Here is a 71,566-nt window from a genome sequence, read left to right on the forward strand (position 1 = left end):
CTGCTGCATCAACTACATGGAAAAATTAATATAATTATTTTCTCAAGAAATGTGTTTAATTCCCAATTTGGTCATCAATCACTCTTTTATGATACCAACAGCATGACAAAGTCAGATTTGCGAAATTTAGAGGACAAGACAGATATGTATGAGCAATTGAAAAAACATGTACTTTAAGCATACGGGGAACGTAAAATACATGTCAAACAAGACCAAAAAAATAGAACCGAACCACAAAGCAATTTTAAACGAGTAAAGGCCATCAAAGCAATACTTGAAAGCAATTTTCAATTTTATGGAAATGATTAACAATCAACTGAGAAGGCCGGAAAATCACATGCAAACCAAATCGCAGGTATTCGTTGGACTACATCCTTATCATATAACACGAAAAATTAAGATTTACGCTTCAAGAATTAAAGCACATCATCACGAGGACAAGAACCACAAAAACCCTAGATATTAATAAGGTAATATAATCACTACAGAACAGCAATCAACTATAAGCCAACAGTACAAAGAGATCACAATTCACCAAGCTAGCAGAACAAATGTTCGAAGCCCTATTATACCGGATGAGATGGAAACATAGCGGAGTCGAGGAGATCAAGACTCGGATTGGCCAGTTGAGATCTCCTCGTCAGTGACGGTGACAGCAGGGGAGTCGGAGGGATTTTGGCCGTCCTTTTCGGAACCGGAGGCAGATCTGGACTTGACGGCTTCGAGCATGCGCTTGCTGATGTCCTTGGAGTAGACCTGGAGGATCTCGATGCCGTCATCGTCGGCCGAAGCGGAGGCATCGGCGGCGGTGAAGGCCTCGGCCTCTATGCGGCGAGCAACGTCATCAGACTCGTTGGAGGGGATTATGCCGTAGCGCTTGGAGAGAACTGACTGCGACGAGAGCGTCTCGACGAGGCGCTTGATCACCGCGTCGCGAGTGCGCTGCGACGGCGGCCAAATGCTAAAGGACAGGTTGTTCGTCTTCTCAGCCACAGTCCGCTGCGGTTGCGTCTCCTCGGTGTCGGCCATTGTTGAAGTCTTCGGCTCTTGTTCTTGTTCCACAACTACCGCTGCGTTATTTTCCCCTGTGTTCTCAGACATTATTGCGAGTTGAGAGAGCGAAACAGTAAATGAGAGAGAGAGAGAGAGAGAGAGAGAGAGAGAGAGAGAGATTATTTTATTAGGTTCGGCTTCGGCGATTGAAGGATCGTCGTCGATTTGTCTTTCATTATGTAGAGGGTTCGTACAGACAAAGTAAGTTCCCCACGTTTGGTAATCTAAAATAACGGTTCACCTTAGATAAGTAAGATGCAATCGCGTAAGGATTCATGAGTGAAGTTCTCGTAAGCTAATCTAAGTAAGCGCGCCGCATGCTCTAAATCTCTTGAAATGATGTTAGGCATCTTCAATGAATTTTTTTTATATATGAAATAATAATGTAACATATGACAAATTCATTATGGGGGTTACGTCTTATGTTAATATGAAGTTGATATATTCATAAAATTAATAATATTTTTAAAAAAATAACAATAATTTTATTTAAATTATTAAATCTGTAAACATCAAAATACAAATCTTCTATACCAAGGAGTTTTGCGTTGATTGGTCCACCTCGCCATTGAAGGTTCTAGGCACGCCACCTCACGCTCATGGGCTGGGGCTGGGGCTGGGGCTGGACTTCCAGCATTACTCAATTCTCACGGCTACATCAATGGCTTATATTACTCTCAGTTTGTGTTTGATAAAAGTGAAAAATAAGATTAAAATTTTAATTTTATAGAATTTTAATTCTCATCTCAATTCTCAGAAATTTCAATTCTTTAATTTTCAAGAAAATCTTCATTTTTTAATTTAAGATAGAATTCAAATTCCATAAAATTAAAAAACTGTTTGATAAAATTTCTTGAAATTTAAATAAAATTTGAATTACATCTTCATTTTTCACCCCTATCAAACACATCTTTATTTTCTCGTCAGCACAAGGAAGGAACAAGATTGGCACTGTTCCAATTACTTTCATGATTAGTTTTACTTTCTCTTTTTTACCTATTTAAAATATAAGATTCTAGAAATTTTAAAATATTTGTTTGTATATAATTTTTGTTACTCTTAAAACAGATGCCTGAAATTGAAATTATTCACACAAAAAAATAATAATAATTTTATTTGAAATTTGTAATTTTAGATATAAAATGAGTTGTCTAGATATCTTTTATATTTTATTAAAAAATAAAAATAAATTCTACTAATAAAATTTAAACTCATAATTTTTAAATCCAAACATACTCAAATTTACAACTACACTAAATCTAATCTTTATTTAAACTTTATCTAAACATAAAAAAATTAAGTTATATATATATGATGAATCTTCATTTAAAATCTTTTATTTTTTAGTTTGTGTAAAGAGCCACAACTCTAGTATATTATATAATCAAACACTAGGATTTACTATTATAGAACTTTATTATTATCGACGAGATACAATGATAAAATTATAATTATGAAAATTTTAATTTTTTAATTTTTAAGAGACCATAGATTCTCAAGATGCTAATAATTAAGAGCCGTAGAGTGTCTTTCTTGTTCGAGCACTTCGTTACTTGAGTCAATTTCAGTTAGAAAATAAAAAAATATTCAAGTAATTTATAAAAACGTTAATGTGTACTTAGAAAGTGGGAATCATCTTTATTTATAAAGGCTCAAATTGATAAATAGAAAAATATCCATATCTTTCAAAATTATTTGTTCTAACTTTTAAAATATTAGTTTTAAAAATTAGTTGGTACCATTCTACCGAGATCACATTTGGAGAGAATCTGGGTGACTTAGACAAAAGGGTTTCCTGGGAGACCTACACGAGAAGGTCTCGTTGTCCTTTATAGTTTTCTCCTTTTATCAATTAGATTTCTTTGATTTTGTTTATTTTTCAACTTAATTTTTTTAATTTAAAAAATAAAAATTAATCACGTTAACAAAATTTTAACTCATAACATTTAAATAATAACTAATTTTTAAAATAAATTTACCACAACATCAAAACTCATTTTGTTTAAAATTTAAAGAGTTGTTGATAAAAGTTACTCAATGAATTTTTATTTAATTTTTTTATAGGTATGCAATAAGAACCACTCTCGTATATGTATATATATATATATATATATAATATAAGAACAAAAAAATGCACGGTGGTTTGGATCATGGCCTCCACCATCAAAACAACCCATCACCCGTCTAGATTAATCCTTAATCTAGACTTGGATGCAATATCTATGGCAAACCTAGATTGGGTTATGTGAGTGTGAGGGAGGAGGTAGAGACAAGAAATGAGGTATAGAGTACATATTTCAATCATTGACAAGGATGTGAAGCACAGGTAACATTAGATTGAAGAATTTTAAAGTTAAGAAATCAAAATAGCCACTGTTAAAAAAAAATCCCAAGTCACGAAGATGGAATAAATAAATTGGAGATATCGCATTTTTAATTGAAAACTAAAACGCCTATATATTAATCAAAACTAGAGGACCACAATATTTGATTTCTTTTATCCAATCAATTACCAGAGGGATCCCGACCAGACCCATGAAGGTTCCAGAAATTAAACAGTTTGGACCAAACTCGCCAGGAAAAATTACAATCGATAAAAAGATGGTTACAAGATTCCACTTTGAAACCACACAGACAGACACCTACACCTATGATGACTTTTAGAGGTGCAAAATTATCCCACAGAAATTTCAATAGAAACAACCCCAAGGCTCCCTTGTGCTTAGACTTTGAATTCCGGTCTCAATTAATAAGAGCTGGCCTCCACCTAGAATAAGAGATCTTCTTAGCTACTATAACCTTTTATTGTAGGGCCAACACTTTGACCTTTAATTTTTTTTTTTTTTTAAGAAAAACATTATCTAGACTCAAAATTGTTATATTTGGAATGGCATTTGATATTAATTAATGTAATATATATTTATTTTTATACTAAATAATTCTGCATAAGAAAATTTCTATTAACACTGAAATTCACATCTAGTGGCAAAATTCCATTTTCAAATAGGATCTGTTTCTAAAACCACACTCTCAACAAAGACCCAGTGTATACACGTACAGGTAGAAAAATACCAAGACAAAAGGGGCTTACAAGACAAACTATTTTCCCGTACATCAATTTTGAAGAAGTTTAGACATCAGAGGAAGCGCATCCATTCGAGGAATTGAAGAAGGTTAGACATGAGAGGAAGCGCATCCATTCGAGGAATCAACACTACAGCCTCCTCCGAATCGACGCCCTTGAAAGCAGCGAAACCATATGGCTCGCCTCCCTCCTCTGTCCAACCTTTTCCATCCCTAAACACTGGACCAGCGCACCAACGGCCAACCTAACATCCCGCATGGCCATGTAGGTTCCGGGCCACGCTCTCCTTCCCATCTCAAACGGAACAAATTTGGACCCTTCTGATCTTTCTCCTTCAAATCTCCCGGGTTTGAACTCATCGGGCTCATCCCAAACATTTGGATCTTTATGAATGGCCCAAGCATTCACTCACATTGGTATCTCAAATCCACCAACAGTTCAATCTTGAGATGATTAATGATGCAGTAACAGGAAGAGGAATCGGGGAGTCTCAAGGATTTCTTAATCGCGCAGTGGACAAAGGGCAGGTTATTGAGATCGGATTTCTTAATCACGCAGTGGGGATTTCTTAATCACCCTTAGATGATCAGAGACGTCAAAATGACAAAATTGTCTTCACCTAAAGAAAAATGCTTCTGCTTCCCTTCTATGGCCATCTTCTCTCTCCTTCCCATGGCCACCTTGTCACCTTCACCTCGCGCTGACCACCACTGCATCACCTTGTCGCCGCATCCTCATCACTGTCATCTTGCGATGAAGTCTGATCAAGCAGTCCGATCGATCATCCTATGCGTCATCCATATTCAAGCAATGTGACAAAGTCCCATAACTAGATATGTCATTCAAATCATATACATAGAATATGTAATTTAAAAAAATTTGTATTAAATAATACATATCACTAAAAATATATATATTAAAAATAAAATTCTTTGTTAAAATAATTCATAACTATGAAACGCCATTGCCATGTCATTCTGCTGGGATTTTATGCATTTGGGCTTAACTTTTCATTTATTAACTTGATTTTAAATTTTATTTGTATATAGTCCATAACTGATATATATATATATATATATAAAGTTCTTCTAAATAATGATACGACTTATTTTATTTTGTAAAAAATATAATTTTAAAAATATTACTATTGTATAAAAAATATTATTTTCCTTATCAGGCTCGAAGACGAGCATTCTCAGAAAATTAGCAGAAGTGGCGAGGAGCATTGCCATCTAATTAGGTGTGGTGTATAATATGGACCCTGTTCTCATAAGCGGATCTGTTAGAAAAATGACTGATAAGCACACAATCATTTCTTTTGATAATTAATAAATACATCAGTTATGGGTTTGAGAGTGTTGCATGGTTATGCTATTAATGATAGTATTTAGCAGTCGCTCTCTGAAAAAAAAAATTATTTTGTTAGTAGCTCACAAAAATATATTTATGAAATCCAACTTAACCAGACCTTAAGCCCCTTGCCAGAACATTGAAAGAAGCAATTGACACAAACAAAAAGATTTCAATATAAATTCAAATGTACATGCATTAATTTTGGTAAACAATAAGTAGATAACAGTTACAAAGTTTATATCTACTGTTTTTTTCACCTGCAGCTTGGATTGATTAATAGCATCTCTATCTGCTGTCGTCTTTGAAGAAACAAAAATCCATATCTTATTTTATCAGTTATGAAGTGGGTCTGAAGCGTGGGGAACTTGCCTTTCGCCGGAGAAAAAGCAGTCTAAGGGCTGGTTCAATCGCCGGTATGCCTGATGATCTTCCAGTCGCTGCTTCTCTTCCAATAATATTTCTGGTGAGACTTTGTTGTTCATCTTCTTCTCCCTTTCACCAGAGACCAACATGGCAAGAAGAAGCAACACCACCAAAGTTGGCTTGAAGTGCATGGCGATCGATGCCCTCAGATAAGAGTGAGAATAATGCGGGCAAATGAAGGAAACTATATAGCGAGCGAGAAAGTTGAATGGCTTACTTTGTTTAGCAATGCTAGCTAAAGAAAGAGAGCCTTTTCAGTAAATTCTTCTCAGCTCAGGCTTTCTCCAGAGCGAGCTTTTGCTTTTGCATCCCATTGTTTTGCTTGCTTTACTTGTGTATTATTATGATCCCCTGAAACGGGGGATCATAATGAGGAATGCATCTCATCGTTGGCTGGCTGGCTCTTGTAGTTGTTCTCTACGTATGACCTATCATCTATCTCTTCTCTGCTTGTTTGGGTTGCTTTTTAATTTAATTCAAATTGGTCAAATTGGTCCGTTTGCTTTTGATTGCCACTTCGGACAGGGCCCCACAGAGCGGTCAATTCAACTCTTGTCCAGAGCATTGGCCACCGGCAAAGCAAAGGTCTTCTGTGGGGACCCCCATTTCTTGTGAGTTTCTCTGACGGTCCTCAACACGTGGTCTACTATTAATATCAATGTCTTTTTTTTTTAAAAATGAACAGTATCCTTTTTGTGTTTGAATACATCAAAACTTGTCGTATATATGTTAAGCCACAAAAATTTAAGTGGAGAAATTCATTTTTTTTTAAATATTAATATTACTGTAATAAAAAGACGTTGATATTGTTACATTATAGTTTATTTTAGTTCTTTTCTTTTTCAGTGCATGTTTAAGACGAGAAAAGTATGATTAACCATGGGAGGTTTTTCAATTTTTGCTTAAAAATAAAGGTTTATTAATGATGATGCAGTAGCCGATCACCTTCTTCTACCTCCACCAAAACACCTGCAAGGCAGATGGAGACTTACTCTCCCGATCAATCTCCGACAATCAAGTCAAAATGTATTCAACCAAAAAGCTAGTATAATTACTTATGCTCAAATCCATAAAAAGGTGATCTGATCCCTTACCTTTACCCCCTTCTCTTTCTTTTATCCTTGCATTGAGATCAAGATTTCAGATAGAGATCTTCGGGATCTCTATCCCACTTTTCTGGGAATCTTATCGATATGGATTCCTTAATCGCAGCCCTTTCCGAAGAGTTCGGGATAGCTTTCTTGCTCTGTAATCTTCGGCGAAAGGATTAGTCCCTAAGACCTCGGAGACTTCCTTACCAAGCATCATGCCAACTGACGTGGTGATACATATCTGCTACGTGTCCTCCAGACCCAAACACGATAGCATCGGCGAAGTACCCTCTAAGCGAACACGTGGCACAACTGCTATTGGACGCCTTCCCAGGGTATGAGAGTAATTACGGACCCGAGGGTATTCTCCTCATTAATTAAGTGTCCGTGAAGTCATGTTTATCTACAAAAAGAAGTCATGTCGATTACTATGAGTAAAGTCTTTTACTAAGATATCTTCTACATGAGATCATAGTCCTTGACTAATCGGTTAATTAACTAATACCTTAGTGAAGAAAAGCACTGGTCATCAAAGTCCACTGCGACCAAGACCAAGACCATCACCCTATATTATTATGTTGCTCACATAAATAAGATAACCTTTGTTCAATGCGAACAAAATTAGAGAGAAGGCATGGGCCACACCCTCTCTCCATTCTCACGTCGAATTAGGTCATCTCCAACACAAGCAAGAAATGTTTGTCAAGCTAAAATTTGGAGAGTCATCTCCATAATTCTCAGGTCGATTCAAGGGATTGGGGGACCTAAGTCATTATTAATTTAAGGGCCTTTTAAAAAGTAATAAAACAAATTATTTTTAATTTTTTATAATTATCTCTCTCTTTCTTTTCAATTATCAATTAAAAATAAATAAATTTTGGACAATAAGATAGCAAATTGGCCTAGTTTTGAAAACTTTTTGACGCCCTTCTTTTTTGGGGGCCCTAGGCCCAAGCCTTAGTGGTCTTCCCCTTGAGCCGACCTTGATAATTCTTGCTCCAACGTTACTCACGATTTATCTTGTCGCTAATTAAAAATTTGTTGAGTTTTAAATTGTTCAACAAATATAACGAGCGAACACACCTCAACAAATTGCTCAACTATTTCTCTATCCCACTAAACGACAACGATTGCAAATTCGAATTAAGGAGAAAATGGCCACAACGAGCAGCAATGGCGATGCCGAAAAAGAATGAGCATTGCATGCACACAAACACCAGATCCGACGATGGTTGCAAGCAGAACAGCAAGAATGAGTGATATAGTTCGTTGTCCACTTCATTTGTAATACCAAGGAAATTATCGAGATTATAAATGATATCTGATGAGGGGTATAAATGAAATTTTTGAAAGAAATAACCTGTAAGGTACACTATCGTAGTCTTAAGTGACCGAAATGATCGGAGGGAGTACCCCGAATCCTAGATGATTAAGGAAAATATAATGGTATTGACGAGTAATACGAGTTATGATTTTAGGCATTAAAAGAAGTGGGATCAGGAACAGTTTTCAGTACAATTGTCGATCGGGCTTAGAAAACTGAATCGACGTAGTGAATATCCAAAAAATCAACGGAGTGTCCTGAGGACTTAGATTTTACAAGTTAAACAACCCTCTAGCAATATCGGGTTGAAACGAAGAGATTTAATGTCAAAACGAGCAATCAGCCTAAAGTGTAATTTTTCAATTTTGCCTGAGGGAGGTCAAAATGATGGTTTTTCAAAAATTTCGAAGATAAAATGAAAAGTACTAAACTTATGGGCCTTAGTGGTATAGTTGGATTTATCAGGGGTGTTATGGAGAGGGCAGAAATGTCAATTGAAGAAACTAGGGAGCTAAAGTGAAATAAAAAGAAAATACAGTGTGACGCACAAAGGAAAATGATCGCCGCTTTCCTCTGCATGTGGCTGTTGATTTCAGCGATGGGGTGGTCGAGGGAGGCTCGACGGAGGTTGTATTCGATGCTAGGATGCTTAGGAACCAAGGTTTGGCCATTGATTAGCCAAGATGTGGTCGATTTTTTGCTATAAAAAAGGGCTGAGGTTTTCGATGTTTTGGCAACAAATTGGCCACGATTTCGAGTGATTTTCAGAGAGTGGATAAGGGGCTATTGATCCTTGTATCAAGAGAAACAAATCTGGAGCATTTGGTGCATTTTCGTGTACGTTTAAAGCTGGTTCGAAACTCGTCGAAGAACAAGAGGCGGTCCGCCTCTACTGACCTGCAACTGGCCATTTGGAGGCCTTTTCGTTGTCCTTTCGATCAGAAAGTGGTTGTAATACTCGGGAAATTATTGAGGTTACAAATGGTATTCTATGAACAGTATAAAAGGAATTTTCGAAATAATGAGGCTTTAGGGTACACTATCGCAGTCTTAAGTGACCGAAACGATCGATGGAGTACCTCGGACATTAGGTAGTTAAGGAAAATGTAATGGTACTTACAAGTAATATGAGTTATGATTTTAGGAATCAAAAGAAATTAGATCGGGAACAATTTTCAGTACAACTGTCGACCGGGCTGAGAAAATCGAATCAACGTAGGGATCATCCAGAAAGTAAACAGAGTATGTTGGAGACCAATATTTTATGTATGGAACAACCCTTAAATGATTTCGGGTTTAAACGAATGGATTTAAGGACAAATCGACCAGTCGGGCCTAAGTACAATTTTCTAAATTTGCATAAGGTAGGTCAAAACGGTAATCTTTTGAGAAGTTCGAGGGTGAGATTAATAGTACAAAGTTTGAGGGCCTTAGAGGTATAGTCGAATTTATCAGGGGTGTTATGGAGAGGGCAAAAATGTCAATTGAAGAAACTAGGGGGTGGAAGTGAAATAAAACAAAACAATAGTGTGAACACAAAAGTTGGTCACTGCCTTCCACCACACGTGGTTGTCGTTTCTGGTGATGGGACGACCGAGGGAGAGCTGGGGGAGGTGCTATACGACGTGGGCTAGCTTAGAGGCCAAGCCTCAGCCAGTAATTGGCCGAAATTTGGCTATAAAATGAGGCCAAGACTTTAAGGTTTTGGCATCAAATTGGTCGATTTTGGGAGAGAATCGAAGGCAAGGGATAGAGGGCTTTTGCTCCTTGGTGTGTGGACATCGTTTCTAGAGCATTTGGGAAGCAAAGAAGTGCGTTTGATGGTTGTTTGAAGCTCGGCCGAAATCTAAAGGTGGTTCGCCTCGCTGCATCTGCAACCGGCTGTTTGGGCCCCTTTCGGTGGTGTTTCAGCCTGAAACTGGTACCCCTAGGATCAACTAAGCAAGGGCTACAAGGGGGTACCCTCAGATCTGGAATCAGAGCCGTCGCCGGCAACTGAAAATTAGAGAAGAAGGTAGCGCGTGAGCTACACGCGCCACACTCCACACGCAACCATACGCTGAGCGCGTGAACTGAGGTAAATTCGAGATTTTTCTTCCAGTATTTTTGTTAAATTATTTTAGGATTTATCATGTAGAAAAATGTTTAAGGAGAAAATTATTTTAGAATTATTGAGGTGAAAATTGAGACAAAAATAGAGAAAATTATGAAAAATTGAGAAAAATAGATTTTGATGCTTCTTTAATTAAATATGATGTTTAGGGAGTATCGTGGTTGAGGTTAAGTATAAGTACAAGTGGTTATGATTTGACACGCAAATCGAGGTAGTGCATGAGGATCGAGAGGATCGGAATACATTCGAGGTGAGTGTTCGCCCCCAAAACTTGTTTACTGTGAGTGCTTTACCTAGAAACTTGGTTTTAAGTTGTGAGTTGTTCACTACCAAACTTGACTTGTTCATGCAAATGGTTTTGTTGCATGCAAACGATAATCGGTGATGGTTGGTTTTTTTAGAAAGGTTCGTCTCTAAATGTTTCGATCTTGTACATTGCATTTTATAAAATTGTTGTTTATATGATGCTTTGAATTGTGAAATGTGGCATTATCTTGTGTTTTGTTGTTCGTATGGAATGTCAGCTTAAGATGTTGTCTGGATAGTGTAGTCATAATTCTCCAAGAGCGTGACGGAATAATAGGGGTATCTTGTGCTGTTGTTCATGCTAGGATAGCTGCCTTGGTTTTTGTGTCGGACCTTTTGGTCTAAAAAGTTGCACTGGAATATGACTAGGTGGTCCATATTGTGTTGTTTATGTGGGATGTCAGTCTAGGATGTTGTCTGGATAGTGCAGCCATAATTCTCCAAGGGCGTGACGGAATAATAGGGGTATATTGTGCTAGCGGGTATGCCGCGATAGCTGCCTTGGTTTTTGTGCCAGGCCTAGTCAAGGAAATTGCACTAGGATGACTAAGTGGTCCATGTAAAATTTTAGAGTTGGGATTGTGTGGTAGTTCCTTGATGCTTAGAGTGGGAACGTAATCTCCGACGTAAATGTGGTGAGCCGAGTTCCTGCATTGATATGACGTTTCTGGTATAGGTGTCAAAAGGGCCGGGCCGGGCCCAGGCCCTTTTGTCATTGATAGGGCCCCGCCCGGCCCACGGCCCCCCTACAAAGGGGCCGGGCCGGGCCCTTAGCCCACAGGGCCTAGTGGGCCGGGCCCGGTGGGCCCGACCCTTTTTTTTTTTAAATAATTTTTTTTAAAATAATACATATAATATATACATATGTAAATATCAAAATAATACATATATAAAAATTAATTTGTTTCTTTTTAAAATATTTTCTATCTTAATTCTTAAGTTTTAAATATTATTTCATTATTTTATATTCCAAAATTCTATATGCCTTATAATTTTTCTTGTGAATTGATATGAAAAATAATGTACATATAAAAAGGAGAATGTTTATTTATAATTTAAATATATAAAAAAATTAACTTAAAAATTTTAAATAAATTAATTGATGGTTATTATTTATATATATTGCGAAATTAAATTTTTTAGTATCCAATATCAATAATTACTAAAGAATAACAAAATTAAAAAAAAAATGAGTAAGGGCCTTACTGGCCCATAAAGGCCTCATGGGCCCGGCCCATAAGGGCCCAACGGGCCACGGGCCGGGCCGGGCCGTGGGCCCAATTTCTTTGGCCCAGCCCGGCCTGTATGAACAGTAACGGGCCGGGCAGCCCGGCCCTTTTGACACCTCTAGTTTCTGGGCCAGGAGTTGGTAATGATTGTTCCCGAGATTTTGAAGAGATGCGTTAACTTGCCCCTCTTAAGCTAGAATCATGTCGTGTCGGTATGGCGGCATAGTTTCTAAAGAGATTGTTCTTTTCCCGTGGTAGGGTTAAGTGCTGTGGGATTCTGTTGGGCTATGGCTTACCGAGTGTATTGGTTTATTTCATGTCTTGCATTCATTCATGAAAAATATGTTTTTGAACTCTCACTTAGATGATTCATCATCTAATATGAACTTTGTCGCTGAAATATTCAAACGTTTCAGGTGAAGGCAGCAGTGCGAAGGGAAAGGGAATTGTTAAAAAGTGACGGTGATTAGTGAATAGTTTACTTTATGTCATTTTCAATTATGTTGTTAATTTTGATGACGTCATGTAAACGTTGATTCGACTTTATATTATGAATAAAGTGGTTTCGGTTATGACCTGTTAAGGTTTTGATCTAGTTTCCACATTTGAGATGATGAACTTGTCTTAGTTTATTGATGGTTCATAATTGATATATTGAGAATGTGTAACAGGATCTTCGGGGAACGGTTTATGTGTTGGGTTTCTATTTGAAAAAAAATTATATCCCCAGAATTTTACATTACGTAACGCTACAGAGAAGTGGGGTGTTACAGTGGTACCCCTAAAATCGACTCATCAAAGGCTTGAAGATGGTCTAATTGGATCTTCCGTCGAAAGAGTCGCCGGTGGCTGGAAATCGAAGAAGAAGATGGTGCGTGAGCATCTTCAAGTAGGGGCATTTTCAGTTTTTCTCTTCTAGTATTTTTCTTGAATAATTTTAGGATTTATTGTGTGGAAAAATTGGAAACAAATGTTTGAGGAAATAATTATTTTAGAATTATCGAGGTGAAAATTGGGAGAAAAATAGAGGAAATTATGAAAAAATTGAGGGAAATGAATTTAATGCTTTTTTAATTAAATATGGTGTTTAGGAAGTATCGTGGCTCGAGGTTGAGTATAAGTTCAAATGTTCATGATTTGGCACTCAAATCGAGACAATGCACGAGGATTAAGACGATCTGAATACATTAGAGGTGAGTGTTTTACCTAAAAGCTTGGTGTTTGCTCTATCCAAATGTGTTAAGATTTCATGCAAAACGGTTTTGTGCATACAAACGGTAACTTGTGACAGTTGGTTTTACGAGGGAGGTTCATCCCTAAACGTTTTGAATTTGTGCATTACATTTTATAAAATGTTGTTTATATGATGCATTGAATTGTAAAATGTGGCATTGTCATGCGCTTTGTGTTGTTCATATGGAATGTCAGCTTAGAATGTTGTCTAAATAGTGTAGCTATAATTCTCCAAGGGCATGACGGAATAATAGGGGTATCTTATGCTGGTGTGCATGCCGAGATACCCGCTTTGGTTTTCGTGCCGGGCTATTTCATGAGGGAAGTTGCACTAGAATGACTAAGTGGTCCATATTGTGTTGTTCATGTGGGATGTCAGTCTAGAATGTTGTTTGGATAGTATAGTCATAATTCTCCAAGGGCGTGAGGAAATAATAAGGGTATCTTGTGCTGGTATGCATCCCAAGATAGCAGCCTTGGTTTCCATGCCGAGTTGTTTGGTCGGGGAAGTTGCACTAGGATGATTAAGTAGTCCATGTAAAATTTTGAGTTGGGATTATGTGGTGGTTCCTAGATGCTTAGAGTGGAAACGTAATCTCGGACTTAAATGTGGTGAGTCGGGTTCCTGCATTGATGTGACCCTTCTAGGTCGAGAGTTGGTAACGATTATTCCCGAGATGTTGGAGATATGCGTTAACTTGCCCCTCTTAAGTTAGAACCGCGTCGTGTCGGTGTGTCGGAATTGTGGCATGGCTTTTAGAAAGATTGCTCTTTCCCTGTGGTAAGGTTAAGTACTGTGGGATTCTGTTGGGGTAGGGTTTACCGAGTTGTGTTGGTTTATTTCATGTTTTGTATTCATTCATGAAAATGTGTTTTAAACTCACTTAGATGATTCATCATCTAATATGGGTTTTGTCTCTAGAATATTCAAACGTTCTAGGTAAAGACAACGGTACGAAGGGAAAGGGAATTGCTGAGGAATGACGATAATTAGTGGATGTTTGATATTATATCATTTCAATTATATTGTTTATTTTGATGACGTTTTGTAAAACATTGATTTGACTTTATATTATAAATAAAATGGATTCAGTTATGTTTTATTGAGATTTCGATCTAACTTCCGCATTTAAGGTGATTTACATGTCTTAGTTTATTAATAATTTTATGTTGATATACTGAAAAGATATAATGAGATCTTCGAGAATCAATTTATGTGATGGATTTTTGTTTAAAAAAAATATATATCTCTAAAATTTTACATTACCTAACGATCTAAGAAGGTAGAGTGTTACATCATTGTCTTTCTTAGCATCCCTTTCTTGTCCATTCCAAAGGCCTTGCTCTTGTCCTATCTATCTTCACCGAGATTTTCAAAAAAGTTTGTGAGATTTTAATATTATTTTTAATTATCTTTTATATTAGATGATCGATAGTGTATTTAATTATTAATTTTGATTATTTGTATATGTGATTATTTTGTGTATGTATAAAAATTATAGATAAGGTAAAATTAATAAAATTGAAGTTTATTAAAATAAAAAATAAAATAGAGAAAAAAATAGAGAATATGATCAGAATATCTATAATTTTTTAAATAAGTTAAAAATAAATAATAATTTTTTTATAATATAATAGAGATCTGCGTTGGAGATAAGTTCGGAGAACATTTGTGGACCTCCACCACGGGCCACGGGGCATCAAAGTCCACTGAGGCAGCTCGCGAAGAAGACCAAGACCAACAACGATAAATATTTTCCTATCCTATCACCTGTCTACCCAATTAAAATTAACTTCTCCCAGTCCCCAGGTTTCTCCATCTCTTTATCTCTTCTTCTTCACATTCCGGACGCCATGGAAAACGTGTACCCTTACTTGGCTTTCCTGCTTTCCCTTCTCCTCCTCGTCTTCCACCATTTCCTCCGCCGCAAGCGGAAGCTGCCACCAAGTCCGCTCGCTCTTCCCATAATCGGCCACCTCCACCTCATCAAGAACCAGCCTCATCTGGCGCTGCAGCGACTGGCATCCAAGTACGGCCCAATTCTGTTTCTCCGGCTTGGCTCTCTGCCCGTCGTCGTCGTGTCTTCTCCATCCGCCGTCCAAGAATGCTTCACCAAGAACGACATCATCTTCGCGAACCGCCCTCGATCCCTCTCCGGCGATTACTTAACCTACAATTACACCGTCGTTGTCTGGGCTTCGTACTGCGATTTGTGGCGCGACCTTCGCCGCCTGACTTCCATCGAGCTCTTCTCTTCGAGAAGCCTCCAGAAGTCCTCCATCATCCGCAAGGACGAAACTCGTAATCTCATCTCCCATCTTCTCAGGATTTCTAGAACTGGGATTCGCAAGCTGGAGCTGAGGTATTGGCTCTCGCTTTTGACTTTCAATATCATAACCCGGCTAGCCGCCGGCAAGCGGTGCGTGGCCGACGGGGAGGCTGGAACAGAGGAAGGGAAGCGGCTTCTTGAAGGGCTTACGGAGGTGTTTGTCCCTCGTTCGCCGGTGGCCTTGTGTGATTTCTTTCCCATTTTGAGATGGGTCGGCAATAAACAGCAGGAGAAGAGCATGATGGCTATGCGGGATAAGAGAGATGAGTTATTGCAGGGTATTTTGGATGAGTTCCGAGAGAAGAAAGCCAAGTCTTCTGACACTGGAGAACATAACGAAACACTAATTGAAACTCTGGTTGGTCTCCAAGAATCCGAGCCCGAGTTCTACACGGACGACATGATCAAAAGCATAATCTTGGTAGGCCTGATTGATTAGCACATTAATTTACCCAACCTTTTAACTTACAATACGTCTCTCGTTTATGGCCTTATTCTGATATTGAGATGTGCTTTAGACCATGTTTATAGCAGGAACCGAAACATCCGCAACTACAATGGAAAGGGCAATATTGCTTCTGCTAGATCACCCGGAGGCATTCCAAAGGCTTAGAGCAGAGATCGACAACCAAGTTGGACATGGCCGCTTGATAGAAGAGTCGGATCTTGCGAAGCTTCCCTTCCTTCACTGCGTCATCAATGAGACCCTAAGGTTACATCCCACCATTCCACTTCTATTACCCCATTATTCATCTGAAGAATGCACTCTCGGAGGATTCAAAGTACTGCAAGGAACAACACTTTTGGTGAATGCTTGGGCGTTACACAGAGATCCCAAGGTTTGGGACGAACCCGAAAAGTTTAGACCAGAGAGGTTTGAAGGGGAAAGACCAGAAGAGTTCAAATTCATTCCATTTGGAATGGGAAGAAGAGCTTGCCCCGGAGCCAGTATGGCCATGCGAGCTGTTTCATTGGTAGTTGGTGCGCTTGTTCAGTGTTTCGAGTTGGAAAACGTTGGCCAGGGGGAGGCTAGCCAAGGTTCTGGTTCTGGTGTTACTACTCTCAAGAATGAAGCCTCAGAGGTTGCCTTCTTTCCTAGACGAAACGCACTTGAGCTCATGTCTCAACTTCAAAATAATATGGATCCAAGGTAAAAATTTGTGTTGCATGGTCTTGTAGCACGAATCTTGTAATAATTCTCTAGTTTACATCACCTGAGTTCTAAATCAAAGATGCAATGTAATGAGTATGCATTGTTTATAACCAGAAGCAACTCAACAATCATCTAATATTATGTCAATAGAATCCATATTGCAAGCCTAATGTTACAAATCAAGCAAATCGGCAGATCTAGGAAAACGATATTAGGAGTTAGACCAAGTCATCGACAGGTAATACAGCCAAATGCGCCGCTAAAAGACCATGCCCCAGCAAAAACAAAGAACCGGCAAACCATGCTAAGCTTGCTAGCGTTCTGGTGTAAAGAGTAATCATTAAGAATATCATCTCCCTTTCAGCAAAGCTTGACATTCCAATGGAATAAACTAAATCCTTCTGCTGTATGAACACTCTTAGAACATATTATCTACACGTCAAATCTCCAAAGGTTCATCTGAATTGCTAACCCCAACTATGAATCTTCAACATCTTCAAAAAAGGAACTGGGTATCTCCTGAGGAGAGGATAGTGCTGACGCACATTTGAACTGTTCCAAGAAAGTCACTTAATATTAGTATCATATTCCCCCAATTTACAAAACAATGAAATTATGGGAAAATTCATCAAAATGTTACCTTATGCTGGTTGTATTTCTCTCTTACTGCAACCAGAGCACTTCCCCTTTTCTTTAATTGCAAGTCATGTAAAATAACAACACATTCCTTCAAGTCTGCTGGTTTATATCCAGAAAATTGTTGCAGGGCTGAACTCTGTAAGAACACAGTATTTAGTTTTGGTTAGTCATGCATATAGCTTAGGACATGGGAAACATTCAAATTCTAAACTTGGCTCTTACCCAAGGATGTGATTTCGGTTGGACTGTAAACCTTGAAATAAACACAACAGATGCAGCCACCAACGAAGGTAAGAATTTCACACAGCCATAATCCAACAAGCTTAACTCAGCAAGATAGCAACAGAGGAACTCCAACTCCAGATTTGGGGCCTGTTGAAAGACAAATTAAATGATTAATTACCCAGAGTAGACAGAAAATTTTGGCATGATGGAGCAATAAAGAACCAAACTCACGATGTAGTCTTCTTGAGCAATCCTGGTGAATCTCCTGCATAAATCAACAAGCAATGCAAGAATAATCAGTCAACCGGTCAGCAAATCTCCATTTACCTAGTTGAAAAGAAGAAGCTATGATGACAAAGGGGGATCAGAAATGGACTTTTAACAGTGAATACCTTAGAAATGTCTTAATTGTGGGACCACCCAATTCAAAATTCAGGTATTTGAGAATATCAGCCTCCATTTTCACCACCTCTTGCTTTGTGTATGTGTTGTCTGTAATGTAACAAAAATCTTCAACATTTGGTGGATTGATCTCCTCATACTTCCTGCTTGCCACAATCGAAGGAAAGGGGGGAAAAAAAACTTAATTATTGATCATCCAAATTGGTAATCTACAAAGGCAACAGCACAATTAGATGCTTACGCCGCTATAAGCATTGAGGAAACTCCAAGCAACTGGAGCCTCTGCCTATTGAGAGCATGGAGTGATAAAAATCTATCAATGTAGGAGATCGATAGATACAAAGTGTCCGAGCAAAGCTTGTACTCCTCTGCAACTTCCACTAACCAATCCACCAAAACACCCCTCATATTGGCGCTCACATCCTTCTGGACCTTCTCAATGTAATCCCCCAATGGCCTCCTCTTAGCTTCCACCTGAATTCCAATACCCAAAAATGTTACATGAAAAATGAATTAAGTTTGACACCAACCCACTTCTTAGAACTAAGAACGCTTATTTGCATTAGATCCAACCCAACAATGTGAAAAACAACAAATTTCGACAATTTTTTTCTTTTTTACTCCAAGCCATTTCCTAGTTCTCAAAATCAAGCTGCAATAACGAAACTAACCTCCAAGTTAAGAAGATACGCGTATATATCAGACGCGTAATAGACACACATTTGGGGATCCTCCGGTTTCTCATCAATGTCTGGCGCCGCCGCTGTTTTCTTTGTGGCCACTGCCTTCTTGACCTTCTTGCTCGTCCGGCACTTCCGCTTGGAATCCAGATCCCCAGTCGCCGGGGGATTCGACGAGTTCGTAATCTCGCCCAAAACCACCCTCTTCTTGGTGGCGGGTTGAGGTTCCGGGGCGGCCACGGCTTCGGCCGCCCTCTTCTTCGCCAAGCGAGTGAGACGCACTGAATTCTCCTTGTCCGCCATTGCCGTCTCTCGCTCTAGTGCGGACCGGGATGGAACCCGGCGGTAGGGTAGGGAGAGAGAGAAGAAAGAAGATGGATTGCGAGTGGAGCTGTGGGGTTGTGACTTGGGAGGAGAATGGGAGTGGGACTGGCTTTGTAAAGAGAGAGGAGAGAGGAGAGAGAGCAAATAGCGCCATCTGGGTGGAGTTTGAAAATTATGTGTTTGCGCGCTCTCAGAAGCGTTCTGATTTGGTAGCTCTTTTTGATGAGGTTTCGGAGTTTTGACATTTGATATTTGACAAAATGTTGAAACGCCTCTTCCCTGAAATTTTTTGAAATTCAAAGGATATTCACTATTGGGAGTGTCCCTCCCTCCCTCCCGCCTTCTAAAACTCTCTCACCTCTTCATCTCTGTTTTCATTTCAAGTTTGGGTCCGATGCCGCCGCCCCCCCAAACACAACACTCACCTGATTTTACCATATTATCATCTTATCTCCTAATTTTTCTAAATGTCACACCTAGTCAGTCAGTCAGCCTGTCAATTTTTGTTTAAAAAATGCTTCCTATTTAACATTTTTATTTATTACAAAATAGTGCTTTGTCTAACAAAAGTTCATGATATACTACTACTTCTCTCTCTAGCTAATATTAAAAATACTGTTACCGTTTCAATTGTGTTACAATATTACGATTAATAACCATTATTATATTATTTCAGAAGACACTGATTTGGCTAAATTATTAAATGATATTCATTGCTCTCCAATATATATAACCCCCATCTCTCTCCAATTACCCACTCCAAAATTATAATTGTGTGGTTGCATTTTCAAAATTATATACGATCGAGTTTACTGAGGAGCTTCCCAACTTCAAAAATTATAAATTAATCATTTTTAGATTATGTTAAATTGAACTTATTTGCAGGACAACTTTAGCTCGTATTAATTTTTAAATAATAGAACCCCAAACTGGAACTTGATATTTTTAACTTATATAGGGGAACAATTATATTCTTGATGATGGAGAGCCAATTACTCTCCCGTATCTCAGATTAAGTATCTACAAAATGGAGTCTCTTGTATATTGGATTAAGTATTTATAAAATAGAACTTGGGACTCGTTCTCCTATAATCACTCCAACATTTAAGTCAGTTCACAAAGTTATTCAAGATAAAGTATGTAGCTGAAAACTCAAGGAATAGAGGAATCCCTTACTCGTCTTGGTTGCTTTTTTTTTATCCTTTTGTCAAGATAAGAATTTTCTTTTTGAACTTCTGGGATTTGACTCCCGTCCCTTGTGAAGTCATAATCTTTGTAATATGGATATGATAATCATTTCCAATAAGTTTAGGATAATCCCCATCCCCATCTCCATGATCTTTGGAATGATGATTGAGGCCGAAAAATCTGAAGAATCTTCATTGAGCAAAAGACTAGTTGAATTGTTGAGACGTATTTACCATGTGTCCCTTCTAAACTTAGGTTGGATGGCGACTTTAAATTAACTCTCTAACAAACACGTGTATTTATTATTAGCGACTATATTTTCAAGGTCTAGGAGTAATTATAAATACGAAAACATTTTCCATCATCAATTCTAAGTATAAAATTCTTAATACAGAAGATATGAACATCAATGACCTGAGATAATCAAAACCTCATGCTTGAGTTTAAGAAAATATTTTTATCTTTTTATTCTAACTTTATAATCGAAGATGTCTTAATGTTTTATATTTAAAAAATTATAATATTTATTTTTTAAAAAAATTAGAAAAGATTAAAACGGATGTTTTCTAATTCCTAGTATAAAATTGAAAAAAAAATAATATTTTTTAACAAGAATTTTAATTATTTAATATAATTTAAATTTAAAAAAAATAAAAATATTACTTGTAACTGAACAGACTCTCAATTTCTTTCATCAGAATTATAATATATTTGAGATCGAGAAGGAGATGACGTGGCTGTGTATGATAGAGCCTGGTTGTGGTGGACGTGGAATGTGGATTGAGGGGAGGTGAGTCTCGACTCTGGGGGGAATTTTGTATTTTGAACTGAAATGGGTAGACAATAACCCGCCCGCGCCAACTATTGACTAAAACTCCTTTTAAGGGCATCTTCTACCCATGGCCAGAATTCTCCCTAAGTCAAGAAATGAGGAGACGCAGCTCTCTATATGTTTTGTCATTTTTTAAAATTTGATTTTCATTAAAATGACTATTTATAGATGAAGAGCTAAAATTTGCTCCCTATTCCATTTTATATATATTTTATATGTATTGAAGTATTGAGTGAATTATATTTTATGTATTTAATTATTATTTTTTTATATGAGTGTATTTAATTATTTTGTGTATTTGATTATATATTTTGTGTATGTATGTATTTAATTATTTTGTATACTTGATTATTTGTTTTGTGTGTATTTGATTATTTTATGTATTTAATTATTTATTATGTGTATACACTACAAGAAATTTAATATATTGTAACAAAAATAATTGTAATGGATTAAATTTTGTCACGAAAAATATATTTTTTGTGACAAAATAGAGTTTTCTCATGTCAAATTCAAAAAGTGAGTAAAGTTGTGATAAACTATATTTTGACAAACTATTTTGTCATAATATAGTGATGTAGATAATTTATAATGACAAAATAATTTGTCACAAAATTATTTAATAAAAATTTTAGGTAAAAATTTGATCTCACCTAAAAATATTATTTTCTCATGTAAAATTTAAAAAGTGAAAAAATTGTAACAAAAAATATAGAATGGATATATGTATATAATAATAATAACAATAATAATATGTATTAATATTCTTAATTATCGCCAAATTTATTTATTTAATAATAATAATATGTATTTATCCATGGTCAGTCGATTCAAATTGGATAAGACAAAAAAGAATAAAAAATATATATATATTATTTATTATTTATTTATTTACTTAAGTTAGAGATTATATATTATTTTCTTTAATATCCGAACAACTTTTCGGATTTTCCTCAGCATGTCTCCAAATAGTTTTCCGAAATTTGCTGCGTTAGTCTAGATGCTGTCGTGGAATTGCTGCGCACGACCAGATGCTCTACTTTTGGTTGTCTTTCTCTCTCGATCTATCACTCGTGTAACTTCATCTCTAGCGTTTCTTAGGCTCCCTCCAGCCCTCTCTCTGTCTCTCCCGTCCGTCGTTTGCAGGTATTACTCCAATCTACAAAGAGGTAAGTCTCGCACCTATCTCTGATGTATTCATATATATATGTATTATTTGGTTTGACTGAAATTTTTATCCTTTCTCCTTTTCTTTAGAAACAACTAGAAGATCATGTCAAGAATCGGTTTTCCATGTGGTGCTTGCAAGTACTTGAGAAGAAGATGTATCGAATGGTGCATCTTTGCCCCTTATTTCTATAATGAAGCAGAAAATATTGATTTTGAAGTTATCCACAAAGTTTTTGGTTCCAAAAATACATTCAATCTCTTGAGCCATCTTCCGATAAAAGATCGTAATGAGGCTATTGCTACAATGATATATGAGGCTCAAGTTAGGATTCAAGATCTGACTTAATTATGGCTGTGTATCTGAAATTCTTATCCTCTAACAGCATGTATGATGAACCCTAAATCCTTAATCTTTTTGAGTTCTGGACTTAATTTGCTAATTATGTGTGATTTTTTTTTTTTTTTAGGTTATCAATCTGCAAATTTATCGAGCATTTTTTAAGGAATTTGTAGACTCTTATGCAAACCTTCAACATGTTCAAAATCAAATTCCCCCAGAAACTAATCTTATTCCAGAACTAAATCCGAGCATCGCCGGAGATATTGATGAACTTAGACCAGTTGTGTTCGGCAAACATCGGCATTGAGCATTATGAAGGTAAATTAGATTTGAGGATTATATAATAATATTGTACCCCTTAATATTCTATGATTTCTTTCTCAGATGATATGTAATATTGGATCTATGGTTGGAATATTCAAGGCCTCGTTTGATATATATATATATGTAGAATCATCCTCACTTAGTGAGACAAAAAAATAAAAATAAAAATTATTATAATTAGTGATATAAAAATAACCTAAAATTATTTGCAAACCTCTTTGGTTAAGCAACATAAAAGTTCCAAAATGAAAACATAAAAGCAACCCCTCCCCGTGGCCCTTAAGCTCCTTCCTTCTGAAACATATTTGATCCTAAATGAATTCACCGTATTTGATCCATGGAGTTTTACGTTAATTTAATTTGATTTAATAGATACTATACATATAATCTTCCTACTTATTGACATTAATTGTTGGGCATATATGTGCTGCTTGCTATTTGATTAATTGAATCGATTCTTGCAACTAGATTTTGAGACCCAACATTTGATTAGCTGTTAGTTGGCATCAGTACGTACTACTGTTAATTACCATGCTCAAGCTTTGTTTGCCAATATGATAACTTTGGTTGCTTGCACTGAAGGATATATATATAACTAATTTAGATGCCAAAAGTACATATATAATTAACAAGAATTCACCATATTCCATGGAGTTTTACGTTAATATAATTTGATAGTCGATAAACAATAGTACTATGGATCACTTACATATTTTTGTTCTATTATATAATAAATTTAATTGCTGTGGCACCTGGTAAAAAAAAACAGTTATTTTGAAATCAAAGTCCACTACTCCACCGTTAAATATTTCTGTTACACGTGTGTAATCCAAATCCAATACTTTACCATCAAAGATTTCTAATACATAAAAAAAATCCACTACTTTGCCATATAATTCCAAGAAGAACGTCACTTTGCCAATCATGGTTCATACTACACAACTTGGAGAAAAAGATTCAACACTCCAAAAAACAAATGATGGTATTCCACCATCCACTTTGAATAACATTGGGAGTTCATCAATTTCTCCAAATGATACGGTGACAATTGAGTCAACAATTGGTGGAGGTTAGTTATTTATTTATATTTGTTTGGATTTTCAATTAATTATTTATCCATTGATGATATTTCTATTTTATTAATTTTAATTTTAGTTTAGTTTGATAAACTTACCTTATTTGTACAATATGGTTAAATTACAGCGGGCAATACAAATAAAAGAGATCGGGGAATAACTAAAGGATTTGAGGTTAAAAAGCGGATGAAAGAGGGTAAAAAGATTGGAGAAGTTATTATTAAAAAATTAATGCATCTACCAATAGGCCCTACTGAAAAGATATTTAAAATGGAGATAGGAGTTGTCACTAAATTGTTGGCACCATTAAGGGTGTTTTATTGGAAAAAAATGACAGATGCTCTTAAGAAGCCCATTTTCTCAAAAATCGAGGTGAGATATATTTATAATTTTTTATTTTCTTAGAAGAACTTTTATATGTTAATTAAGTTTTATAATATAAAAATAACTTATTTTGAACTAAATATTTGTAGAGTGAATTTGATATAGACTTGAGTGATCCACGTACAAAAAAAGTAGTGGATAAGATTATGGGTAGGCGTTTTATGATTTACAAATACCAATACCACATGCATTACAAGAAATTTGCTACCCCGGAAGAAGCTCGTGAAAATCCCGTCGATCACATGGAATCGAATGATTGGAAAGCTTTATGTACTCATTTTGAAAAGGAAAAATTTAAGGTAATCTTTTATTTCTAATAAATTTAGATACAATAAATAAATTTTCTAAAATTTTTTCATCTGTGATTTAATTGTTCATAGTACTTTTTTTTCTCTTATTATTATATATTATATAACTCTGCCTAGGGATGTTATCCACTGCCGGTCCCAAGCCCGGATAAAGGAGGAGGGTTGTGTTAGATAGCCGACAGCCAACGTAAAACTTAGTCGGATCTAAAATATGAACTCTAGACAAATTATGAAAAAACGTTTGGGCGTGGGCGTAACCCTTCATAGCGACGCGCTACACTGCTCGCGTGTAGTATCAAGTGAGCTAGGGCCGCTATATCGGCGCCCGGATGTAGTGACAAATGAGCAAGGGTTCCCGCATTTGCTTGGATGGATGTGGGTAAAGAAGTTAGTCCAACGTCAAAATCAAAATCAAAATCAAAATCAAAATCAAAATCAAAACCAAAAACAAAATCAAAACCAAAACCAAAACCAAAAACAAAATCAAAATAAAAAGCAAAAGCAAATTCAAAGTTAAAACCAAAATCAAAATCATAGATTAAGGATTGGGTCATGGAACATAGGAACATTAACAGGCAAAGCTATGGAAGTGGTAGATGTGATGATTAGAAGAAAGATTAATATTATGTGCCTTCAAGAGACGAGATGGGTAGAGAAAAAAGCAAAAACTTTGTCAGAAAATGGATATAAAATATGGTACACAGGAAATGATCGAGCAAAAAATGGAGTGGGGATCATTATGGATAAAAGCTTAGTAGATGAGATAGTAGATGTAAAGAGAATAGGGGATAGGATTATTATAGTGAAGGTTATTCTAGGAAGAATGACTATGAATATCTTTAGTATATATGCACCACAAGTGGGGTTAGGTGAAGAGATAAAAACAAAATTCTGGGAGGACCTAGAGGGACTCATACAAATGATACAAAGAGAAGAGAAAGTGATTATAGGAGGTGACTTAAATGGTCACGTGGGTAGAGATGGAAACGGCTATAGAGAGGTACATGGAGGGTATGAATTCGGGGAAATTAATAATGAGGGTAAGTCTATTCTAGATTTTGCAATGGCATATGGGCTCATCATAACCAATACTAGGTTCAAAAAATGGGATGAACACTTAATCACATCTAAAAATATCACATCAAGCACCCAAATAGATTACTTCCTCATGAGACAAGAGGACCGGGTATGTTATAGGGATTGTAAGGTGATACTGGGAGAGTGTTTGACTACTCAACATAGACTTCTAGTACTTGACGTCCAAGTAAGAAATTGGAAGAGAAAAAATCACATAAAACAAAATCCAAGAATTAGGTGGTGGGATTTAAAAGGGGAGAAACATCTAATCTTCAAAGAAAAATTAAGCGGTAGAAGAGAATGGAATGGAGAAGGACAGACAAACCAAATGTGGAGAGAAATGGCTAATGCCTTGAGAAACACAACAAAGGTAGTGCTTGGAGAGACAAATGGTAGAGCCCCTAACCTTAAGGAGTCTTGGTGGTGGAATGAAGAAGTGCAATTGAAAATTAAAAATAAGAAAAATTGCTATAAAGCTGTATATCAGTGCAATAATGAAAAAAATCAAAAAAATTATAAAGAATCAAAAAAGGCAGCAAAAAAAGTTGTTAGTGAAGCAAGATCAAAAGTATACGAGAATCTATATAAACGACTTGATACAAAAGATGGAGAAAAGAATATATATAAATTAGCTAAAGCAAGAGAAAGAAAAACAAGGGATTTAAATCAAGTGAAATGCATAAAAGATGAAAATCAAAATGTATTAGTGAATGAGGGAGCGATTAAGGAGAGATGGAATGAGTATTTCACAAAATTATTCAATGATGATGGCAACACAAGAGTTAGGTTGGGACATCTTAGTAACTCCGAAGGGAACGTGAGCTATACATTTTATCGACGCATAAGTCCAAATGAAATAAGGCAAGCATTAAATAAGATGAAAAATCATAAGGCTGTGGGACCGGATAATATACCAATAGAAGCATAGAAATGCATGGAAGAAGAGGGTATCTCTTGGCTAACGAAATTATTTAACGCGATTCTTAAATAAAAAAAGATGCCAGATAAATGGAGGAAGAGTACTTTGGTCCCTATATATAAGAACAAAGGAGATGTTCAAAACTGTGAAAATTACAGAGGAATTAAGTTAATGAGCCATACCATGAAACTCTGGGAGAGAGTAATAGAGCAGAGGCTCAGAAAAGAAACAGAGGTATCAGAAAATCAGTTTGTTTTCATGTCTGGTAGGTCAACAATGGAAACTATATACCTACTGAGGCGCCTAATGGAAAGGTATCGGGATCATCAGAAGGACCTACATATGGTGTTTATAGATCTAGAAAAAGCCTATGATAGGGTCCCTATAGAAGTATTATGGAGGGTTTTAGAGAAGAAAGGAGTCCGAATAGCCTATATACAAGCCCTTAAGGACATGTATCATGGTGCAAGACAAGGGTCAGAACATGCGGATGGGATACTGAACCGTTTAAAATTACAATAGGATTGCATCAAGGTTCTGCACTAAGTCCATACTTATTTACTTTAGTAATGGATGAACTCACTAAAGATATTCAGACAGAGGTGCCATGGTGTATGCTATTTGCAAACGACATAATGTTAGTGGATGAAACAAAAGAAAGAGTGAACATTAAGCTTGAGTTATGGAGAAACAATTTAGAATCTAAGGGATTTAAATTAAGCAGAAAGAAAACAGAATATATGGAATGTAAATTTAGTAAGAATGCAAGAATGGAGGATGTTATAATAAAATTGGAAAATCAAATCTTACAAAGAAAAGACCATTTTCGATATTTGGGATCAGTGATTGAAAAAGATGGAAAAATTCACGAGGATGTCATTATCATACATAGAATTAAGGCAGGTTGGCTAAAATGAAGAAATGCATCGGGGGTGTTATATGATGGTAAAATCCCATTAAAATTGAAAGGAAAATTCTATAGGACAACTATAAGACCAGTTTTATTGTACGGCTCAGAATGTTGTGCAATCAAATACCAACATGAGCAAAAGATGAGTGTAGCGGAGATGAGATGTTAAGATGGATGTGCGGCCATACAAGAAAAGATAAAATTAGAAATGAAGTTATTCGTAATAAGATAGGAGTAATGCCAATAGAGGAAAAGATGGGAGAGACTAGACTAAGATGGTTTGGTCATGTGAGAAGGAGACCAAGAGACGCTCCTATGAGGAGAGTTGATGAAATGGAACAATTAATGAAAAAAAGAGGTAGAGGCAAACCTAAGAAGACTTTGGGAGAGACATTAAAGTTTGATATGAAGTGTATGGATCTCAATGAAGATATGACAAAAGATAGAAATACATGGACGTCTAGAATTCATGTAGCCGACCCCACATAGTGGGATAAAGGCTGGATATGTTGTTGTTGTATTATTATATATTGTATAAATTTGTAGGCTCAAAGTGCATCAAATACAAGTAATCGAGCAAAGATGCAAGTTTCACACACATTAGGTTCAAAGTTTTACTGTCAACGCATGTATGAAATTGTATGTTTCATTAGTTATAAGTTGAAGTATAGTTATTTAAACTACTTTGTACTTCATATTTTTTTAAAATATTTTGTTATGTATGCTTTCTTTTTTTTTTTTTTTACCAATTTTAAATATAGGAACTTATTGAAGAAAATTTAGAAGAAATTTTAGAAGAAAATCAAGAAAACAAAATTGATCAGCCTATTGAAGTAAGGCTTTATTTTGAGACACATCGTAAAAGTGGTGGTACTTGGACCCACCCACAAGCTCAAGAAAACTATGTAAGTAATTTCATTTTATTAATTTTTAATGATATATTATTTTAACTATTAATTTATATAATTTTTTTGCTTGAATTAACTTCTATTTTTATTTTTATAGGAGCAAATGAATGCTCTTTGGGTCAAAACAATGGAGGATGGTATTGAAATGACTGGGCGCCAGATTCTTGAAAAGGTTTTGAAGCCAAAATCTGGATATATTCATGAACTTGGTTATGGGGTGAAACCAAGTAAATCTAGAGAACTGGAACTAGAAGCTCTTTTAGAAATTGAAAAGATTGAATCTGAAAAACGAAATACTAAATTAAGAGAGCAAATACAAAACCAACAAATCAAAATAAGTAGCTTACAAGAATCTTATGATTAACTTAAATTTTTGATTGATGAATTAAGACGTGAACGAAGTGGTGAAGTAAATACATCTACTTGTTTTCATGAAGGTAAATATATAATTTCATTATTAATTAAGTGCTTTATTCAATTCAAATTCATTAATTTAATTTTCATTTATTCTAATGATTTTCTTTTTGGTAGATTGAAATTATGGAACAACAAGAGGAATTATGGAGCAACAAGTAGATGAAGATATCAAGAATGTTTGGTGCCAAGTAACTTTATTTAATTTGTATGTTTGGTGAAGATCAAGGATGTTTGATGAAGATCAATGATGTTTGGTGAAAGTAGTATTGTTTTGGAGCATTATTATTATTTGAGAAATGATGACTTTCCATATATGAAGTTTTTTTATTTATATTGTTGATTTTATTTATTATATTTAACATTGTTGACTTTAATATTTTCATGCTTTTTTTAAATTTTTTATTTGATATAAGGATGAATAAGATATGTCTTAAAAATAATTCCATCAACACAAATATTTTTGTCATTATTGGGACATTCAGAATATGACAAAAATATTTTTGTCACATTTTTTGATTTTATGAAAAATAATTTCATCAATATTAATATTTTTTTACTAAAAAATTTTGTCACCTGAACTAATTACTAACACAAATATTTTTTTCACTATTCACTATCAGGACATTAACAAAAATATTTTGTCACAATTGAATAATTTTGACAAATTTATTTTGTCACTATTTCTATTTTATCAAAAAAATATTTATCACAATATTTGATAATCGACAAAATTAATTTTATCACATTAAAAGTTATGTCAAATAAGTTTTGTCACTATTTAAATTATGACAAAATATTTTTGAATTTTATGACAAAATATTTTTGAATTTTATGACAAAATAATTTCATTGGTATTAATATTTTCTTACTAAAGAAATTCGTCACTTGTGTGAATTATTAACAAAATATTTTTGTCACTATTGAGACATTGAGAATATGACAAAAATATTTGTCACCCTTTCATAATTTTGAAAAAAATATTTTTATCACATTTTTTAATTTTATGAAAAATAATTTCATCAATATTCATATTTTCTTACAAAAAAAATTTGTCACCTATACTAATTACTGACACAAATATTTTTGTCACTATTGGGTCATTAACAAAAATATTTTATCACTATTGAATAATTTTGAGAAATTTATTTTGTCACTATTTCTATTTTATCAAAAAATTATTTGTCACAATATTAAATAATTAACAAAATTAATTTTATCACATTAAAAATGATGTCAAATAAATTTTGTCACTATTTAAATTGTGACAATATTTTTTGTCACAAGATGCATTTTGTCATGATAAAACATATGATTTTTAACTAAAATTTGAATTTATTGTGACTAAATAGTACCTATTGTGACAAAAAAAAAAATCTTTTACAACAAAATAATTTGTCATAATAAGTTGGTTTAAGTGGCAAAATATATTTTCTCACAATAAAATTGTTGATATTGTGACAAAAATTAGTTTTGTCACAATATACTTATTAAGACAAACTTGTTGTGACTAACATGATGACAAATATTTTTGTCATATATGTTGTGATAATTTTCATAGTTATTGTGACAAAATATTTTACCACAAGAAGGCTAATTTCTTGTAGTGATATGTGTATCTCATTATTTTAATGTAATGTGTATGTGTGTATATGTTTATATGTGTATGTGTGTATTTGATTATTGATTTTGTGTATTACATAATTTTTTTATATGTTTTAATGTAATGTTTTGAAATTGATCCTAAAAATGAATGTTGAAATTACTCAATTAGATTATTTAATATTGTATTTAAAATAATAATTATTATATCACAAGGATAGTATTTATTTTTGTGATTTTTTTACACAATTTGACAATTAAATTTCGAATTATGAAAATATTTTAAATAATTTTGTTAAATAATCATTTTAAAAAAATATTAGTAAATTTATTTATAAATATATTAAATATTATAAAAATATAATACCATCATATTTATTATTAAATTATCAAATAAATAATAAAATCTTATAATAATAAAAATTATAAGTGAGGTAAAATAAATAGAATTGAAATTTATTAATAAATAAGTGGGATAGAGAGTGTGATAGGGAGGAGAATAGAGAGTATGATTGGAGCACGCATAATTTTGTAAACAAAATCAGAATAGGGAATGAATTATTTATAATATAATAGGGAGAGAATAAGGAGTGTAGTTGGAGATGGCCTAAACTAAAATCTCATAGCCATATTCGTGTTGAAGGGTCTTAAATGGGTTTGAGTTGGGTCAAACCAACCTGATCCAAATTGACATCCCCTAATATAACACGCATGATATGAAAATAAGAATAAAATACTTGATACATAAAATTTGTCTACACGCATCATCATGTACACTTGGGATAATTGTTTTTACATGGCTTTTAGTACTCATGTTTTCGATTACATTAAGAGAGGTAAATTGTAAATATGAAGTTTTATCTTACTGTGCAGGACAAAGATTAAATTTACGACCCACTGAACTAACACCGACCTATCGATTGCTCGATTGCTTGACTTATGTGCTGAGTAAACATCATTATGCACACTAATTGGACAATAAACCATGCCATGCCATCCAGAACAAAGCGCTGGAGTCTAGATAAAAGGCACAAAGCAGCGAATTGAAAGATTTCCAAGCTCCAGACAATCACAAGAAAAAACTAACAGACACGTTACCCAATCAACATTGATAAACAAAAAGAACAGAACATCAATCAGGACCTAATATAGAATTCTCCAACTGGATCTACAAATAATTCAACCAAATATATTTGCTTAGAGGCCCATAATGGCAGTGGATTTTCCTCTGGGAAGAACATGCATATGAAAAGTTCAAAGAAAAAAAAAACCCAAGTGTCTTTGATGGATCCTTCGCAACCAGCTGGGCTAGCAACAAGGTGTTTAGGGAATTGAGGTAGTGAACAAGGACAGTAACATATATATAAACTACATTAAATATAATACACGACCAATACAGACTGGTTCAAGGCGTCAATTGAGACAGAAGTAGTTCTTGCAGTGCTCCTTCTCTGCCTTGTGGAGCCGGAAACTGCCCACTTCCTGCAACATGTTATAATTCATTATATCCCAACATACATACAAATATATATTCACCTGAAATTCAACCACTTGTTTGATTTTTTCTAGTATTCACTGTTCTTATTTTTATTTTTATAAATAAAAAACTCGATACAATTAGACCACGACACGTTTCTTATTTATCCTCTTGTAGTTTGAGTGTGAAAAAATTCAAACCCACAACTCATGTACTTAATCATACAAACCTCTTCCTACTTCAAATTAAAGTATAGAAGCACAAATATAATCTTGTTTGAGTTTAAAATTTCTTATGAGTTGACAAGCAGCCACATGCAACATTAATTTTAATAGATCGATTTAATTTTCTTTCATTTTAACTGAAATTACAAAGAAAAAAAAATAGAGTTATGAGGTTTGCATTTCCTTTCGTATTAAAAACTAATTACCCCTAAAAACTCTAGGAATTAATGAAATGAAAATTAGGTATGCTAATAGTGTCATTTGCAAATATTAACCTTGATTATAACGTGTAAGGAAACTCAAAATCAAGTCTACTATCAAATACAAGGCAAATGCTTTTATACATATTTAAAATATATAAGGCTCATGGTCATAGCATGCTGCACGCTCTGGCAGTTCTTTTTATGTATTGTTCAGTTTTAGTTTTAGTTGAGGAAATGAAAAATAAACTTATTGTTTGATTTTTGTTGTCTACTTAAAAAATATAAGACCATGTTTTGTGAGTGCAATTTTTGTTCACCCCTATTAACTAGGATGAACGTGACATCTGGTTAATATAAGGGTAAAAAAATCATTTTAGGATGAATGGTGAATCTCTCTTAAACTCATCATGTTTCTTTCTCTCCCCTTCTCACAATTGCCTCTTCTCATCGTTGCCTCGCCTCTAGCTGCCTTGTTGCCTAGTGTCTCACTGCCTTTCCGCGGCAAGAAAGGATGCAACGGCAGTCGACATGCGAGCGATGAGATGAGACAGTTGGCGATAACGATAACTGGAGACTTATGGAGAAGACGAAGGAAGAGGAGAGAGAAAAATGAAAAATCATTCAAAATTGACAGATATTCTACAACACTAACTGGGGTCGTCTGCACCCCAAGGGGTGAAAAAAATTGCAACAACAGCCAAAACAATATAACATATATTGCTTTAAATGATTTTTTATGATTAATATACAAAATATTTATAGAAAATGATAAACAAAATCAAGGGATAACTTAAATTTCTAACTCTCACTCAAACTATCTTATCTCAAATTCAATATTTAAACTAATCTAATCTTAGTCTTTAACTATTGCCACATTTTGTTATTAAAAAAAAAATACGCTCACTTGAAGTTTGGCCTAAAAATAGGTGATATATTTGAGGTTTTGAGAATAAATTAAAGAGATCTTCCATGACTTTAAGAAGAATTATCTTCCTCTATTTTTCTTCCAACGGTGAGAGAGACTCTCCTCTCATCTCCCATGCATCTCTTTCTGTTGTTCTTTCTCCATGATCCTAGCTAGGCTCGTGGTTGGCCAGTCAAGTCAGTTTTAGATTCCCAATTAGCACAAAAAAAACTTATTAATATCTATTAACTCATTGTGCCAACTAAATCCAAACTATATCAGAGGTAATGTTTATTATTCTTAAAACATGAGAAATACTTATTATAATTAAGACAAATCTCTTGAGTAGATTATAATTTACTCTCTCTCTCTCTCTCTCTCTATATATATATAAATTCAAGTCTTGACTTGTGGATTTAAAAGGTTTCATCTCTCTCATATTATATGTATAGCCTTTTTTTTTTTTATAGAAATGATTATTAAGACCCTGTTCTCTTTATTATTTTTAATTTTTAGTTTTTTAAAATAATAAAAATGTGTTTATTTCATATTTTTAAAAACATATTTTTGAAAACAAAAAATTATAAAAAAACTCAAAACAATAAGAAATCGTTTTGATTGTTTTTATCACAAATACGTTGAAAACGCTGTAAAAAAAGTATTTTCAACAATTTCAAAATAAATACTTAAAATATAAAATTCAAAATAAATTTAAAATTCAAATATGAAGAGAATAACCCTAAATTATTGTTGAAAGTATATGGGGAGGCAAAGAAACTTCTCGTCTTATTATATAACTTATAAGTCAATAATGGTTGAAGAAAATTAGAGAGAGAGAGGAACAAAATGCAGATTATTTTATTCAAGAATTCATGGCACTCCATCCTATATCTCATAACTTTTTAGCTAGGTTTTTATTTATAGACTACTTATACATACACTATTCATTTATTAATTAAAAGCACATATCTAAACACTCTTTTTAACTTCTTATTCCATGTAACTAAAGGCTCACATTTTTAAATAATTCTTCACTTTCCATAAATTGTATTTATATTTAAATTTATTTCCAGTAGTCTATGCATAAGAAGGTATAATAAAAGAATGTTTTAATATCATTATTCTTGTTGCTTGGATAAGGGTATATAATAATAACTAACCTAATACCCACCCAAGCAAAAAAAAAAAAAAAAAAAAGGAAGAAGAATAAACTATAAGAAAGGACGAAAAATGAGAAGTGGGAACCTGTTTGATGAAAAAATTCAGTCCAAGGTGAAAGGTTGACATCTGTAACCTGCTGCCCGATCAAGTGGTGGTGTCTTTGCATGCTGATGTTGTCATCTTCCTCCATGCCTGTAGTACTGCTTGGGCTCGTCTCATCCTCCAGCTGTACTACGTTTTGGCCCTGCAGAAAGCTCGAAGATGCTGCTGCTGCTGCTGGCAATATGTTCTCTATGCCCACCTGACCCTCTTCTCTGAAAAAACCACCAACAAAACACGAGGATAGAACATTAAACAAAATTAAACCCTAAGTTATCATGTATGTTTCTTAAGTACTCATCTCTGAGGTTAATTATGTATATTCATATATTTTGCATGTTGAGTGTTGGTACCTGAGCGGCAGAAGGCCATTTGAACCCAGAAAGTTCATGATCTGCACTTGTGGATCTCTCTGCGGTAGCCAATCCAAGATGTGATCTGGATTTCTCGCAACAAAGCTGTTTAAATTCCCATCCTCTGGAGGCAGATGCAACTACAAATACAAAGAAGAAGAAGAACGCACTTTAGTACTTGTAGTGTTCTTCCGTATAATGAGCCTGACGTCACCTATATGGAGAGTACAATCAGAAATTAGATGTTCTATTCAGACCTGCGAAGTTGATTGCACGCCCGGATAGTCATATTTCTCCTCCAAAACTTGCTGTTAATTAAGCATATTTACATTTTTTGTCAGTAGCAGTATAGAAAATTATCTTCATACAGAAATCTCATTCTATATATAACCATGAACTGTTCTCTAATGAATATTATCTCATCAATGCTATAAAAGAAACTGTCTATCCAATTATATACCTTGCGTAAACGGACACATTTTAGTGTCTCCTCAAGGATGTGCTCCCGGTACTGGGCCTCAGAGAGAGTGGTAATTTCGGAAGCATTACCTTCGAAAATCCTGGGAAATATGCAAAAGATGAAGGCTCTTAATGGGCAGAAATTAAGTAGATCTGGAGATGGAAAATGATAATCACGGAAGAACCATGTTTCAGCTGCACTTTCATGATGCTTCTCAGTTATTTTGATAGATTTTCCATTATTAATGTTATGATTAACAATTCTATATATTAAAGATGATGTTGATTATTAGGGTTTTATACATGCAATGAAAGGTGTTAGCAGGAGTACCTCAACCTTTTCTCCATTTCCTCCAACTGAGACTTGCAACGAAAAATTTCTTGTTGAAGTTCCTGTGATCAAAAGAAATATGGATAACTTTTTGAGTAAAAATTAAGAAGGGTTTAAGAAAGCAATTTTCTTGGTGAAATTTATGGGTCAAGAGGGCCATATGAAAGTTACCTCCATCTGGGAATCTGCACTCACAGGGCTGCTTCATTTGATAACAAGACAACATTGAATAATTAATCACGTACAAATAATATGATTGTAATTAGTAAAATGACATGTTGTGAACGAAAATTGTGCAAAAATATATTTTTTTACACAATAAACTTAAGGTAAAAGAAAAGAAGAAACTGTTTGCTAAACATAACATTGGTAATCATCACTACTTAAAAACGACAAGGTCTAATACCAACAAAACTATAAAGATTGATTTGTTGTAAGCAGCACGGGGTTCTTGAGGATGAAGAATGCTCTTACCTTGCAGCTTGGTATCTTTTATCTGCTTCTGCTTCAACCTTCAGCTTGGCCAAAGCCCTCTTCACATACTGCAAATGTTCATTCAAATCGAACTCCCTTCCATCAACAAAAATAAACTAACAAGATACTGCCAACCTTCAAATGTTACTAAAATATAGCTAGAGAGAATTTACCTCTTGGTTATGCAGCCTTTAATTGTGATTCCATTCAGAGAGAGAGAGTGAGAGAGAGAGAGAGAGAGAAGAAATCGTCAATAGCAACACACCAGTGAGTTATATACGCGTGCGTGTGTGTATTTCTCTAGTGAAATTGTAGAGCCAAGATGGCCTCACCTTCCGCGTTCGTGCTCTGGAAGATTCAAGTATCTTGAAACAACATCTTCAATGCTTTCAGAAACCCAAATTCACATAAACAAGGAAAAAGAGGACAATAATTTCAATATACTGAACCCACAAGATCACTAATTAAACCAACCAAACAATGATCAGAAAGAAAGAAATTTGGGGGGGGGGGGGGGGGGGGGGGGCGCTATAATTAGTACCTTTTGTTGTTTCCAGAGAAGATGCTGACTCTCCCAGAAGGGGAAAACATGATGAGGGCAACATCAACATCGCAGAGAACAGATAGTTCATAAGCCTTCTTGATGAGACCATTTCTTCTTTTCGAGAAAGTCACCTGCCGGTTGGTGGTGTTCTCAATCTTCTTGATCTGCAGCTTCACTCTTCCCATTTTTCCACCTCTCTCTCTCTCTCTCTCTCTCGGTGTTTGTATATGTGTTGTCTTGCTAATTCAGAATTCTTTGGCTTTCTGGGAGAATTTTGTGATGGAACTTGTGATCTAATAGAACATAGGGGAGGATCTAATCTGTCTCTCTCAAAGAATCCTGAAGATTTTGGGTAAAACCAACGTCGTAAAATAATGGAAGGGGAGAAAGGAGAAAACTAAAGAAAGAAATTGAAGGGGAAGAGGCAGATTAGATTAGAATGACTTTTGTCACTGTCAGGCCATTCAACCAGATGATGACGAGAGAGTGAGAGAGAGAGAGAGAGAGAAGGAAGGCGGTGTACGGTGGTGCCAAAGGATACAGCGAGGTGTTAGATACCTGGAACGTGGTAAGCAAAGGTGATCTTGTTGTATAGGATTTTGTATCTATCGTACGCGTGATTAAAATATTATCGAAAATATTATTTACGCATGGAACTAACACTAGTTTTTTCTTTTGTGATATTTAATACAAATAGTTTATATATTTACTGATATTTTGTGTGACATTCAATACTATATTATATGTGTAAAAATGAATATACAACACACATCATGCTAAACGTCGAATGTTATATATATGAAGGGTAATTCAATAAGGTTTAAATAATATTTTCAAATATTATAATAACTATTTCACTTTTGAGTTTATAGTCTTAAATTTTGAATTTTGTGAGTTTTAGTATTTGTAATATCTCATTATTATTAATTAAGAATAAAATTTAAGCTGTTGAATTAATGCGGCTACTACCATTAATGTTTAATAAGTGATATTGTTAATTTTTTTATACATAAAACTTATTATGAGTGAGGGCTCTTAAAAGACAATGATATTGTCAATTTCATAAATAATAAATATATTAAGAGGAAACCTGCTGCTGATAAGCTTAGATGGTCTAATATTTAACCTCTTGTGTGCTTACCTTCCAATAATAATAATATATAATAAAAAAAATCTTGTTGAGTTGCCTTTTTAACTAGAAAATAAAAGTGTATGTAGTAACATTTTCATAGACAAAATAGTATTTTATAAAGTTTTACAAAAAAATTGATAATGTCACTTTTGTTATTTTAGTATATTTTACTTAATTTTATGGAAATACTCATGATTACTTGACCATATAATTATTCTAAAATAAAAATATAAATAATACTACTTACATATTAAAGTTGATGTGCAAGTAGCTAGCATTATTTGCTCATGGTCTACCATTTCTTTTTTTAATATATATAAATTATCTCAAAAATAATATAACCACGCATATAGGTAATGTTCTACAATATCATTTATAATTCATAAGTTAATGTAGTCATAAAATTGCTGAATTCTTCTTTTTAAAGCGCCTATGTGAGTGCTACAAGTGTTGGTATTTAGGTTCTCGAGACATACGTCAAGTTGTCGAGTTAGTGATATGTCAGGTTCACATTGATATATTGTGAGTTCGATTATTGTTTGCACAATGAGATTAAATCATCACATTTACGATTTACCTAATCTGTTAGAATTGAGAACACGAATGACGTGGACCACACAAAGACGATCATCCAAGTGTTGATAGTTGTAAAAGAAAAATTACACAAAATTTTAATACAATATAGAACATATTTGAATTTTTTAGTTTTGGAGTAAAAATGACTATATTGTTATAATAAGTATTTCAATTTCAATTGTTAATTAAGATATAAATTATTATAATAAAAATTGAAAAATAATTAAAGTTGATTAATTATCATGAGCGTAACAGATAATATATAACTGACCTTATTTTTTCAGTCACTTGGAATGACATATTTTTAATTTTGTTGAAGGGACACAGTCAAAATGACTTCTACTATATGAAAAAATAAATTTCAAATAAACAAGATGCATTCTTTTCATATTCGCGGTTAAGCAAGTAGAAATTTTATTAAATATTATTCTCATATGTTTTAATAAGCGTTATATGTATAAATAAAAATAAAACTACATCATTTATATTAGAAAAACATTTAATTGAGGAAACATCAGCCAGCCATCGAAGGTATGGGGATGGGAAGTGAAAATGAAGGAGATAGAGTGTGTGAGAATGTTTACTTTGGATGGGGCCACCAACCATCCTCTACTTTCAGTTTCAGATTTTTGGTCTCTTTCTGGGGATTGGGACTCGATGACGATACTACCCCCCCGCTGGCAGCACAGCGTTAATCCAACATCGGCCACGTGTCTTCTTTTCCTTGTTTTCCTCGAACTGACTCCTCCTCCTCCTCCTCTCTCTCTCGTTAATGGAAATGGAAAAGACTTAGGTGTGCCCCGTGTCTGCCACACCGGTGCACCACAAATCAAATATTGGTCCACGTGGCCTGTCAAAATTTAAACACCTTCACTTTTTTACAAAATTACACTAGAATCTTGTTTCTGTTTCCCATGCCTTTTATGAAATTGCACCATCATTTAAATGAAAAATATAAGTTTTAGTAAAAGAAAAAAACTCTCGTTTTCCTTTCCTCGTTTACATATTATAGTTTGGTATTCAAATTATAATAATTTGAAAACTAAAAACAAAATTGTTGTCCATAATTTAATAAAAATAATTTCTAATTTTGTTATCAACTAATCTACATAAATAATTGGGCAAACAAAACTCACATCACACCTTTCCGATAAAAAAACAAAACCCACACCAACAGTACAACCTCCACACAGACACATCCCAAATCAAAAAATTCGAATGTACATAAAATATAGAGAACTTCTTATTTGGCCACCAATGACAATCACAATAAAGGTGTTCAAGACTCAGATTTGGGCAATCGAATCACCACTCAAGCAATATCGAGAATAGAACCACCAACCTTCAAAATAACCAAACCCCGAATCTGTCTATTAGCCCCAAAAGAGATCAAAACCTTTACACAAAATAGAGTCCACACAGGAATAAGAATCATAAAGACAGATCGGTCATACAACACATTACCAGTGTATTTTTCTCAAGAGAGAGGCCAATAATCCATTAAATAGGCAATGCAAAAAACATCTCAGTTTGTCTAAATGTCAAAGAAGATTTGAGATATGTGGCACCAAACAACAAGGTTATAACGTACACAATCACAAGAGAGCGATCCACATGGTGTCGTCAACAACAAGGACCAAAAAGTGGGATGAGTTTGGTGTCGACACGAGGGAGAGAGATACTGAGTATGAGAGTATCTCAAAAGACCATTTATATATATGGACAACTAAAGCAAACAAGAGGAATGACTTGGACTTTCCATTATTTGAGCAAATGAGTTTAGGCTCATTTTTCATCCAAAGTAATGGTTAATGGGCTTATAGCCTAATTTTTATTTTGGACTGTCAATAAGTGGTGATGTGAACTTGGGTTATACTTTAATTACAGGTTAAGACATATGAAGATTAGACTTACCCAAAAAATTGTCATTGCCTTGGGTTTTAATAGGAAACACAACACCAAGAAAAGTTTGGAACTTTCAAACAAAACCTCAAATCAATCATATCTAAACAACAACAAAACACCCTTCATGAACCATTCTAATCAAAATCAAGTAGCCCCGAGCAATGTAGAACCCATTAGGAAATAAGCAATTGGCCCTCCTAATAACCAACGACAGCTAAATGACATTCAAATGACCAAATACATATATATAAGTATCTAACAACACATAAAAGCCCCCAAAGTGAAATATCGTAACAAATAGACCCAAAATAAAAGTTATAGCCAACCAATAACCCCATTATCGAGTAGTATTTCAAGGCGTGAGAATGGCTTCCAATTTAATGAACAATGTTATTTATTATCTAAGCTTTTATTTTAAAATTAATTTAAAAAAAATATTATGAGTTATGATTGATGAGACCGTCATCAATTATGTATTACATCCTTATTGAAAAAGGAAGTACTATGGAGATGAGATAATGACAAATAATTTTCTTAATTTTCTTTAATAAAAAGATACTATATGACTGATGATATCATAATTAGTCATATCTCCTGATATTATTATGGAAGAAAGCATCCTCGGCAACCTAAACTTGGTCCAAAAGGTAAAATCGCTCATCCCGGGCGCGAAAGAGAAGGAAGCGGGGGCCACTGTTTAGTGTTTACAGATTATGGTGCAATTTTGTTAAAAAAGTGGGGGTGGAAGCAAATAGAGAGAATGTTTTAACTGTTTTGACGGGACACGTGGGTCAATATCTGATTTACAGTGCACCGGTGGGCGCTGCACCTAAAATTCTCCCTAATTAATGCCCTCCCCACGCCGCACGTGTGACTGACCTGACCGCCCAGCGCCCACTGTTTTTAAATCCACGGGCCATCTTTATTCATGACCCAGGACCAGGCCCATCACTCATTTTCCAGGTTGGGTTGGGGGCCTGCAAACACTTTGTCACTTACGCCGCCATCTCGTCTGATTGAACGGGCAATCCAAACGTCGTACGGAACACGGGTGACGGTTCCGCAAATAAAGACTTATCCAAACAAAATGCAATCGGAAAGGACTTTTGGTGTGGGAGTTAAAAAGGTATCCATTCGGTTTACAAAAAATCTTTTTTCCTTTTATATTTATTAGTGGTTCACCCATGCGATGCATAGATATCATAAAAAAAAAAATAATTGTTAAAGTGAAAGTTATATAATTTAATAGTTACAATAAATGAAAATCATAATAAAGAAATAAAAAATAAATAAAATAATCTTGTTACAATCATGAAAATACAACAAAAAGATTACATATTTTAAAAGATTTTCTTATATGCATTTAAGGGTAAATGAACAATTAAAAGCACATAACTCTATCCTGAAATCATGTAAAAAATAAACTTAAATTAACATATAATACAATAAACAATGTGTAAAAAATAAAAAAATTACATAATAACAGGAAAAAAAAAAGAAATAAACGATAACCAACCTCTTTATTCTGAAATATGCATTCAAGGGTAGATGTTTTTTTTTTTTTTGGATTTTTATGTGTATTTGTCTCATATGTGCTTACCATACAAACCCTCAATGCCTAATTTTTCTTAGTTGCATTTATATCACTCACTTGATAGAATAATAGTGCTATGTTACACCAGAAGACCAAACTGAGTAAACAAATACAGTTAAATTTTACTAAATAAAAGTAAAGAATAAGAAAAAATTTGAGAAGAATAATCGAGAAAGGAGAAGAGAGTAAATGGAATGGTTGAACGGGAATGGAGAAGAAGAATAGAGAGATATTTGCTTTCTTTTATTAATTTATCTTTCTTCAAATTCTCCTATTTCTCTTAATTTATCAAATTACATGCCACCATTAAGTTTCTCTTTTTTTCCCACACTTTGCCATACAATTCGAATCTTACTTACTTAACATAATTTTTAAAACACAAATTTAATTTGCATTTAATTTCTCTAAGTCCAACATATAGCATATCTTTGGAGTAGACTAAGGGGAAAAATGAGAATTAAATAAATGACAATAATCAATTAAGTTGAAAAATAAAATTATGACATTTAAAATTATAAAAAATAAATTTAAATTAATTAAATTGTATGTAAAATAAAGATAATTTAAATAATCAATTAATTATATAAATAATAATAATCAAGTTTTCAAAATTGATTATCCATACATGACTTTACATATTTATTCTAACAATTAATTATCACATTTAAGACTGGTTAAAATTTTAAAGAACAAAAAGAAAAAAAATGTTCAAAAATAAAATTATAACATTTAAGTTATATATAAAATTATAATATTTAAAATTATAAAAAAATTAATTTAAATTAATTAAACTATATGTAAAATAAAGATAATTTAAATAATCAATTAATTATATAAATGATAATAATCAAATTTTCAAAATTGATTATACATGACTTTACATATTTCTCCTCGCAATCAATAACCACATTTAAGACAGGTCAAATTTTTAAGAAAGTAACCAAAAAAAAAGTTAAAAATAAAATTATAATATTTAAATTATATATAACATTTAAAAATATAAAAAATAAATTTAAATTAATTAAACTATATAAAATAAGAATAATTTAAATAATTAATTAATGATATAAATGATAATAATTAAATTTTTAAATTTGATTATTCATACATGACTTTACATATTTCTCCTAACAATCAATTACCATATTTAAGACGGATCAAATTTTTAAGAAATCAACAAAAAAAAATAAAGTTAAAAAATAAAATTATAACATTTAAGTTATATATAAAATTATAACATTTAAAATTATAATAAAATAAATCTAAATTAATTAAACTATATAAAATAAAGATAATTTAAATAATTAATTAATTATATAAATGATAATAATCAAATTTTCAAAATTAATTATACACACATGACTTTACATATTTCTCCTGACAATCAATTACCACATTTAAGACATGTCACATTTTTAAAAAAATAACAAACAAAAATAGAGTTAAAAAATAAAATTATAACATTTAAGTTTTATATAAAATTATAACATTTAAAATTATAAAAAAATAAATTTAAAATAATGAAATTATATATAAGATAAAGATAATTTAAATAATTAATTAATTATATAAATAATAATAATCAAAATTTTAAAATTGATTATCTATACATGACTTTACATATTTCTCCTAGTAATCAATTATCACATTTAAGACATGTCACATTTTTAAAAAATAACAAAAAAATAAAATTATAATATTTAAGTTATATATAAAATTATAACATTTAAAATTATAAAAAAATAAATTTAAAATAATTAAACTATATATAAATAAAAATAAAAAAAATTTACTCGGCAGTCGGTATTTGACGATATTACCAAATAATCAAGATTTCTCCCGATTTTAAAAAGTCTCATTTTTTTGTAATTTATTTCAATTAAAATTTTATGTTAATATTTAAAAATTAATAATATGGATAAATTAATAATATTTATCTTGGCTTTTCATATACCAGCATGTTAATACATTATCTAAAATACTATTCAATCATGAAAAAAAACCATTTACATGTTCCAAGAACTACACTCTTTTCACAAATGTAGACTTAATTAATGACATATAAAAATTTTATTTTGGATAAGCAAAAAAATTAAAAAATATATAATAAAATATCAAAATAGTAACTGAAAATTAATTATCCATACATGACTTTACATATTCTTCCTAGTAATCAATTATCACATTTAAGATAGGTCACATTTTTACAAAATAACAAAAAAATAAAATTATAATATTTAAGTTATATATAAAATTATAACATTTAAAATTATAAAAAAATAAATTTAAAATAATTAAACTATATATAAATAAAAATAAAAAAAATTACTTGGCAGTCGGTATTCGACAGTATTACCAAATAATCAAGATTTCTCCTGATTTTAAAAAGTCTCATTTTTTTTTTAATTTATTTCAATTAAAATTTTATGTTAATATTTAAAAATTAATAATATGGATAAATTAATAATATTTATTTTGACTTTTCATATACCAGCATGCTTACACATTCTCCAAAACACTATTCAATCATGAAAAAAAACCATTTACATGTTCCAAGAAATACACGTTTTTCACAAATGTAGACTTAATTAATGACTTATAAAAATTTCATTTTGGGTAAGCAAAAAAATTAAAAAAATATAATAAAATATCAAAATAGTAATTGAAAATTGATTATCCATACATGACTTTACATATTCTTCCTAGTAATCAATTATCACATTTAATACAGGTCACATTTTTTAAAAATAACAAAAAAATAAAATTATAATATTTAAAATTATAAAAAAATAAATTTAAAATAATTAAACTATATATAAATAAAAATAAAAAAAATTTACTTGGCAGTCGGTATTCGACGGTATTACCAAATAATCAAGATTTCTCCCGATTTTAAAAAGTCTCATTTTTTTGTAATTTATTTCAATTAAAATTTTATGTTAATATTTAAAAATTAATAATATAGATAAATTAATAATATTTATCTTGACTTTTCATATACCAGCATGCTTACACATTATCCAAAACACTATTCAATCATGAAAAAAAACCATTTACATGTTTCAAAAACTACACGTTTTTCACAAATGTAGACTTAATTAATGACTTATAAAAATTTCATTTTGGGTAAGCAAAAAAATAAAAAAAATATAATAAGATATCAAAATAGTAACTGAAAATTGATTATCCATACATGACTTTATATATTCCTGCTAGTAATCAATTATCACATTTAAGACAGGTCACATTTTTAAAAAATAACAAAAAAATAAAATTATAATATTTAAGTTATATATAAAATTATAACATTTAAAATTATAAAAAAGTAAATTTAAAATAATTAAACTATATATAAAAAAAATAAAAAAAAATTTACTTGACAGTCGGTATTTGACGGTATTACCAAATAATCAAGATTTCTCCTGATTTTAAAAAGTCTCATTTTTTTGTAATTTATTTCAATTAAAATTTTATGTTAATATTTAAAAATTAATAATATGGATAAATTAATAATATTTATTTTAGCTTTTCATATACCAGCATACTTACACATTCTCCAAAACACTATTCAATCATGAAAAAAAACCATTTACATGTTTCAAAAAATACACGTTTTTCACAATGTAGACTTAATTAATGACCTATAAAAATTCTATTTTGGGTAAGTAAAAAAATTTAAAAAATATAATAAAATATCAAAATAGTAACTGAAAATGGGAGAAAAAAAAAATGACGGTTGTTTTGTTATAATATATACATAGATGCTTACACATTCTCCAAAACACTATTCAATCATGAAAAAAAACCATTTACATGTTCCAAGAACTACACGTTTTTCACAAATGTAGACTTAATTAATGACCTATAAAAATTTCATTTTGGGTAAGCAAAAAAATTAAAAAAATATAATAAAATATCAAAATAGTAACTGAAAATTGATTATCAATACATAACTTTACATATTCCTCCTATTAATCAATTATCACATTTAAGACAGGTCACATTTTTAAAAAATAACAAAAAAATAAAATTATAATATTTAAATTATATATAAAATTATAACATTTAAAATTATAAAAAAGTAAATTTAAAATAATTAAACTATATATAAATAAAAATAAAAAAAAATTTACTTGGCAGTCGGTATTTGACAGTATTATCAAATAATCAAGATTTCTCCCGATTTTAAAAAGTTTCATTTTTTTGTAATTTATTTCAATTAAAATTTTATGTTAATATTTAAAAATTAATAATATGGATAAATTAATAATATTTATTTTGGCTTTTCATATACCAGCATACTTACACATTCTCCAAAACACTATTCAATCATGAAAAAAAACCATTTACATGTTCCAAGAAATACATGTTTTTCACAAATGTAGACTTAATTAATGACCTATAAAAATTTCATTTTTGGTAAGTAAAAAAATTTAAAAAATATAATAAAATATCAAAATAGTAACTGAAAATAGGCGGGAAAAAAAATGACGGCTGTTTTGTTATAATATATATATAGATTTTCAAATTCGATGGAATTAAATACTTATATATTCTTATTTATGGAAAATTGAAGTTTCTATGAGCAATTTTCACAGGGTTGCAGTTAAAAAAAAATAATGAGAAAATTATACTATTTATTTAGTTTTTACAATAGCATGATAAAATTAAACAAATATTCATTAACTTTAGAAAAAAGTATTTGCAGCACCACTTTTTTGTCTTCGCAAATAAACTTATGTAACTGCTTATTAGCAAAGACTTCATTTTTTTTTTTCCAGACATTTTATTTGGGTAATACTTTTAATTAGTTTAGACTTGAGAGAAAATTGAAGCTCTGTCACAAATTATCATGACAATTTTCCTTTTTTTGCTAAGTAATTGTAATCACAATTTGTCCTTATTAAATATAATCGCATATTAATTAGCAGGATTCTAATATAAAACCTCTAAATTTTCAAATTCTATACCTTTGTTATTGAGGCAAGGCTTCTTTGGCACTGAATCAACTTCACTCACAACCAATTGTTGGGTCAATAAAATGTGGTTAAAAAATTGAACGAATGAATTTGTGGGTTTAATTGAGTTATTTTTATTTTTTTTGTATAGTTTTAATATAAATTATAATATTTTTGTTTATTTTATTTAAAAATCAATTTGACCATTGACCATGGGATCCTTTTAATTTATCGAAGTTTGAATTTTTCATCTAGCTTCGAGAACATTCAATTAAAGGCAACAGATGTAAATTTAGACACTTTAAATTTTAAATCTTAAATTTAGACAATGTTACCTAATGGGAAAACAGGTCTAATTCTACCACACTATAACTAAATCACTTAATATCACGATGAATAATAATGATAATTAAATTAATTAAGTTGAGTTCTGTAGTTCCTAAGTTATGCATCCAAGTTTAAAAATTTGGAAAAATCTTCAACAAGAAAATATTAATTATTAATCTATTGAAAGTAAAAGTTTTTACAATTTTGTGTGTTTACTTACTATTTGTAATTTGTAAATTATTGTGTATGAAACTTATTTAGAGCACACTGAAATGATAAAGACTATAAATTGGTATCGGCAAAAAAGAAATTAAAAAAAAAAAAGAGTTTGCACCCACTATATAGAAAACCTTTATCAATTGAGATGCTTGCTTCATTTGAAATCTCAATTAGGGGTGTTCATGTGTGGGTTGGTTCAACTTTGATAGTAGCTCAAACTCAATTCAATTATGTTTAGGTTCAAAGTCAATGTAATCATTATAACTTATAAGGAAGTTAACTTGATCAAAGTTTGGTCCAGTCATATGGAAATTAGGAAAAAATTATGAAAGCTCAGGGAAAAAAATAAAAATAAGAAAACAGTAATGGCATTATTTCTATGATTATAATGTACTCTTTGATGCACATTTTAAGCTTTAATGAGAATGCATTCACAAAATCTGGTGGCATCCAAATTCTATAATTTTGAAGTTAATAGATGTTTTCATTTAAAATGTTAAAAAATCATATAGTGATTATTAAAAAAGGAAAAGTGTTCGTGTTTTTTTAAGTAAACGAAAGTGTTTCTATTACTACATGTTATACTTATAGCTGACACTCTTGCCCAAGTCAAAGTGTGATAACTGATCAGTTGGGCAAAGGAGCAACTTCACCTAACATTCAAAACACTTGCCATTCCACTACCCGCCAATCTGAACAAATTGGTTAGTTGCTTTTGCCCCTAAAATCTACTAGTCTCACTCCCTCCCATCATCTTCATCTCTCAACAGACCATTAGCTCTGTTTCTCTCTCTCTCTCTGAACCCCTTCTGTCTCTCTCTTCCCAGGGTAGCCATGTACAGACCAGCTTTTGCCCCTATAAGAATTCATCGTCATCATCGTCTTCGTCGCCATGGATGCCAACAATCCCCTGCTCGCTTGCTCACTCCACTGACTCTATGGATATGTGGCATGTAATTTTCATCTTCTAGTAATTTCTAGTCGGCAACACTTTGTTCTGAACAATATTTTCTTTCTTTCCTTGGTGTATGTTGCAGTGTCGGTGATTCTGAGATATGGGTACTACGGTAATTGCCACATGGTGCTTGGGCCTAGCTCGTCCAGATTGTACGAGGCGAGCTCTGTGTTTGTAGCGCAGGTTGAGGCGAGGGATCCTCATAGGAAAGGGGCTTTTCTTTATGGGTTTTCGGAGAAGCCAGAGTTGAGCTTGGAGAAGAATTGGGCCGTGTCAAGCTATGTGATTGTTTCTCCGTACAGTCGCAAGGTAATTATACAAATGCTTTTGATTAGTTTTAGTGTTTCGTGTGTTTTTTTAGTTGATTTGCTGCTTCCAAGTGGATTGAATTGGAAATGGAGTTGCTATGTATGATTTTCATTTTTCAGGGATTCAACTTGTGGTTGAACGAGGGTTCGAGAATCCGCATGAGATGGGAAGCTCAGACTAGCAGTTTGGATCAACTTGAAGTGTCTCTAATTAAAGGTACCCTTAACTTTTGATTAGGGATCAATCTCGTGAGTAATTTTGTCCAAGAATCTTCAATTTGGAGCATACAGAAATCCATTTGTTTGTTCCACAGGCGAACGAAAATTCGAAACATTGATCCCAACTTCACCTACTTCCCCTGCCCTCTTTGAACCCACAGCTGGTAAGATATCTACCATTCAACTGATGAATTTACTAGAATCAAGCTACTAAATTGCCATTAATTTGAATTAATCAAGCAACAGGGATTGAATCTGATCAAGGTCCTAATGCTCTTAATAACTCTGTCTCTGTGTTTCTTTCCGTGAATTGCTGCAATAAGATTGATCACTTAGGCTGCAACCTGCAACTCGTTTCAGGCAGGGTAGCTGAATATGCCATTCAGGAAAGTGACAGGTACTACATTGGCATTGTAAATGCCAACCCCAAGAGCATCATAATGGCGATGAATCTAAACGTTTCATCGAAGATTTATGATACAACTAAAGCAAACACCATGTGCTCGACAAGCAATGGATCATGCCGGCTCAATCTTCTCTTTCCCATCACCCAATTTGTTGCAGTAACCACACCGAACAATGTAAGGCCTTCTTGTACCCCTTGTTGATGTATTAGGACTCCATTTGAAACTAATTAGCGTCTAAGTTCCTTACCTGCAGGGAGATCTCGGAGAATGGTACATGGAGATATCTTTCATAGCTCGTATAGCAACCTATATAGTAATTTTAGGTATTGCTTGAACTTAGAGTTGCAACTATGCAACCAGTAACCGGTTACTGCAATTTTAGGCCTTAACACTTTGATAGTTTTTCAGGGCTTCTAGTGATAACTGTTCTCCTAATTCTGAAACTACTTGGAGCCTGTGATAGCGAGGCTCGCGAAGAAGTAGAAGCGATACAAGAAGTAACTGAGGCCGATCCTTTGATGCCCGACAAGCCATTTCAATTGCTATATGGAACCGGTGAGGATGAAGAGTCCGGATCATCGAGCTGCTCAGAGGACTTATATGATGGCAAGATCTGTGTTATCTGCTATGAAGAGCCCCGCAATTGTTTCTTTGTCCCTTGTGGACACTGCGCCACCTGCCATAGCTGTGCTCAGAGGTTTGCACCCAAAACATGGACAAGATCGAGCTTCATTTTTTTTGGTTCTCCGCAAATAAATGTACAAAGATTTTGATGAGGTTTCTTCTTGCAGGATCATCAATGGAGAGAAGAAGGTTTGCCCCATTTGTCGAAGGCTGATCCACAAAGTTAGGAAGTTGTTGATTCCTTAGACTTTCCTGAGATTGTGATTTGTGGCTTTCTCAGAAAAGCAGCTTCTGTAGAAGAGGGACATCTTTGTTTTGGCTAGGACTAATAATTGTTTGTTTATGATTGCCATTACGTCTACACCCACAGGAAAGTGGTGAGAGATCACTGGGATTGAATTGAATTTACATTGGCAGCTTGCTGGGGAGAATTCTGTTGAAGGAACTTTCAACTTTGTACTTGGGAGAAAGAATTTTTGAGATTTGGTAATGATTTTTTCTTAGGCGAACCTGCAGTAATATCCATTTTTTTTGTTTCTGGCAGTGGCTGGGTATATATCCTTCATCACTCCACAGACACCTCATGTGAGGGTTGCTATTTTTACTGTCACAACAATATATCCAAGTCTTGATTCGACTAGGGTAAAGATGTTTAAATGAATTCCTAATCACTAACAAATGTTTTAGTGAGATTAGTTATCCAATTAAACATGCAAGACTTTTCCCCATACATTAAGTTACAAGAATGCTATGCGTATCATATTTAAATATTATATCATATTGTTTGTTCTTGAACTTTGTGCTTTGTGATAAATTAGTTAGTGTACTTTCATTTTTATTACCGCAACAATTAAATTTTGATTTTTATTAAAATTTAATCCCTCTTTTAATTTTTCATCAAATTTAATTAACAAAAACTAACCACATATATATTACATAGACTCCAAAATCACTTATTGTGGAATTTAAATTAATCCTAACATTAAACGATTTTAAGATTAATATTAATGCCACTAGTTTTTATTAAGAGAATTTGATGAAGAGTCAAAAGAGGGATTAAATTTTAATAAAAATTAAAATTTAATGATTATTGTGATAAAAATTAAAATATATTAAATATTTTAATATAAAATACAAAATTTAGGTGCTAACAGTGTAATTTATCTCATATTTAAATATTATATTTTGCATTTTTCATAATTCTTAATTATTTTTATAACCAAATCTATATTTTTGCCCTTATACTTTCACATTTTTTGTGTGTAACTATTCAAAATTTTTATTATTTTGATTACACACTTAAATATGATTTTGGAGTTAATTTAACTCTTGTGTTTTAACATTTTTCGTGTGGTCATTCAAATTTTTCGTTATTTCAATTTCACCTTTGAATCTGTATTTTAAATCAATTTAACCCTTATATTTTTATGTGTAAAAAAAAAAAAAAATCACAACTTCTAACTTTAGATATTATCAGCAGAAGTCATAATATAAGTTTACATAATCCTGACACTATAGGTTATACAAAATGGATACAAGCGTATTAGTGGAATTAACAAAATAAAAATCTTCTCACAACATACCCTCAGCAAAACTATTAACACAGACCTTTTTGTTGGGAATATTTTTGTACACTACTAAACTTGGGGTCAAACCTTACTGGAGTCACTCCCAACGATCTCTTTGCCCTTACTTGGAATGAAAAATATTAAACAAGATGAGCCACAAGCCTTAAAAGTATATATATAATAACATAACCAAGAATAGAGGGATGGATAAAAGAAATAAAGTACACACGACTCCCCAAATACAATTTAAATCTATCATTCAATTCTCATTATTAATACCATTCCATACCATCATTATGATGGATTTATGCAACATTTTATTTCTCATAATCGCATAGATCTCTATACATCGCATTGGCTCACACGACCTTCCATCTACATGGATCACCTCGGCTCTCAAAGCCATCCATTCACATGCATGTATGCATACACACACACACACACACACATATATAAATCAATTTGCCACTCATTTGGTTGAGCATCACCTACCGGACTATATGACCATCTCACCCGCGTCAGACACTCATAAGATATTCTTTTCTTTTCTCATCCACAAAACACAACCGCCACATCAAAATAATAATAATAGGGGCACAAATAATAATGTCATGCAATGCTCATGGGGTCTCACATAAATATAACATGCACGCTCCATTATAGAATGTACACATCATGCACATTTAAACATTTCAATAACATATTCATTCATGAGCCCATGGTATAGTCATTCATATGATTTCATGTCATTCATTGAGATTCAATTCCATATCGATTACCATAATCAATATACCACCCATAATCATTTTCTAATAAATGTTATACACCCTCTCTATTACTCATGAATTCACATAGAAATAACCTCAATCGTGGCTGTTAATCTTTTATTCAGTGGTTAAACATCCTATTTTAATCACCAGGACTTGCGTTTGACAAAGCATTAATAGGGCCAAATCTTAGCCAAATTGTGTCCAAAATACGCCAAATCGAATCTTATCAAATTAGGGTCACAAAAAAAAAAAAAAAAAAAAAACAGATCTTAATTTCAATATCGAGACAAAAAGTTAAGGTCAAAAGAGTGCAATATGCGCATTGTTGAAAGAAATGGCTTAGTCGACTAATCTTTCCATTAGTTAACTAAGGAAATTCTTAATCGACTTAGTAGATTGCTCAGTTGACTAGGCCGAGGATTGGCACAAAAATTGAGAAAATAGGCCTCTACTAAATCAACTAAACCCAAAGATTAGTCGACTCAATGCACACAGAAAGCACGAAACGAACCCGAAACACCCCAAAATGAGCATCGCTAGCTTCCTAATCCATAAATGCCATTCCTTGAAGTAAAAATGGGGTAAACAAACCTCAAAAAAACATCAACAAGACCCAACTTCATGCTTACTAAAAGATTCATTAAGATACAAAAAATGAAAACAACCAGACATTTTCATGGAAAAAAATTACAATATTTACAATGGAAGCTTTTTGAAATGAAATGGAGAATAAATGAAGAAAATACTTGCACAACCCATGAAAAGAAAGTGTAAGAAAACTTACCTTAAATGGTGCAACTCTAAAGAGATGAAGAAAACCCAAAAATCTGCAAATCTCCACTTGAAACTCCAACCAAGAGTAAAAAATGAAGAGAATAGAAGAAAAAAATTAAAAGGAAGAATACGAGATGTGTAATATCCTGAAATTTGAAAATAAATAATAATTATTCAAACCGGTGTTTGAGGGCATTATGAAATGTAAGCACCCCTGCCCGGATATCCCAACCACTTGGTCTATTCGAACGAAAGCGCTTACGTAGAGGAGAGAGAAATAGATATAAGACAAAATACCTTGGCATGCATACATATAAAAATACAACAGCGGAAGCAAAACAATATACATGCACGCCTATAAGTACCCCGCTGGAACAGCGGTCACGGAGTATATAAAAAATATATACAAACCCTGTGCCAATAAGTAGGAAAAATAAGGGACAACCAGGCACAGTCAAAAATAAGAGTCAGGACTCCTAACAAAACTGAAAAGACGGGGGCAGCAAACTGTACACCCTACCGACACGGATGGCTATTAGGTGACGCGATCCTCGCCCTCGACTCTAGCTTTACCCTTACCTGGAATGATGGAAAGCAAGGTGAGTCGCAAGACTCAGCAAGTTTATATGAAAAGAAAGGCTGTAAATCAAACAGAAGAGGAGATCATCCCAAATATAAACCCACATGTACACACAAGTCATGTGACGCAATAGTGCTGCATAATAAAACATATACCGGTCTTTGGGGCCCACATAAAACACCTGGCACCCAAGTCCCATACCAATCTGTCGCTGCCCTGAAAGGCAACATAAATCACCACAAACCTGTGCGCACTGTCCCGGGTCGGTACTTCCATCACCCGTATCCCTACCGGTACTCCCGACAGTAGAGCCAAAGGCTCCCTCGGAATGGTACTCCCGTCCGAGAACTAATAACTACCAGTAACCATACAATGCATATAAAATGCAAGGCGTAATGAGTACCAACGTGATACAAGGCGCCTATACATCCAGGCATCAGGCCATGCTCCGCCCACGTAGTAAATCACACGCGATGCATATGCCCGTACTGGATGCAACCTGACCAATCTAAAATGCCCGTGATCAAGCATAACCAAATCATGATGATCCCATCATGCAGCCCGAACCCATGTGCATACCAAACCATGCAACAAAAATAAAATAATCAGGCATGCTATAATCACATAACAGTAGAGTAGGTCAGCAGTGCCTGACACCGGTCAGCGGTCAGTGACCAGGAGGGACCATCTGACGGCCTAAAATAGACCGTACAACAGTCTCACCGTCACCAAACGGCTAACCCTTGCCCCCACTGCCCAACCACTCTAGCCAATAAATAACCGAAAATCCATAATAATACCCGACAGCTAAGAACCTAGCCCCGGGTGAGTACGACATCATTCCCATAGAATTGGGGGTGATACAAACCCCCGTAGGCAACCAACGAATAATACCCTCGAAACTAGGTTGATAAATTAAATTATTAAACACACCGTTTAAATTCCATAATTTATTAACAGCCAAATCCAACGAAGGGAGGTCAAATAAATTGATAACGAAAGAATCGACAACGAGGGTATAAAGAACTTACCTTTCCGAAGATAGCCTTAAGCTCAATTTGACCAAACGCGGTCAAAGTTATATAAACTGCAATATTCCAATTATTGACAAAATTAATAAAATTGGGTTCCAAATAAAATTTCAACCGCAGAGAATATTAATTACTAGCTGCTCTACATACCTGGATAATTAAATCAGGGATTAAACGAAGTTTAATCCGATTTTTGAAGCCCCAAAATTCTCAGATTTCCCTCGCGAGCTCACTGCCATTTTCTGCAATTTTCCTTACTGTTCGCACGCAAAAAGGACGCCAAAATTGGCTTAAAATTTGGCCAAAAGTGAGCGGAGCAAGGGGCGCCACGTGGCAACGCGCGGCCAGCCGCTGGGGGAGGCCACCGCCTCACCAAAACAACGTCGTTTCGGACGTCCAAGGCTGATTAAAATTAGCCAAAATCCCTCAGTCTCGTGCGCTTGCCCGCGAATTCGATCTCGCGTCCGCAGCCGGGTCGCCCTGGCGCGCGACCGCTCGCGCCCGCACCAACCTTCACCCTATATAGGTTTTAACTTATATTTAAGGTGACTTTTTTCCTCTTCCGCGATTCACGCTAGCACCCCACAATTTCCATTAATCACACAATCACCCCTATAATAATTACAGAAATGCCCGAAACTTCTAAAAATCCCACAACTTGATTTATTTTAATTTTTTTCTTTTTCCAGAAATTCCAAAAAAACAAAATTAATTATCTTAATTTCTTATTTCCTTAAAATCACATAATTTAATTTTATTTACTCACAACCAATTATTTTGATATTCCATTTAAATCAATTACCCCAAAATTAATTTAAATTACCATTAACGGGGCGTTACATGAAATATTTGAGAAATTAAGAGAAAATAATAATTTATGTGGTTTTGAGGAACATAGGGAATTAAGGGTAATTAATTAAATTATTTAGAAATGGTTAATAATTATTAATCATTGTATTTGTAGTGATTATTGGATATTTGCGGGTTAAAAGGAAATATTAATTTATTTGGGTATTTGGAGATTTAAGAAAAATGTTTATCTATGTTATTTTGAGAAAATAATTATTTATTGAAGAGTATTTAGGAAAATAATTGTTATATGTATTTCCCGCATCACCCCGCATGGGCCAGACTCGGTCCGATAGACCGACCCAATCACCCAAGGCCAAGAAGGCCCGGACGACCTCGTCAAGGAAGGTGACCAAGCTCAAGCACGGGCTGTCCATGACCCACCGGCGTCGCCTCGCAGGGTCCGCCAACCGCGGGAGGAGAGACACCCACCCGCGGAAGAAGATATCGGGGATAACTATCCGTCCCCAATTCACCGCTCCCCAGTCCGAGAAAGAAGCAGGCGATCGCAAGCCCAGCAATCAGTAGGACCGGACTCAACTGTGGAAGAGCTGTATCAAAGGGTGCGACAGCTGGAAGAACGACAAGGAGTCCGCAGCCAGAATGATGGCCGTGGGGATAGGACGTCGTTCGCCAGAGAAATTGAGCTCGAACCCCTGCCCCGGAGGTTTAAGGTCCCGAGCATGCCACAATATAATGGGGACAGCGACCCCTATGATTATCTGGATGCGTACAACGTGCAAATGGATCTACAGACAACCAGCTCGCTGGCTAAATGTCGCGTCTTCCCAGCAATCTTAGGAGACATCCCCCGAGCTTGGTTCAGGAGCCTTCCGCCTCGTAGCATCAACAGCTGGGAAGAGTGCCAACAGAGGTTCCTTAACCAATACAGGGCTCTAAGGAGGCAGCTCGCGCCACCTTGCCACCTCGCCACCGTATTCCAGAAAGCAAACGAGCCATTAAGGGATTACATCGCCAGGTTCAGGCGCGAGGTGAGCAACGTCGAGGATCCCTCGGATGAAAGTATCCTAACGGCGATCTCCGCCGGCCTCCGAAAAGACGGAAAGCTTTACGAGAGCATCTACCGAACCCCGGTCAAAGACCTGGGGGAATTCTATGAACGAGCTTCCAAGGAAATCCGATGGGAAGACGCCTTCGGGACGAAGAAGCCCGTCGGGTCGAGAGAAGAAGCTGGGGGCTCCAGCCAGAATAAGAGAAGGCACAACGGAGACGCCGGAAGAGAAGCTCGGGGGGAGCGCTCGAGCAATGAAGTGTTCAAGCGAGCTCGGAAGGCAGAGGGAGATGAGCGACCTCATAGATCACAGCGCTTTGACAGCTACTGTGCCCTGTCAGACCCCCAAGAAAGGATCTTCGCCATCGAAAGGAACAAAGAGGAATTCGGGAAGCCCAACCCGTTAAGAACCCCAAACAAATTCCGAAACAAAGAAAAATTTTGCGCGTACCACAACGAGGCGGGTCACAACACCTCGGAATGCTGGGCCCTAAGGGACGCCATCGAAGATCTGATAAGAAGAGGTCGCTTGAAAGATTACGTGGTGCGACGGACTAATCAACCAAGCCAGCCGCCGGTACAGCAGCAGCCTCCCACCGATGATGACCAATCACTGGCTGTACGAACCATCTACACGATCCATGGCGGGCCCCACCTCGCTGGATCCTCCCACAAATCCCGCGACAAATACATACGAGAGGCCAACCATGTCTTGCTAGCGAGATCGGGCGAACAACCGGTTCCCGCGAAGCGGCCTAGGGGTAACCCAATCCCAGAGAAGATGTTTTTCTCGGAAGAAGACGCCAGAGACGTCCATTGGCCGCACAACGACGCACTCGTTATACGAGCCCAGGTCAGCAACTCCGAAGTGCGAAGGATAATGGTGGACACGGGCAGCTCGGTAAATGTAATGTACAGAGCATGCTTCGATCAGATGGGTTTGGGACCGAAACAGTTGAGTTCGTCCCTAGAGCCACTCTATGGGTTCACGGGAGACGCAGTGATTCCCGTCGGTCGGATCAGCCTTCCCCTCACCATCGGGGATGCGAACCGCCAGGCCACTACTTTGGCAGAATTCCTAATAATTGACTGCCCCTCAGCATACAACGTCGTACTCGGAAGGCCGGCGATGAACGACCTGGATCTAGTCACCTCAACCAGGTCGCTTACGGTGAAATTCTCGACCCCCGACGGTGTAGGGTGTGTACGAGGCGAGCAGCACCTCGCAAGACGTTGCTATGAGGACGCCCTGAAAATGGGAGCAAAGGGAAAGAAAGTAAATATCATCGCAAAAGTCGGCCCGCGATCAACCGGCCGATGGGAGGACCTGGATCCACGCGAGGTCGACTGCGAAAAGCCCACCGGTCCCATGGAAGAGCTCGAAGATATCTCAGTCGGCGAGGCAGACGAGGAAAGGCACCTCAAGCTAGGCAAGAGTCTAGCCCCCGAGGTAAAATCCCAACTTACAGATTTCCTTAAAGCTAACCTTGATGTATTCGCATGGAACCACGAAGATATGGTGGGAATCGCCCCAGAAGTCATGTCACACAGGCTCAACGTAGATCCAGGCTACAGGCCAGTGCGCCAGAAGAGGAGGCCAATGACTCCGGAGCGTTATACCGCTCTTAAAGAAGAAGTGGACAAACTCTTGGCGAATAATTTCATCAAGGAAGCCCACTATCCGGTCTGGGTGGCCAACCCGGTCCTAGTAAAAAAGAAAAACGGGAAGTGGAGGACCTGCATCGACTTCACCGACCTGAACAAGGCCTGTCCTAAAGACAGCTTTCCCCTCCCCAGAATCGATCAGCTCGTGGATGCAACGGCTGGTCACCGCCTCCTCAGTTTCATGGATGCCTATTCAGGTTACAACCAAATCCCCATGAACCCCACGGACCAAGAGCACACCTCGTTCATAACCGACCGGGGGCTCTATTGTTACAAGGTCATGCCCTTTGGATTGAAGAATGCTGGCGCGACCTACCAGAGGCTGGTCAATACGATGTTTGAAATACTGATCGGAAAAACCATGGAAGTATACGTTGACGACATGCTGGTAAAATCCGAGCAAGTGACGGACCACGTTTCCGATCTAAGAGAAACGTTTGGAGTCCTCAGGAAATATCAGATGAAGCTCAACCCACTCAAGTGCGCCTTCGGTGTAGCCTCTGGAAAATTTCTTGGGTTTATGGTAAACAACAGAGGCATTGAAGCCAACCCAGACAAAATTAAGGCTCTGCTCGACATGAGGTCGCCCATAAGAAAGAAGGAGGTGCAAAGCCTCAATGGTCAGGTCGCGGCTCTGAGCCGTTTCATTTCAAAGGCAACTGACAAGTGTGCCCCGTTCTTCGAGCTTCTAAAAAAGGAGAAAGACTTCAGATGGACAGAAGAATGCGAGTTCGCATTCCAACAACTAAAGGAGTACATGGGACGGGCCCCACTGCTCGCCAAACCTAAGGAGGGAGAGAGGTTGACCTTGTACTTAGGAGTATCCCAACAGGCTCTCAGCGCGGCCCTTGTTCGGGGGGAAGAAGGGGTGCAGCACCCCATTTATTACGTCTCCAAAAGCCTAATCGATGCAGAAACAAGGTACGCACCAATCGAAAAATTGGCTTACTATCTAATAGTGGCATCAAGGAAGCTGCGACCCTATTTTCAAGCTCATGAGATCGAAGTCCTGACCAAATACCCGTTGAAACAAATCCTCCAAAAATCGGATACCTCAGGCCGTTTACTAAAATGGTCTATTGAGCTCGCTCAGTTCGACATAAAGTACAAACCAAGGACGGTGATAAAGGGTCAAGCGTTGGTAGACTTCATTGTCGAGTTTACTGGGCCAATTGACGAGGAGCCGGAAAACCTGAAAGGACCGTCCTGGGAACTATACGTCGATGGATCATCGAACGAACAAGGAGTGGGAGCCGGGGTTATGCTAATAAGCCCCGAAGGTCACAAAATCCTCTGCGCCCTGAGGTTCGGTTTTTTAGCCACCAATAATGAATCCGAGTATGAAGCCTTATTAGCAGGACTCCGCCTGGCAAAGGAAATACGAGCTGAATTCTTGGAGATCTTCAGCGACTCTCAACTAGTTGTCAACCAGGTGCGGGGAGAATACCAGGCCAGAGACACGAAGATGGCAGCATACTTACAGAAGGCACGCGAACTTTTAGCCACTTTCGAAAAATATGAAATGCATCAAATCCCCCGTTCCCAGAACTCTCATGCGGACGCTCTGGCTCGCCTAGCAACTGCCCGGGACGCAGAATTATTGGGGGACATACCTGTCGATTTTTTGGCCACCCCAAGCACAGAACAACGAGATGAAACGCTACTGATCACGGTGCCCCAAAACTCATGGATGACCCCCATCTTGGAGTATCTGCAAGACGGGAAACTACCGGAAGATAAGCTGGAAGCACGTCGCCTGCGAGCTCAAGCCGCCCGATATTGCATCTACGATGAAAGACTGTACAAGAGGGGATTCTCAGCCCCACTCCTGAGGTGCATTGACGGCACCGATTGCCAGTCTGTGCTAGAAGAAATTCATGCAGGCCACTGCGGTAATCATGTAGGGGCACTCTCTCTGGCACAAAAGGCCCTCTGACAAGGGTTTTATTGGCCCATTGTGAAGCAAGATGCCATAGAGACGGTCAAGAAATGCGAGAAGTGCCAAAGGTTCGCCAAGGTTCCGCGAGCTCCGCCGGCTTACCTGCAGCAGATGAGCAGCCCTTGGCCCTTTGCCATTTGGGGCATGGATCTAATCGGGCCGCTGCCCACGGCTCGCGGAGGATGCAAACATGCCATAGTGGCAGTTGACTACTTCACCAAATGGGCAGAGGCCAAAGAGCTCGCACAGATCACCAGTGCGAAGACACAAGCTTTTACATGGGATAACATAATCTACAGATTCGGAGTGCCACAGCAAATAGTAACGGACAACGGAACCCAATTCACCAGCGAGCAATTCATCCAATTCTGCGAGTCAATGGGGATTCAAAAGAGTTTCACCGCCGTTGATCACCCCCAGGCCAATGGGCAGGTCGAAGCAGTCAACAAAATAATCAAGCAGACCCTGAAGGCAAAGCTTGAGGCTAGAAAGGGGGCCTGGGTGGATGAACTGCAAACAGTGCTATGGACCTATCGGACAACAGCCCGAAGCAGTACTGGAGAAACCCCATTCTCAATGGCGTATGGGTCGGAGGCTATGATCCCCGCTGAGAATAAAGTGGTCAGCCACCAAAGGGCCACCTTTAGCTCAGATCGCAATAACGAGCTACTGGCGGCTAATCTGGACCTGCTCGAGGAATCAAGAGATGTAGCTCGCGTGAGGATCGCCATTTATCAACAAAGAGTGGCACGATACTATAACAGGAAGGTCCGAATCCGACGTTACAACGTTGGAGATCCGGTACTACGCCTAGTACTGCCAGGAGCACGGGCGGCAAGCGATGGCACCTTAGGTCCTAACTGGGAAGGTCCATTTATCATCAAAGAAAATTTGAATAACGGAGCATATCATCTGGCAAACATGGACGGTCTCCCTCTCCCACGAGCTTGGAACGCAGAACACCTCCGTCCTTACTTCAGATAAATGTAATCATTCTTGCCTATGCTCCGTCTTTTTCATTACGAATGACTTTCATGATTCTGGTCAGAATTTATGAACTTTCATTGCACTTTATTCTTATTGGTATTCGATTGAATGCCCCCGTAACGAGGAGTCGAGAAGCCATGGTTTGCGAGCTGAGGCTTAAATAACCTAGCCGCGGCGCTACGGTTAACGGCTTAACCGAGCATTCACCTTGGTCCCTCCCTCAGGTCGTGGTTTGCGAGCTGAGAACCAATCATCTTGACTTTATGTCATGGTTTGGAACCTACTGAGCAACCACTTCCACAAGTAACCCCGAGCTTGGGTTCGCTAGCCAAGGTCATTTTATCTTGGCTTAAAGCCATGGTCTGCGACCTACCTGGGTGTTCCCTCTCAGTTCAAATAAAACTTGTAGAAGCCACTGGGTGTTAGCTGAGGCCGTAACGCGACCTACCTGGACACATATCCCGGCCGTACAAGTCAAACGAAATAACAAGCCATGGTGTGTTAGCTGGGGTCACTCTATGACCCGCCTGAACATATAACTTGGTGGTACAGGCTGCGCTTTCACTAGCTGGGGTCCTCCTGTCTTGGCTTAAAGCCATGGTCTGCGACCTACCTGAGTGTTCGCTCCCAATTTATTGAAAACTTATTAAAGCCTCAACATGCCGGCCGAGGCCATGGCATAATCTCATACCCTAGCAAACTTTGCGTATTAGACCCTATCAGCTGAGGTCCGTCTTAACTTGGCTAAAAATAAAGCATTCGCGACCTATCAGGCACACGCCCTATAACGAGCTTCTCAGCCACCACATGTTAGACAAGATCACAAGACCATCCGACTTTACATATATCTCGGGAAGGCTCTCGTTATTTCGTCAAAATATGCCGAACGGGGTTTCCTGAAAATTGCCTAAGTATGAGTGTTCGCGCTGATTATTACAACTATCATCAACGAGCTAGTTAAAGAGCGTTAGTCTACGAGCTGATAAAACTCCGGATCTACCTGGACCTATGTTCGAACAGTTTATTATCAAGTTACATACTCAAAAGTTCCTTATCAGTGAACCTTTCAAAAATACAGGAGCTTTGTTGAAGAAATTTTCAAGTTATACCATGAAGAAGTTACTTTCAAGTCATGATTCAAGAATCGTCATGCCAAAACCTCGTCAGAGTTAACTTGAATTCGCGAAGAAATCTGAGGCAACGTGCACAAAATGCCAATTTTTATTATTAGATGAAGCTCACATTACAAAAAAAAAAATAAATAAATAAAAAATGTGGGAATCCTAGCTAAGAGGGGCGCTCGGTTCTGCAGGATCAACCTCGACAGGGCGAGCTTCAGTAGGTAGGGTCGGCTGGAGATCGACCTCGATAGTCCCGGCTGGGCAAACCTCGGCAACCTCCACAGGAGGCTCCTTGGCAGTCTCACCAGGCTGAGCCGCGGCGACCCCGGATAGCTCGGCCCCGACCTGAGGAGCTTGCGTTGGGACCAAAAACGAGTCAAGGGGACTGGCATCATCAGCATCCTCCGCGGCCTCGGCAGCATACCGAGCCACCTCCTCGACAGCCTGCGCACCAAAGAAGGAGAAATCCATCTCAGGATGGTTCACCCAAAGGGTGTACAGAAATGCCGAGCAGGTGTCGGATCTGGTCTCCCTACACGCCGCGTCCATCCGCTCTCCGACCTCCGCCCTTATATCGTCAATGGTCCTCTTGGCAAGCTCCTTGCATCGGACGGCACGATCATCCGCCCGTGTCCACTCCTCCTTCGCCGCCCTAAGCTCTGCCTCGGTTGATTTGAGTCGCTCCTCAGCCCTCCGCAACTCCCCCTTCGCTCCATTTAGCTCGCCGGTGAGCCCGGAGTTGGCTTGCTCCCACATGTTCTTCGACCTGCGAAGTTCCTCGTCGAGATCTTTATTCTTCTAGATCTCCATCCTCAGACGCGTCAAGCAACCCTCCACCTCCTTTTGAGTGGCAAGCAGCTCGACCTGGAGATCTTTCTTCTCATCCGAGAGCTTCATTATTTCGGCCTTTGGGGCGTTCTTCTCGTCCTCAAGCTTCGCTATTTCGGCCTGACGGGACATGCTCACCGACTGAAGCTGCTCCTCAAAATCTTTGTACTGAGCTCGGAGCTTCACGGCAGCAAGAGAAGTCTGCAAAAGAAGAAATGTTAGCTCATTAAAAAAGTAGGCTAAGAAACCGAGGTACGAAGAATTCCTACTTACCACCAGGCTGTGACGGGCGACAAAATCACAAAGGGGGATTCCCTTTAACTTCGGGTCGTCGAGGGGCTTTGAGTTCGAACCCAGGAAGTCGGGCACGGAATCCAGGAGGGGACCAACAAAGACCCCTCCTGGCAGGGCCTCCACGGCCAGCTCCTTCTCACGGACCCTGACCCGTTTGGCCCTGATATCCTCCCCCTGTTGCAGCTGGTCCGATCTTCGTTTCGAGCTGGCAGCAGGAGCGTCTCGAACCTCCACTGCGACCTCCTTCCCACGGGCTCCACTCGAACCATGGTCTCGGGAGGCAGGGGGCCGATGCCCCAGCTGCAGATGAGCTTGCTTTGACTGTTGGGGTTGACGGGGCAGTGTTCTTTGTCGCTGCTCCTGCTGCCCCCCCCCCCCGCGACTGTTGGGTTTGCTGCTGCTGAGGGCGTGATTGCGGCTGCGGCTGCTCCGACCTGCCATCCCGCGAGCTATAGCTCGGGGTTATGGAGGACGTAGTGCTCGACCTCGCCCTATGACGCTTCGGTTGGAGGAGCTCGAGATCAACCATATTATCGTCTTGGTCGGCTTCCCCTCTTGAACTGTTCGTCTTAGCGAGCTGTAAGCCGGAAGGGAGAATCTCCGCACCCAAGTCCCTGAAATGATCTCCCTCGATAGTCTCGGTGCCAAGAGGAGGGGCGAGCTCGTATTCGCGAAGTAGCTCGTCCGAAAGTTCAAGAATCTCCGAGCTTGACTCCGCAGCCACAAGTTTGCCAAGGATATCAGTCTCCTCGGCCGATAAAATCGGTTTCTTCCCCCCAAAATCTGCATCAAAGCATGAGCAAGTTAAAACAAGCACTCTCGGAACAAAGGAAAGATTTATGAGAGCTCATATTCTCTTACCAGGGGTCAGTGCGAAGCTACAATTCCTAAGTAGAGAAAGGGAAGGGCAAGACACGAAGAACCAACTGGACTTGTAATCGCCCACGTTGGACTTCCCCTTTGCTTTACCCTGAGGAAGGGCGGCCTTGTACGGAGAAGGACGAGCCGCCAGGTAATACAGCCCGTCCTTGGCATTTTTGAAAGAAAATAAAAATCTTATCAGTTTTGGCGAAGGGAGGGGAAGTTTGTTTATAAGGAATAAAACGGCCAAAGAAGTAAGTTGGGCATACGAATTCGGTGTTAGTTGGAAGGGGGCAAGCTTGACGTCGTTCAAGAGGGCGATATGGTACGGGGCTATTGGGAACCTAAAGCCAGACTCAAGGTGTTGGGGGCTAATAGCTATGAAATTGGCTGGCGGGTAGGCTGCATGGGAGCTCGATGCAGGGATGTATATTCAGCAGGTCCTGGGGAGACAAAACTCCTGAGCACAAGTCATCACCTCGTGAAGCTTGGCCTTGGACGAGAATCTCTTGAAGACCGCAAGATCAGCACTCCCACCAGCGATCTGATCTTGAACCTTCAGCTCGGTTTCCCGAGAGGTCGGGATGGCGACCTCCCTACACCCCGAGCTCGCACCCCCAAGATTTTGGCCCTCCATAATGAGACAATCTTCAGAGCTCGAAGTGTTATTTTCTCCTACGATATAATTGCAGCGCTTTTGACCTGAATTTCCACGGTGTTGGTCGGACATCTACAAAGGAAAAGAGAGAACAGTCAGGTCGCAAGTCGCGAACCAGACCTCAAGAAACTAGAAGAAAAACCCTAAAACGTCCCCTAGGTCTTCCAGGCCGAGCGCTTCGCAAAAGGGGTACCGCCTAGGGCGGAGGGGCTGCAGCCGCAAGCTCGGTGTTCTATGAAAAGCTAATCCTAAGGTCATTGGACCCAAAGGCCCAGCAAACGACAAACCGAATCGTGCCGTTTCTCCAAAAATGAGAACGACATCGATCGACGAAGCCAGAGAAACCACCGACGGCTAACCAACGGTGGACGGCCTCACAAGAAGAAGAAGAAAGTCACGACAAACTTACCTAAAAGCTGCGCTTGACGACTGAATGGGGACTCGTACCAAGCACCGGACGAGAACGGCAGACGTCTGAAAGCACGGCGATAAATGAGGCCTCGAGAGAGGAAAGAGAAAGCAGGGAGGCAAAGGTTTGAGGGAGTTTCAAAATAGCGTGAAAGAAGAAGCGGGTGGACACTCCCCACTATTTATACTGACGGCCTGGTCCATCCCAACCGTCGGATCGAATGACGACTTATCACATGCTCCGCATCCAGCGGCCGCACAACAGCTTGTGGGTCCCACGAGTGTAATCATGCGCAGAAATGGGGAGGGGGCGCGCATTAAATGCGCTGCCGACAAAGCGTGCTGCGTGAAACGACGAGACTTAAGGTGATTGGACAGAAGTCGGAGGGATGGAAGAACAGCTGGCACGCGTCAGTTCCCAGCACGAAGATCGTGCCGCGAACTGGGGGGCTTATGTTATATGTATTTCCCGCATCACCCCGCATGGGCCAGACTCGGTCCGATAGACCGGCCCAATCACCCAAGGCCAAGAAGGCCCGGACGACCTCATCAAGGAAGGTCCAGCCTCCACCAAAGATCCGGAACTCGTAAAGCGAGCATATGGCGAGCTCCCGGTAATCCCCCAACGAGCTCGGAGCAATCGACTAACGAGCTCCTGAAATATCCTCCAGATCGCTGGACCATCCAGGTCGCTGGCCTAAAACCTCCAGCTCGCATGAGCGGCAAAGCTGCTGAGAAGTCAGAGGTAGGGTCCGATCACTTTATCTATAACAGCCCATGCCCCTCGTAATGAGGATCCCACTCCCGGTCTTGCGAAGGCGGTAAGAACTGTTTGTCCCCCATTATACAAACACTGTATTTTTATATATTATCTAGATTGTAAAAGCCCCTCAAGATAAATGGAAATCAAAGAGACCATGAGGGGCAAAGAGGACAAAAAAAGAATAATCAGATACCGCCACTCTGGGAGAATAATCAGATGGCGGCCGTGGACTAGGCATCGTTCTGGCCGAACCACGTAAAAGATTCTGGTGTACACGCTTGGAACTTTGGGGGGGAGGGGTTTTTTTCCTTCCTTCTCGGTATTTTTGGATTGACTCACCGCGGCCCAAAACGAATCACGGTCGGCCGAAATCAAACGTCGACAATAATAAAATAAACTATTTTAGTAGAATTTCTGAAAAATTCGGGGTATAACTGTAATAAGAGGAATTGGAGTTTGGGGGCGTATGTGCAATTAATGGAAATCTAGGGTGTTGAACGTGATTTGCGAAAGTGGCCGTAAATCACTTTAAATTTAATATGCGGCGTATATATGTTGAAGGAAGTGTGTGGCGCGGGCAGTCGCGCGCAAGGGTGACCAGGTAGGGGACGCGGGTTCGAGCTCGCTGGCATGCGCACGAGGCTGGGAGAAATTTGCTGATTTTTCAGTGGCTGCCACGTGGCCTCCCTCTAGTCGCTAGTTTTGCTCTCATTTTAAGCCTATTTCGAGCTGATTTTGTGCGCAAAATAGAGGAGAAAATGAAGGAAAGAAAATTAAGAAGAAAGAGGTGCACGCAGTGATGAAATGGAGGAAATTGGGAGAAAATGTAAGATTAAACTTGGTTTAATTACGTTTTAATTAGTCATGTGAGCAAATAAATAAGTAATAAACATTCTGTACGATTGAAATTTCGTTTAGAGGCCACTTTTATTAATTTTGGCAAGTTATTGTGGTGTTATAGTTTGTATAATTTTTACCGCTTTGGGACATAACAAGTCTAAGGATATCTTCGTTAAGGCAAGTTCTTTATTCCCTCTGCGATGTTCCTTTTGTTGTCAATTTATTTACCCTCAATTTGTCTGTTTTGACTCGTTTATTAATTATGGAGTTTTGAGTTGTTTGATTTAAATTTAAATTATTAAGCTGGCTTCGAGGATTTTATTAGTGTAATTTAATTTAAAATAAATATGAGATTTATTGGAATTTTATTTGTGGTGCGTTTACGTGGGATTTTAGATAGTTAAATTATTTATATTACATGGTAGATTTATTTAATTAAACTTAGAATTTCATTAATTACCAGGAAACGTTTTACTTCGTAGCGGGAGTGCAAGGAATGCAAGAAACGGCCGTGTAGAGGCAAGCTCCTAGCCCTCTCCTCATGATCTTTAATTCTCGTGAAAGACCCCGTGATTTCCTCTAGTTTATCCTCTCCTTTACTCTAATTCGGCGCCTAACCTTATTTGTTGAATTATTCTTCATTTGTTTTAATTTAAATTAAATCCGAGACTTCTAGCACTTTATTTGTTGTGAACCTACAGGGGTTTGTACCGCCCCCATTCCTTTCGGAATGATATCGAACCCAGCTTGGGGACTAGGTTCCTAGATGTGTGGGTTTATTTACGGTTTTCTCGGATTTATTTATAGTTCGGATAGAGCTACCGAGCAGTAGGGCAGGGGTCAGCTGTTTGGTGACGTTGGGGTAGACTATTGTACGGCCCTGAAGTGGACCGTCGGGTGGACATTCCTAGTCACTAGCCGTTGACCGGTGCCGGGTATTGCTGACTAGCTCTGTTAGTATGTGATTTACTGCATGACTAGTTACATTGTATTACTGTTCATGATTTGATATGCACATGGGTACGGATTGTATGTTGGGATATTCATTTATTGAGTATGCTTGGTCATGGACATTCTAGCTTGGTTAGGTTGCATCCAGCACGAGCACATGCATCGCGTGTGGTTTACTACATGAGCGGAGCATGGCCTGATGCCTGGATGTATGGGCGCCAGTGTATCACGTTGATGCTCACTATGCCATTGCATTTTTATGTGCATTGTATGGTTATTAGTCGATATTAGTTCTCGGATGGGAGGACCGTTCTGAAGGATCCTATGGCTCGGGTGTCGAGAGTACCGACACGGACACACGGGTGACGGGACCACTGACCCGGGATAGCGCGCGCAGGTTTGCTGGAGATTTATGTTGTCTTTCAGGGCAGCGGCAGGTTGGTATGGGACTTGGGTGCCGTGTGTCTTGTGTGGGCCCCAAGGACCGGTATGTGCTTTCATTATGCTATACTTTTGTATGGTAGCATCTCATGGCTTGTGTGTGCTTGGGGGTTGGTGTTATGGGGGGAAAGTTTATTGGTCCTATACAGTCTTCAACCTTTCTTTCTTTATGGTTGCTGAGTCTCTCGACTCACTTTGCTTTCCATCATTCCAGGTAGTGGCAGTGTGAGCCATGGCACGTGAGTCAACTTTTAGCGGCAGAGTTGGTATGGTGTACATGCAGTTCCGTCAATCCCAGTCAACTCTGATAGTTGAGTAGGATTTGCTCTATTATTTTTACTGTGCCAGGTCATTCCTGGAGTCCCATGTATGTTGGCACAGGTGTCTGTAATCATTTATTTATCTTATAACCGCTGTGCTAGCGAGGTACCTGTAGTGCATGCATATATATATAGCTTCGCTTCCGTTGTTTCAATTCTTGTTTATGCATGACAGGGTGGTTCTTGTCTTATGTTTCTTTCTTTTTCCTCCCGTAGGCGCTCCCGTTCAAATAGTCTGGATGGTTGGGGATATCTGGGCGGAGGTGCTTACAAGATGAATGAGAGGAAGAGCAAGAAAGTTGGAGAGAAGAGAGGGAAGAAGATTGTTAAAGAAGGAAGAAGGAATAGGGAGAGATAGGCTACCGTCCATCTCCAACCACCTCCATTCTTGCCTTCCCCAATTTGCCCTTCTACACAACACACACACACACACACACACACACCATTTTTAAGCCCATTGTAGACCTTTTATCCATTTTCTTTCTTTTCCCATTTCTTTAATCAACCCACATTATTACACACATGGCCCTAAACCCAAGTCAAGAGTCCACTCATATTAGACCTAAGCCTATTTAACCCATAATTTTGGACTCTTCTACACATTTAAACTCCATTTATATGGGTTTATAAATTTTAATTTCACTTAAATTTTTACTTACATTTTATTTTTTCCCAACATAGTATTTTCACTCATGGCCTCATTTATCACAATATTTCTAACACTTAATTCTTGATACTAATTTATAACACATAATAAATCATAATTCAAATAAAACTCGAGACCTACGGGTTCTTACAGAAACAATATAGATTTGACCTATTTTTGTTGGAGTATTAAAGTGTAATATTAATTACTTAATAAATATATGTGACATGACCAAGCAAAACATATATATGTACATGACATTTGAATCTCAACCTTTAAAAAAATTAAAAACCTGACACAACATTGTAAGTTTGTAACCCTAAATTAGCATTTTTTTATATAATAGAATAGATTATTATGTTTAATGAATTTATGAAGTATTGAACATTTTTTTTAAGTATCACTAAATAATTGTTGTACTATTGTATTATACGTAACACTAATCATTATCCTTAAAATAATAATTAAATGATAATAACTATATTATGTTTTCAAAAAATATATATTTAGAGCATATTTTAAATATTTTTTTAATTAATAATATATGTATAATATTTTGAACCATTTAATCATTGTTTAGAAATTACAAATTAGAAACAACACATTATCTGATATTATTTATATGTATGTATTACTATTTAAGAACATTGATTAGATAAAAAAGAAGCACAAATTATTTATAGATAGCGTTACCTTAAATATTATTCATTTATGAAAAGAAGTGGCAGTTGTTTGACATATAAAAAGGCAATTATATGATAAAATATATATTTTAATCTTTATATTTATATTTTTTATTTAAATACTTAAATTTTTTATTATTTCAATTATACGTCTGAACTTATAATTTTAAATTAATTACATAATATTTTATTATTTTAATTAAAATTCTAAATTTATTATTTTTAATAAATTTATTGAGATATACAATTAATTAAAAATTACATAGTTCAAAGCGTAATTAAAATAATAAAAAATTTAAATATTTAAATAAAAAAGAAGTGCAAGTATAATGATTAAAATATATATTTGGCCATAATTACATCATTTAATGTGAAATTAATTTTATTTCAAATGCTTCATTAATTATAATTTAGTTTAGCCATCGACTTTGAAAATTTTGAAAAAGCATAAGTTATGAAAAGGAAATATGAAATTTATTAATCTTGCTATTTTATCTCAAATTAACAATTCCTTTGATACTTTTATAAATATTGCAATTTTATATAATTTAGTTAGTAACCTTTTTCTAATAAATGCTATATATATATATATATATATATGGAAGTTAAACATAATTATAACACTCTTATAAAAACTTTGAGGTATTCATTGAAAAATTTATTAAATCGCATTAAACTAACAGAATTTAAGAGCTTTGTAGTCATTAACCAAAATAAATAAAGTAGTTTGCGAAGTAATTCATCTATGCCATCAAAAATGACAAGCAGGGTGATGATATCTAAATAAAAAAATTTAATGAAATAATATGACTCATTATTCTAAAATATTTCATAATCCTAAGTATGCCATTGTCACAATCTTGTTAATTAATATTTTCATAAAAATATTCTACAAACACATTATTTTTAAAATGATAATATTGGATATATTTTGCATTGATAAGTCGTACCAAATAACAGTCACAATGTATTGATAATTTTTTTTATTTAATATATATATATATATTAAAAAGTATATATTTTTAGAAAGTAACTCGAAACTAAAGAGGGAGGGCATGTAGGGATGTGAAGTGGGATTGAGACTAGGGTTCAGGGCCGCATCTCGGCCCAGTTACGGGCTCAATGCGACCCAGTTAAAAATTCGCTTTTAAAAATTAAAAAAATGAATTCACTTAACAAATTCTTATATGGTTTGCTATTATTAGCTACCTTAAATCCTAAAATGTATGAACAATTTATAAAATCAAATAAATATGCCAACCTAGTTAGTTAGGCACTGTCCCAAAATGGGTCAAGGTGTTTAATAGTTTTATAGTCGAAACTTATGAAATTTAAATTTAAGACTGATATTTTTACTTCTTGTGGGGAATTGATGTCAACATGCATGTATGGCAGACTTTCTTGTTGACTCTTTTGACCATACATAAATAAATTATAATTAAGAAGTAAAAATATAGGCAGAATAATCTTAATAAAAATTAAGAATTGACATAATAAAAAGAATTGTGAGCTTTAAAACAACGTGAAAGGAAAATAAATAAAAGCTATAAATCACCAAATGTATGTTTATCTTTATCCTTTATATGTAATTGGACCTTAATATTGAGGTTTTTTTTAACTCGATCGTATAGAAACAACGACTAAAATGTAATTTTAACGGAGTCAGTTATAGGTTTCTTGATTTGTAATTATGAGTCAGTTGAGTTTTA

The 71,566-nt window shown here is 36.1% G+C and overlaps 5 protein-coding genes across 6 annotated transcripts; 2 read left to right on the forward strand and 3 right to left on the reverse strand.

Moving 5' to 3' along the window:
- Positions 1–375: 375 nt before the first annotated feature.
- Positions 376–1,203, reverse strand: LOC127800640 (MFP1 attachment factor 1-like). The gene has a single exon (XM_052335364.1). The coding sequence runs from the start codon at positions 1,099–1,101 to the stop codon at positions 607–609; it is 495 nt and encodes a 164-aa protein (XP_052191324.1). The 5' UTR covers positions 1,102–1,203; the 3' UTR covers positions 376–606.
- A 13,772-nt stretch (positions 1,204–14,975) lies between these two features.
- LOC127800674 (cytochrome P450 81C13-like) lies at positions 14,976–16,694 on the forward strand. The gene is made up of 2 exons (XM_052335422.1): positions 14,976–15,961; positions 16,059–16,694. Exons 1-2 carry the CDS (start codon positions 15,065–15,067, stop codon positions 16,692–16,694), a joined length of 1,533 nt encoding a protein of 510 aa, XP_052191382.1. The 5' UTR covers positions 14,976–15,064.
- Positions 16,695–17,096: 402 nt separating this feature from the next.
- On the reverse strand, positions 17,097–19,160 carry LOC127800675 (putative cyclin-A3-1). Its single transcript, XM_052335423.1, has 7 exons — positions 18,631–19,160; positions 18,201–18,433; positions 17,950–18,102; positions 17,789–17,822; positions 17,555–17,704; positions 17,334–17,468; positions 17,097–17,245 (listed from the first exon to the last, which is right to left on the reverse strand). The coding sequence occupies exons 1-7, from the start codon at positions 18,940–18,942 to the stop codon at positions 17,171–17,173; spliced, it is 1,092 nt and encodes a 363-aa protein (XP_052191383.1). The 5' UTR covers positions 18,943–19,160; the 3' UTR covers positions 17,097–17,170.
- Positions 19,161–31,828: 12,668 nt separating this feature from the next.
- Positions 31,829–36,829, reverse strand: LOC127799666 (agamous-like MADS-box protein AGL104). Its single transcript, XM_052333889.1, has 10 exons — positions 36,642–36,829; positions 36,433–36,486; positions 36,101–36,157; positions 35,798–35,825; positions 35,627–35,688; positions 35,297–35,396; positions 35,094–35,144; positions 34,837–34,976; positions 34,518–34,698; positions 31,829–31,897 (listed from the first exon to the last, which is right to left on the reverse strand). Exons 1-10 carry the CDS (start codon positions 36,827–36,829, stop codon positions 31,829–31,831), a joined length of 930 nt encoding a protein of 309 aa, XP_052189849.1.
- Positions 36,830–48,099: 11,270 nt separating this feature from the next.
- Positions 48,100–50,327, forward strand: LOC127798845 (E3 ubiquitin-protein ligase APD2). Of its 2 annotated transcripts, none has more exons than XM_052332474.1 (8): positions 48,100–48,304; positions 48,393–48,619; positions 48,739–48,835; positions 48,933–49,001; positions 49,198–49,418; positions 49,498–49,567; positions 49,653–49,941; positions 50,036–50,327. In XM_052332474.1, exons 1-8 carry the CDS (start codon positions 48,190–48,192, stop codon positions 50,112–50,114), a joined length of 1,167 nt encoding a protein of 388 aa, XP_052188434.1. In that variant the 5' UTR covers positions 48,100–48,189; the 3' UTR covers positions 50,115–50,327. The 2 variants fall into 2 exon arrangements, with proteins under 2 accessions (XP_052188434.1, XP_052188435.1); XM_052332475.1 differs by having other exon boundaries at positions 48,143–48,308.
- Positions 50,328–71,566: the final 21,239 nt, after the last annotated feature.

This window comes from Diospyros lotus, chromosome 4 (genome assembly GCF_014633365.1).
Source record: "Diospyros lotus cultivar Yz01 chromosome 4, ASM1463336v1, whole genome shotgun sequence".
NCBI lineage: Eukaryota > Viridiplantae > Streptophyta > Magnoliopsida > Ericales > Ebenaceae > Diospyros > Diospyros lotus.

Bases quoted from the DNA above. Each gene is read 5' to 3' on its own strand.
- LOC127800640 (XM_052335364.1), bottom strand. From the start codon at position 1,101: ATGTCTGAGAACACAGGGGAAAATAACGCAGCGGTAGTTGTGGAACAA.
- LOC127800674 (XM_052335422.1), top strand. From the start codon at position 15,065: ATGGAAAACGTGTACCCTTACTTGGCTTTCCTGCTTTCCCTTCTCCTC. The intron at 15,962-16,058 runs GTAGGCCTGATT...GATGTGCTTTAG, and splicing joins TGATCAAAAGCATAATCTTG to ACCATGTTTATAGCAGGAAC.
- LOC127800675 (XM_052335423.1), bottom strand. From the start codon at position 18,942: ATGGCGGACAAGGAGAATTCAGTGCGTCTCACTCGCTTGGCGAAGAAG. The intron at 18,434-18,630 runs GTTAGTTTCGTT...ATTGGAATTCAG, and splicing joins CGTATCTTCTTAACTTGGAG to GTGGAAGCTAAGAGGAGGCC. The intron at 17,246-17,333 runs GTAACATTTTGA...TTCTTGGAACAG, and splicing joins AGAAATACAACCAGCATAAG to TTCAAATGTGCGTCAGCACT.
- LOC127799666 (XM_052333889.1), bottom strand. From the start codon at position 36,829: ATGGGAAGAGTGAAGCTGCAGATCAAGAAGATTGAGAACACCACCAAC. The intron at 35,689-35,797 runs GTAACTTTCATA...TTTTGATCACAG, and splicing joins GTGCAGATTCCCAGATGGAG to GAACTTCAACAAGAAATTTT. The intron at 31,898-34,517 runs GTTACAGATGTC...AACATGTTGCAG, and splicing joins ACCACTTGATCGGGCAGCAG to GAAGTGGGCAGTTTCCGGCT.
- LOC127798845 (XM_052332474.1), top strand. From the start codon at position 48,190: ATGTACAGACCAGCTTTTGCCCCTATAAGAATTCATCGTCATCATCGT. The intron at 48,836-48,932 runs GTACCCTTAACT...TTTGTTCCACAG, and splicing joins TGAAGTGTCTCTAATTAAAG to GCGAACGAAAATTCGAAACA. The intron at 49,568-49,652 runs GTATTGCTTGAA...ATAGTTTTTCAG, and splicing joins AACCTATATAGTAATTTTAG to GGCTTCTAGTGATAACTGTT.